This window comes from Misgurnus anguillicaudatus, chromosome 3 (genome assembly GCF_027580225.2).
Source record: "Misgurnus anguillicaudatus chromosome 3, ASM2758022v2, whole genome shotgun sequence".
Classification (NCBI taxonomy): domain Eukaryota; kingdom Metazoa; phylum Chordata; class Actinopteri; order Cypriniformes; family Cobitidae; genus Misgurnus; species Misgurnus anguillicaudatus.
Genome location: NC_073339.2, coordinates 4,696,058 through 4,768,146, shown reverse-complemented (window position 1 = coordinate 4,768,146; position 72,089 = coordinate 4,696,058). Strand labels below are relative to the sequence as shown.

Here is a 72,089-nt window from a genome sequence, read left to right as displayed (position 1 = left end):
AGTAGATGTGATGTTTACAATCGCATATCTTATAATGATACCACAAAGCGCGTCAAATATGAGGTATTTGTGTGTGCGTTTGGACATCGCGTCACTGACGAAGCACACGCACTCGCGTCTGTTTGGAGATAACTTTAGGCGCGAGTAAACAAGTAGATGTGATGTTTACAATCGCATATCTTATAATGATACCACAAAGCGCGTCAAATATGAGGTATTTGTGTGTGCGTTTGGACCTCGATCCCGTCACACTGACGAAGCACACACTCGCGTCTTTTTGGAGATAACTTTATGCGCGAGTAAACAAGTAGATGTGATGTCTGCAATGGCACCTTTTATAAGAATACCACAAAGCGCGTCAAATATGAGGCATCTTGTGTTTTTGTGTGCGTTTGGACCTCGATCCCGTCACACCGATGAAGCACACACTCGCGTCTTTTTGGAGATAACTTTAGGCGCGAGTAAACAAGTAGATGTGATGTTTACAATCGCATATCTTATAATGATACCACAAAGCGCGTCAAATATGAGGTATTTGTGTGTGCGTTTGGACATCGCGTCACTGACGAAGCACACGCACTCGCGTCTGTTTGGAGATAACTTTAGGCGCGAGTAAACAAGTAGATGTGATGTTTACAATCGCATATCTTATAATGATACCACAAAGCGCGTCAAATATGAGGTATTTGTGTGTGCGTTTGGACCTCGATCCCGTCACACTGACGAAGCACACACTCGCGTCTTTTTGGAGATAACTTTATGCGCGAGTAAACAAGTAGATGTGATGTCTGCAATGGCACCTTTTATAAGAATACCACAAAGCGCGTCAAATATGAGGCATCGTGTTTGAGTGTGCGTTTGGACATCGCGTCACTGACGAAGCACACGCACTCGCGTCTGTTTGGAGATAACTTTAGGCGCGAGTAAACAAGTATATGTGATGTTTACAATCGCATATCTTATAATGATACCACAAAGCGCGTCAAATATGAGGTATTTGTGTGTGTGTTTGGACGTCGATCGCGTCTGTTTGATGAAGCACACACACTCGCGTCTGGAGATAACTTAAGTTACAGTCTGAGTAAACAAGTAGATGTCATGTCACCAACACTTGGATTAAAACTCAACACAGCACTGCCACTGACTGAATGGCTACAGAGACGGAGTCTCCATTGACTGGGGTTGACTAATGAATATGGATGATCTCTGCTCTTCTCTTCAATGGAGCGGGGCGTGGCTCATTATAGATAATGCAGGAACACGAGAAAGACGGTACATATCCCTCTTCTAACACAGTTAACAACGAATTAAAATATTTGATTTCGATTTCACTTACATCTTCCAAAAGCAGACATTCCAAGCATTATGTAGATATGTATCTTTTGTTGATATTACAAGTATTCCTTAAGTTACAGTTAATTTTTCTGACGTGTTTCTGAAAGGACTTCACTGAGGGAGAGAGAACAAAACACGCATCATGTTTATTTTCTTAATTTTGCGAAAAGCACAACATTCTGTTTTTATTGGGAGTAGACAGAAAAAAACTAGACACTTTAACGTTTTAAATGATGTATGAATCATATCTGTATGACCAAAATCAGCAGAGTTATCTAACTCTCTTTGCGGAGTGATTGAAAAATAAAGGGTTTGCGGCGCCCGCGCCACCGTCGACCCCAGAGTGTTAAAACATTAGCTTTGAAGCATTTTTAGTTTTTGTGTAGCATCAGTTTTTTTTCTCCCTCATTTATTGTAAGTGGCTGTTTTTGCCCCATTGACTTCCATTATAACCACATTTTTTGATTGCAGAGCTATGACACCTTTTTATCATGCATTTTTGAATGTTGGTGTTTTTTCCTTTTGCTAAGAGGTCAAATTTGTCATTTTTACTCTTGATCACCATGTGGCACGTGGCACTATTAACCATTTAGTAGCCCTCTACAAAAACAAAGCTTAATTTCTGTCTTGTTGTGTTTTATTAGTAAATGCCATAATAAAAGCATATTTGTGTGTGTGTGTGTGTGTGTTTGTGCGTGCGTGCGTGCGTGCGTGTGTGTGCGCGAAAAAAATATTTTCTGAATCAGATTTCTGAACATCATCTATTATGAACACAAAAACAACCTCAAATAAACTAAATAATGAACTCAATAACACACATACGCGCACGCACACACCACACGCACAAACACACACACACATACACACAAACACAATAATATGCTTTTATTATGGAGTTATACACCATAAAACACAACGTACAAGCCAGAAATTATGGATTGTTTTTGCACAGGGCTACTAAAGGGTTAATAGTGCCACATGGTGATCAATAGTAAAAATTACAAATTTGACCTTTTAGCAAAAGGAAAAATCACCAACATTCAAAAATGCATGATAAAAAGGTGTCATAGCTCTGAAATCGAAAAATGTGGTTATAATGGAAGTCAATGGGGCAAAAACAGCCACTAACAATAAATGAGGGAGAAAAATAAAAATAAAAACTGATTTTACACAAAAAGTAAGCCTACGAAGGCCCTGTATGGGTATAGCCTAAAAACCTAGCGCAGGTTTGCTCACTGGCGAAATGTTGGCCCCTTAGGGCTGGCCCTGCATGGGCAGCCCTTACTTAGCCCCCAGGAAGTCCTCATACAGCAAAACCCCCAGAGTTAAATAAACACTGCTGGATGCAGGGGCGAAAATCTCACCTAAATGTTGGGGGGGACAATAAACATAAAATTTTTCAAGAACAATTTTTGAAGGGGACAACAATAATACAGGCAAAATTGTACTTGCAAGGAAATGTGTACAGATAGAAAACGTTTCTCTTTCTCTATGAACGGACGCAAATGTAATTTTAATACACATGAATTCAGAGGTGGAAAGAGTAATAAAATATTCTAGTAAAGTTATTTTAATAATATTTTACTTAAGTAAAAGTAAAGTTACTGGCCTAAAAATACTCATGTAAAAGTCATTTTAATTTTACTCAGAGTAAAAAGTTACTTTTTTACAGCGGGGAGAGGTTTCTAGTATATATCAAAAAAGACAAGGAAATATAAATCTCAAACTAGTTGTTTTTTATTGTATGAACATCTTTACAATTAAAGTGCAATAACAAAAAGTTAATAAAATAAAAAGCTTTTTTATAACTAAGAAACATTATGGAATTGTTTAATGATTTTTACATGTGAATTATGCACTTTTGAAGCAAAAATAATATGAGGTTAGCAGCTAGTAAAACAATCACTATAGTAAGGTTGTAATTGATGTATTGCTGGTAACATACATTATTTTATTAAACTATAGATAGTTTAAATGAGCATATAATGAAATGAGTGCCATAATACTTTTATCCTTTACACGTTTATTGTAGCTTCCCTGACCTGTGTACCCGATGTCTTTTAATCTCTCTCGCTCTCGCTCTCGCTCTCTCTCTCTCTCTCTCTGCAATGTCTAATGACATGCGCATTCCCGAGGACGTTCTTAAGTTGTTTGACTTGACGCGAAGCTGCTAGACCTCGAAGGATAATGCGCATGTATTAAAAACGCGTCGTGCAAATTAGCGCTAAAAACCCGGTCGGCAATTCAAGACCTTGAATGAAACAATCGCTTCGCGTCAATGGCCAGGGGTTTCTTTCATAAGAATTGAATTGAGGGTCTCTGCCTTAGCCCGCGCCTGTCTCGTCCCTCTCCATGGCTCTTTCTGCGCGTTCCCCCGCCCATCAATCAATCATCCGTGGCGCTTCTTGCTTTTTTGTTTTATTTTTACTCAGTAACGGATATGATTTAAAATGTAGCGAAGTAGCCTACAATACTTTAAACAAAACATACTTAAGTAAAAGTAAAAGTATACACAAAAAACCCCAATTACAGCCACGTGAGTAAATGTAATTTGTTACTTTCAGCTCTGCCTCACCTCTGCATGAATGCATAACAATGTTTTCTTGTTCGTTTATCTGCTTCTGTTCTCATAAAACGAAATATGTTCATGTTTATATGTCCAAATAGACCAGTTTTAAAACACATGTGGATAAACTGATAAGTGGTGGGAAACGTTGGTTTGTAGGTATATAGCTGATTAACGCGTCGGCTTCGTACACTTCTCAACCACCCGACTGTGTAGCGCTGGCAGTGGACCAAACCACTGTGAGGCAAGTGAGGGGGGAATCCAAATGTTTACAACGTTTTTCGTTGTTGCTCTGTTTGCATTTGTATTGTTTTACTTCTTACACAACTATTTTAAGTATGATAAATCATTACATTATTTTCAATACACATATTTTAATGATATTTTAGGGGGGGACAACCCTCAGATAGGGGGGGTCCTGTCCCCCCGACCCCCCCGGGATTTCCGCCTATGGCTGGATGTATATATTGTCCCAATCTAACAGAGTGTTAAAAAAGTAACACTGAAGCAGAATTAAAAGCTCTGTTATCCTCTCTCTCACCATCTCTGTCTGAAACCTAAAATTGCATTTTACATCTTATTTGTAGAGTCATTTTATTTCTTTAGGTTTAGTTTTTGTTTCATTTAAATTCACCATTATTGTGATCAGTGTTTGTTCGTTTTAGTTGAACTTGACTCTTGGCTTCAACCTTGGCCAAAACGACAAATTTTTGCTTAAACCTACAAAGTGGCAATGCTAACATTTTCATGCTATGACCCCTTTAAGTTTTGTGTGTCTGCATTTTCATGGCTTCGTGGCACAACTTTCTTTTTTGTGCGAGTTTCACGTATTGGTTACTCAATTGTTTTTCTTATTTTCAAACCATTGTCGCATGGGTTTGGGGTTAGAACAGATCTGATCTGATCAGCAGGGTACAGGGTACAAACCATAATATCAGAAAGAATGGCTTTGGTTCAGAAAAAGGCTTCTTTTATTTTTCTTAATTTCGCTTGCAATTTGTATGGCAAGCTTCTTGCAGGCTACCAATTTTAATAATGATCCAAGTCTCATATGAGAACTGCGGTCTTGCCCGCGTGACCTTGCGTTGTTTCCTTGTCACTTCTCGCGTGCGTTTGGTTGTGAGATGTAGTTTGCGGACCAGGGGCCCGTTTCAGAAAGGTGGTTAAGTGAAAACTCTGAGTTTGTTAACCCTAAAATGAGGGAAACTCATTTTTCTGTTTCAAAAAGGGAGGTAGGTTAAATCTGAGACAGCGGGGTAAGTCAAGCCTGTTTCAGAAGGAGAGGTAACTTATACTCAGAGTCTGTTTCCAGGGTAACTTACTCTGTGAACCTAACCTGGTCTGGAGCCGATTTTATCCTGTAAACTCTGAGTTTCTTGTGGTCTCCTCCCCATTTTAAAAGGAGTAGCGGTGTTTAATCTTGTTAGTTGCTTTAGTACATTCATTAATTGCGCACATTTTTATTACGTACACTGTAAAATATTTTTAGCTGTCTTTAAGTTATAATTAAATTGCCAGTGCAAACCATTTTATCTTACTACTTTATATTTTTATATATATTACACTAAACTTTCAACAAAAAAAAATTAAAACAGTAAATTGAAATGACTTGTAAAGCTAATATACTTAGGTGCATAGATCGTCTCAGTGACTAAAATGTCATGTACTTTTATAGAGAATCCTGTAGATGATGATGTTGCATTCATTTGTAGAAAGTTAGATTTATGTCGCGAGAGGATTTTGAGACCCCGAGTGTTTTTTTTTTGTCATATCCACTTACATTTATGTGAGCGAAATAATTCTTTTTTTGCAGTCATTTTAGATATATAAATATCCGTATATGACTAATATCAGTGTTTGTGGTGCTCTTACATCTATACAGTTGCCTTGACATTTCTTATGTATCCACTTGTCATTACCGCTGGTCTAGTGGGTAGTGCTGTGTGTAGTAGTTAGAGCAGACGTACTGTCGGTGATCGGAGTTCAAATCCCGGCTTGGCGAATTTTTGTTTTATTCATGACATACATAGCCTTATATGACAAAGTATTATGCTTAATTTAATTTTTAGCTGAGTTGCTGTCATCTTTTTGTCCATGGGATTGCATGTGCATGTAAATTAATATAATAACGTACAGTCCACAGTTTATTTACTTCTGATATTTTCACTGTGATGAAAAATTAAATCTACGCATTTACTAGAGTAGCAATTTACAAAAAAAAACTATTTTCTTTAAAATATATGCTCGTAGTTGCTGTACACTTGCAGTAACACTTGCAGTTTTAGTAGTAAAAAGGATTAAGACTTCTTTGTCACGTGCTGTTGCCATGGTAAATCGTAATATCTGAGCTCCTGTAATGGTTTTGTTCTGTGTTTACTTGTGTTCTGTGTATTTTTGTATTTTGGACTTTTATTTTGACATCCTGTTCTGGCTTTTATTTTGATATACATCATGCCATGTCACAGTTCACACTTCCTGTCTGTCTGTATATAAGTCACATCCTGTTCACCTGTTCCTGGCTGAATATTACAATAGTAAGCCAGCCTGTTACCTGTCTGTACCTGTTTACCTGCATCCTGTTTATCTGTAACCTGTTAATCTGTATCTGTTCCTGTTTTTGACCTGTGCCTGTACTTGGATTTTGATTGTTATTCTGCCTGCCCTGAACCCTAGCCTGTATTTGGATTTATGCTTTGGATTTACCCTTTGGATTTGTTTGCTGGCCCTTTATGGGATTTTACAATTAAACACCTTTTGCATATGGATTCTCATCTCACTCGCTTTCATTAAAGCAACCCCGTTACAGAATAATCAGCCATAAACCGGAATCCAGCAAAGGTCAGTAATCTCCCACCAGCACCATGAAACCTGTTTTTGCACTGCTTGCACTCCGTCAGAACCACCGGCCCATTGAGGATTATGTTCAAGACTTTCTGGAATTATCAAATCAGGTACATTATGATGAGGACACTTTAAAACCAATTTTCTATAATGCATTGGATGAATGGTTGCGTTTATGTATGCCACGTGATATGTCTGTCTGGTCTCTGGAGCAATATATTGACTTTGCGTTGCTGTTGTGTGGTTCCCCCTTCACTGTGGGTGTTGCGGATACACCTTCAGAGGCTATTCACAACACACAAAGCCAAGTCATGCCTGTTCTGTCCATGCCTGTTCACAAAATGGCCGCCACCATGCCTGCTCCCAAAATGGCCGCCACCATGCCAGTTCACAAAATGGCCGCCACCATGCCAGTTCACAAAATGGCCGCCATCCTGCCTGTCCCCAAAATGGCCGCCACCCTGCCTGTTCCCAAAATGGCCGCCATCCTGCCTGTCTCTGCACCTGCACCTGTTCTCGAGAGAGCCGTCACCATTCCTGCACCTGTGCTTCAGAGGGCCATCGTCACCACCACACCTGCACTCATGAGGGCTACTACTCACCCAGCACCTATCATCAAGATGGCCGCCCTGCCTGAACCAACCGCCACAGAGGTATGCCTCATTGACTGTGACATTCTTGAATTTGCTATGGCCCTGTGGTGCGTTTGGTCTGCCTTCTGTTTGTTTGTTCCCGAGGTTCCTCAAGACCCTGAATCTGACCTGCCCGTCTCATCTGACCTGCCCGTCTCATCTGACCTGCCCGTCTCATCTGACCTGCCCGTCTCATCTGACCTGCCCGTCTCATCTGACATGCCCGTCTCATCTGACCTGCCCGTCTCATCTGACAAGCCCGTCTCATCTGACCAGCCCGTCTCATCTGACCTGCCCGTCTCATCTGACCTGCCCGTCTCATCTGACCTGCCCGTCTCATCTGACCTGCCCGTCTCATCTGACCTGCCCGTCTCATCTGACCTGCCCGTCTCATCTGACCTGCCCGTCTCATCTGATCCGCCCGTCTCATCTGATTCACCTGACCTGCCTGATTCACCTGATCCGCCCGACTCCTCTGATTCTTCTGATTCATCTAATCCATCTGATTCATCTGATTCGTCTGTCCTGCCTGATTCACCTGTCCCATCTGATTCGTCTGTCTCACCTGATTCACATGATTCGTCTGGCTCACCTGGCTCACCTGTCTTATCTGACTCACCTGGCTCATCTGATTCACCTGGCTCACCTGATTCGTCTGGTGCACCATCTGAAATATCGCCACCCTGGGCTGTGGAAGCTTTCCCAAGTTTTTTTTTGGGGGGGGTAGTACCCGGACACAGGAAGGAGGCAGAGGACACAGAGGCGGAGACCGAAGTGGACTTTGATCCTTCCTCTCCTTGTGTTCCAGGTCTATTCCTACCCCATGATCTAGCACCATGTCTGCCCATTGATCCTACACCATGTCTGCCCATTGATCCTACACCATGTCTGCCCCTTGATCTTGCTCCATGTCTGCCCCTTGATCTTGCTCCTAGCCTGCCCCATGACCCAGCTCCTAGCCTGCCCCATGACCCAGGTCCTAGCCTGCCCCATGACCCAGGTCCTAGCCTGCCCCATGACCCAGGTCCTAGCCTGCCCCATGACCCAGGTCCTAGCCTGCCCCATGACCCAGGTCCTAGCCTGCCCCATGACCCAGGTCCTAGCCTGCCCCATGACCCAGGTCCTAGCCTGCCCCATGACCCAGGTCCTAGCCTGCCCCATGACCCAGGTCCTAGCCTGCCCCATGACCCAGGTCCTAGCCTGCCCCATGACCCAGGTCCTAGCCTGCCCCATGACCCAGGTCCTAGCCTGCCCCATGACCCAGGTCCTAGCCTGCCCCATGACCCAGGCCCGCATCTGCCCCATGACCCAGGCCCGCATCTGCCCCATGACCCAGGCCCTCATCTGCCCCATGACCCAGGCCCACATCTGCCTCATGACCCAGGCCCGCATCTGCCTCATGTTTCTGGACCATCCTGCCCATATGACCCAGGACCTCTCCTGAACTGCCCTGCCTTCGCCAAGAGGTCCTGGCCCGCCCGCCCACCCTCTATTGGACTGTATGTTTTGTTTGTTGGGCTCCGGGAGTCGCCCTTTAGAGGGGGGGTTCTGTAATGGTTTTGTTCTGTGTTTACTTGTGTTCTGTGTATTTTTGTATTTTGGACTTTTATTTTGACATCCTGTTCTGGCTTTTATTTTGATATACATCATGCCATGTCACAGTTCACACTTCCTGTCTGTCTGTATATAAGTCACATCCTGTTCACCTGTTCCTGGCTGAATATTACAATAGTAAGCCAGCCTGTTACATGTCTGTACCTGTTTACCTGCATCCTGTTTATCTGTAACCTGTTAATCTGTATCTGTTCCTGTTTTTGACCTGTGCCTGTACTTGGATTTTGATTGTTATTCTGCCTGCCCTGAACCCTAGCCTGTATTTGGATTTATGCTTTGGATTTACCCTTTGGATTTGTTTGCTGGCCCTTTATGGGATTTTACAATTAAACACCTTTTGCATATGGATTCTCATCTCACTCGCTTTCATTAAAGCAACCCCGTTACAGCTCCATTGATGATGGCTTTTCATTGTGGCTGTGCACGCGCTTAACTCAGAGTCAACCTACTCAGAGTCGATTGAACTAACTCAGATCAGCTGTTCTGTAACCGAAAACTCAGAGTTTACTATCTCAGAGTAAGTCAACTCAGAGTTCAAGTTTAGACTCAGAGTTGGTTGAACCTCCTTATTGAAATGGGCCCCAGAACAAAGTTGTCGGCGATTCTTACTATGGTAAAGTCATGCAGTGTGAAACCCCCTGTCGCCAATCCATCTTGCAGTGTGAACCCAGCAGGGACTGAATGCTACCCCAGATAGTCATGCAGTATGAAAAGATCTGTGACCCGACTACTTTGAAATCGTGCAGTCTGAACTCAGCATTATACTTCCTCATCAAGGAAATCTCTAATTTGGCAGTTTACCATCTGATCTCACTCAGTGACTGACTGACTGACTCTAGTCTTGATGATACGTAAGACAAACAGGAAAAACAGGAAAAACAGAAACAAGCCATAACTTTGTTTTATTGGTAACTCTTTGGTAGATACAATTATGTTTTATATTATATTACTGCTATTACTGTTACTAATAAAAATAATTTCTGGGGGCCCCAAAATTTTGCCACGCCTTACTATAGGAGCGGTGTTTTAATTTGAGTACTTATTGTTTCATGAAGGTTTCTTTAGATAGTTATGACTCTCAGTTATGGGAGAAACAAGGTTTCAAGTTTTTAGAAAACAGTGATTTAATAATAGATGATCTCTTTGCAGACCCCTGCAAAAACTACACTGTGCTGAATGATTCAAGAAGATCCACCAACTATTATTCTTCGTCCCCCATGTGTGACACCTCTGTCAACTGGGTCGGCTGGTATCGGCTTTACCTTAATGACCAGAGCACTCGAATGCCGGAAACATGTGTTGCAGTGAATAGATGTGGTACTAATATCCCACTGTGGTTATTTGGTGGACACCCAAAACCTGAGGATGGAGTGGTCACTAGAGATGTTTGTGGTCATTCGAACGGTTATTGCTGCAATTATCTGTCAAATCCCATTAGAGTCAAAGCCTGCACAGGTGGTTATTATGTCTATGAGCTTGTTACACCAACCTACACCTGCTCTGCATACTGCGCAGGTAATTCAACTTTATTAAAGTTTTTTCCAATTGCTAACACACTAAAATGACATGAACAGCACAACTATTTAAACTGACACACAGAGAGCAACACCTCTTCTCAAGTCTCCAGAAGTCTAAACACATTTTCTGCTTTACACACATTTTGCAATTCACAATGGCACTTTTTAAATGCACTGAACATGGTTCTCTGCACAAGACACAACAATCTGAAATAAAGTCACATGTATGCCTTTTCAAAACACTACCATTCAAAATGACACTACACGAGCTAAATGGCAAATATATGTGCCACCTGCCCAAACACCTTAATGGTTAATTGTTAACACTTCAATCAGGATGTAAGCACTAGAAAAGACCACAGGAACGTAATTGGCCACAGAACCATTATAGATGTTCCTGGCTAACATGGTGGGAAGTTGGGAACATCACAATGTATGCTGCCATCTTTACAGTTTTTTCCAATTGCTAACACACTAAAATGACATGAACAGCACAACTATTTAAACTGACACACAGAGAGCAACACCTCTTCTCAAGTCTCCAAAAGTCTAAACACATTTTCTGCTTTACACACATTTTGCAATTCACAATGGCACTTTTTAAATGCACTGAACACGGTTCTCTGCACAAGACACAACAATCTGACATAAAGTCACATGTTTGCCTTTTCAAAACACTACCATTCAAAATGACACTACACGAGCTAAATAGCCAATATATGTGCCACCTGCCCAAACACCTGAGTGGTTAATTGTTAACACTTCAATCAGGATGTAAGCACTAAAAAAAGCCAACGGGAACGTCATTGGCCACAGAGCCATTATAGATGTTCCTGGCTAACGTGGTGGGAACATCACAATGTGTGCTGCCATCTCCAATATGGATGGTGTCCTCCACCGTCATGCCAACCTTGGACCACAACACAGCCCATAATCTCACATTTCTAGACTCCACAACATTCTCATACCATCAGAGTGTATGAATGATGTAGACCAAAGAAACTGGTATGTTGTAGTATGGCACAACGTGAGCTTTCATCGTGTAGCTCCAGTCCAAAACTGGTTTGCTGATTACCAAACATTTATCGTGCAATACCTCCCACCATACTCGCCATTTTTGAACCCCATAGAAGAGTTATATGGAAGGTATATGACCAGCAGCCCTTTGTGCGCATGCCTCTTTTGCAGGCTATGGAAGAGGCATGTGATGAGATTGATGTGGGTGCAATTTAGGGATGGGTAAGGCGCTCAAGGAGCTTCTTCCCTTGATGTCTGGCAAAGGAATATATCGCCTGTGATGTGGAGGAGGCGTTGTGACTTGTTTGTTGAAAAATAAAAAAAAATCAACAGCATGTGTGCGTATCTGCAAATAGTTATGTGCATGTGAACAATCTAATACATATTTTAGTATTATGGCAAAGCCTACTAAAGAAAAGTGCACTTTTCATTATGCCCAACTGTGTGTAGTTGGTTAGACAAAATCTGGTAATATGAATGAAGTGTGTTCCAATTTGTGTCAAAGTTTGATTTTGATAATGTTATATGTAGTTTAGGTTGGAGTGCTTCATTTTGCAGGATATATGTGGTATTTTGCTATTTGGGTGTGTGGTTTTGTAAATTGTGTTAAGTTTTTTGATAAAACCAGACTAGTTTGCAAAATTGTGTGTTAGCAATTGGAAAAAAACTGTAAAGTAAACATAGAAAACGTACAGTTACACAAGTCATAACAACAACAAAGAAAACAAATAAAACGTACATTTAGCCAATCTATTAAAATATTGAAATTTATTAGGAGCTGTTTTATGCTGTATTTGATGCTGCTTATTTAGTACTCCTAGTTATGACTCTTAGTAAAGAGAAAGTAAATGCTATAAAGTTTTTTTTTTTTTAAACATTTGTTTTTATTGAACAGATGATCTCTCTGCTGATCCCTGCAACAATTACACTGTGCTGGATGATCCAAAAAGAGCCACCAACTACCATACTACCAAATCTCTGTGTGACAAAGATGTCAGCTGGGTTGGCTGGTATCGACTTTTCCTTAATGGTCAGAACATTCGAATGCCAGAAACATGTGAATTTTAGTTGTGGTGCGCTAGTCCCATTGTGGCTAAGAGGTGGACACCCAAAACCTGAGGATGGAGTGGTCACCAGAGATGTTTGTGGTTATTTCCCTTTATACATTTACTGCTGTTCTTTCCAGTCATATCCCATTCGAGTCAAAGCCTGCACAGGAGGTTATTATGTCTATGAGTTTGTTACAACAACTGTATGTGGTGCATACTGTACAGGTAATTTCTTTATGTCTGTGATTCTTGTGTTCGAGTTATAATTGTTGTATCTCTGTTCATTAATTCCATTTAATCAAACCATTTCAGATGTCGACAGCATAAACAAAACCTACACAACTGTCAAACCAGCGATCATCACCACTGGTAATGTAAAGTGCTCCATTGGTTTATAGTCTGGATTCACCACAACAGCCAATCAGTTTTCAGCATTTACTGTAACATTATCTTTACATATGATGTCCATTTGTACATCTAATTAGATCTGCATGCATTTGTTTATTAATTACAATTCCTCAAATCTTTTAGATGTTAAGAGCACTATTACCACCACTATAACAGTCACGCCAGCGATCACCACAACCGGTAATGTTAGTTGTCAATTGGTTAATATTTCATATTTCTACCATCCAATCTGTGCAATGCATGTTACACAATGTAATTTTATACAATTATCTCATGTACTTAATTTTTCAGGTATAAATATAACACAGCTTACCAATTGCACGGTAAGTTGACAGATTCTATCAATATAAAGAGCAGAAAAATAAAGTATTATGGTGCTCTGTTTATTTCAGCCGGGTAGGGGGGGGTGGGCGTGGGTGGGCCTTGGCCTGCCCACTGGTCAGCAAGGCCCACCCACCTACGAGCTAGGTATCCTAATTAAGTAAAGTAAATTATGTTGCAATTATCATACTTGATCTATAAAAATAAATTGTATTGGTTTTTTATCACTTGTTTGACATATTTTAATATAGAATAACTTAATTTTGTAAAAAATATTAGTGCAATATATAGCGCATTTCGAAAAGCGTATTGCCCATCCCCCACACGCACGCACCACGAGCACATTTAACAGAGGGACACGACATTTAGCTAACGTTCGGTATGTAAAACTAAAATGAAACAGAGTACTTTACTAAAGTTTGTCTCCAAAATACGTCGGCCGCAGGATGAAGAGAATGCAGATGTTCCAGAGACATCAATTTCGAGTAAGGAGCTGAACAGCTCTTCTTTTGCCACCGCATCCATTTCTCCATTATCGGCAGCGTGCCATTCTCCAACATCTACCTTCCCTACACGTACACGCCTGTGTTCATGTACATACAAATGTCAGGCTAATTATTTGAGTAATACATAAAATATTATTCATAAAAATTTACTATAGCAGCGTTATGATTTCGGGCGTTTATTGTTTCAGACTCGACTAAGCCTAAGGCGAGTACTGAGGACCTAACTGCCCCATCTGATTTATCCAGCATTGATGACCATGCTACCCAGCCCAAACTCGGTTCATTTCCAGTCACCACTATAGCAAGCAAAGGAAGATGTTTTAATGTCGGGTGGTATGAAAAGTTCGCGTGGCTAGAGTACAGTATTTCGAGAGACACTGTGTTTTGTAAACCATGTCGCAATTTCCCTGAAGCAGTCAGCGAGAGACGATTTATAAAATCTGGCTTTAGAGACTGGAAGCATCTTTCCCAGTGTTGTGTTAAACACAAGGCTAGCAGGGCACATACAACAGCGCTGGCCAGATCTGAAGGGTACAGACAAAGTCATAAACCAGGACGGGGAAATATAATTAACCAGCTGCACAAAGATGATATCAATAGTTCGTTTGTCCAAAGGAATAGAGAACACATTAAAGTTGTAATAGACCTTGTTTTATTCTGCGCAAAACAAGACATTCCCTTGCGTGGGCATCGTGTAAACCAAGAGGCACTAAATAAAGGCAACTTCTTACTTCAACTGATCTCCAGCTATGACCCAGAAATAAAAAGGCGACTGGACAAATTGCCTCGAAATGCAAAACTCACTAGCCCCGACATCCAAAATGAAATACTGGAAATCGCAGCATCATTAATTATATCCAAAATAAAAGGGGATTTACACAACGATGCAGATACATACTACGCAATTTTGGCAGACGAATGTAAAGACTTGTCAAAAAAAGAGCTCGTGGCAGTCTGTATCCGATACATACACAAAGGCGTGTTGAAGGCAAGAGCTGTGGGGTTTGTGGAAACGCAGGACATGAAGGCAGGTGCTATATCAGGAAAGATTTTGGAAGTATTGGAGCCTTTGCAACTGGATCCATCTTTGTGTTTTGGATTTGGGTTCGACGGAGCATCGGTTATGTCGGGCAGTAAAGGAGGGGTACATGTGATTTAAAAAAAAAACATTTTCCTCACGCAGTATATGTACATTGTAATCTCGTCCTGTGCACAGCATCAAAGGTGTCCCCCAGCATATCAACATTTTTCGATGTCATTAACAACTTGCACAGTTTTATGACGGGGTCACATAGAAATGCTAGATTTATGCAAATCCAGCAACAGCTGCGGACAGGGAAAACGACTTTAGAACTCGACAGGTCATGTGATGTCCGATGGAGCTCGTGGTCAAGTGCAGTAAGTAAAGTGCTTACACTTTTTGGTCCTATATTGGAGACTCTTGCTGAATTTTCAGAAAGCTCAGGTCAGACAAAATTTGAGGCTGACTCACTACTGCATCAAATGCAAACGAAAAAATGTATCTTTCTGCTTGTAACATTCAACAAGTTGTTTGAAACCAGTGATTATGCCACGAATGGCTTGCAGTCTGCCACTGTATCAGTAACAGACTGCATTGATCTAATCGAAGGGCTTAAAAAGAGCTACACTACATTCAGAAATGAAGAAAATGACATTGATAAAGTTATGGCACTGACGGATGATTTGATGAAAAGGCACGAGATTATGAATAGGGACGTCACTGGGGCCCGAAAGAGGAAGCTGCCAGCTAAGTTGAGTGATACGCTGGTCGAGTCTACCGTGGGCAAAGCATCACCTGTCAAGGACAACTCAGACCTGAACCAATTGTGGAATGATATACTAGACAAACAACTCATGGAACTGAACACCCGGTTTAAGGCTGACACGTATGGACTAATGAGAGCTGCCGCTGCTTGCTTGCCTCATTCAAACACCTTTGGTGAAAAGGCTTTATTACAGCCTGCTGCTGCACACTTTAAAATCACAGTTGAGGATTCTGAACGTGAGGTGTTTTTTCAACAGCTGCAAAGAAAAGTTTTAAATGACAGGGTATTTCCATCACTCGTGGAAGTGCTCGATGCATGTCCAAGTGATATATTTCCTAAAATGAACCGTCTGCTGCGCGCTTTCATCACAACACCCATAACAAGCTGTACTGTCGAACGATTGTTTTCGACTGTAAATCGAATCAAAACTGGCATCAGAGCAACAATGTTAACACATAGACTCAACTCTTTGTCCCTGCTTTCATTTGAAAGAGAGTTGACTGAATCGTTGGACTATAATGAGATTATTGCCGTGTTCAACTCTAAGCCCCGTCATCTCCTGTTATAAAAGTAAGACAATTTCCCATTATGTATTTAGTTGCATGCTATGTTTTCTAGCCACAGTTGTTTTTAATGTGGTTTATGTGGTCGCTGAGCCAGACTATGACCAAGTATTGTTTAACATACTGTTCACTACTGTACTATGCTGATTTGATGGTGTTGTTTGTGCGCATGCTCGCGCCTGTGTGTGGTGTGGCCGCAGTGCCAATGTGCTTATGATGGCATACAGGCTTTTGTTGTATTAATAAACGGTGATATAATCAAGCAGGTGTAGTTAAGTATTATATTTTGATAACAGATGCATTTTAGGCTGACCTGATGCCCACCTGATTTTTTCTGGGCCCACCCACATTGTAAATCCTGGCTACACTAGTGGTTTATTTACTTTCATTTAGTTTTCATTTAGTAATATTATAAAACATTAAAACAAAAATCCCAAACACTACTAGGACTAGACATTCTCACTGTCAGTGCAACAACCACCATAGAGTAGGAGGATGACAGTAAGGTTAGTGAGGATGATGTCTTTAGTAGTCAATAAAAATCTTTAATATGCAGTTATGTTCTTGTCCACAGGGAACTTCATGTGAACAATGTCTCCTTAACCAGATAGAAAATATTGCAGTTCCCTTTTGAGAGAACTTAACGTTGTGTCATTGAAATTACATTTTTAGTATATTAAATACATAAAGCACCAGCTAACAGAAAGTTCTAAGACCGTTCCCTGAAAGTTCAATTCAATTCAATTCAATTTTATTTATAAAGTGCTTTTCACAATAGTTAATTGTTTCAAAGCAGCTTTACATTAATAGAAGCAGTCAAAAGCACATAAAAACGACAGATAGCAAAACATAATACACTATAGCATAAGCAGTTAAATTTGCTGCGGCTATGACTCGACATTATGAGCGAGCGTATTACTAATGTAACGTCTAGAAGAGGAAGCTAAGTTAAGCCGAAGAAGGCTGCCTCCCCGGGTTAAAAAAACCCCTAGGAGAAAAAACCCCGGGCTTTTTAGCCGTGGAAATAAAAAAACCCTTGGGAGATATATATGTATATACACACATATAAACGGATAAGGAGATTATGCAGAGATTAAGCGGGTTCTGCCGGTGATCGTTGGTCAGGCATCAGCTGGGCATCACGTTGAAGGACGGTCAGTAGATCAGAGGTGTGCCGACTTTCACTTTTACCGGAACTGGGTCTGTTTGTCTCATTGTCCTCGGGGTTGAGGACGAGACAGGGATAGAAAAACAAAATCATATTAGTGTAGGGGCCGTTCACATGTAATGCAAGTGTCACACAGTGTTGTGGTTTAAATCAGCTTAGTTCCAGACAGGCTAACTATTGCGGCATAATTATGTTATCAACAGATGAGGATTTAGCAAATTGGGGGCCCAATGCGAAAGTATATATGGTAACTAAGGATCACCTTCCGATCTTTAAGAGAAAATTAAAACCTGTCGACCCGTTTGACTAAGGCTTGAAGCCCCACTGTCGTCGTTAATGCCGGTTCAGTCGCAAATGGGTCTGTATGGCATACTATTGCAAGACACACAAAAGCGTCAAAATCGCAACCCGACCATACGTGCCAACCCGTTTGACTAAGGCCGGAAGCCCCACTGTTGTCGTTAATGCAGGTTACGACAGTGGGTTCCCAACGTTCCCAAAAATGTTCTGTGCACATAAAAAGTGTCCAGTTTTCTTGACGTTCTAAGAACGTTTTTGTGTTGTCTGAATGTTAGAGGAATGTTACATTTTACCATTTTTTTGAAGTTATGTCATGTTTTATGTTCACACAATATTTAAAACAACAACTGTTTATTAAATTGACTTGTTTCATTATGATGTAAACGATAGAGAAACATTGCATTTTATTATTTTTAATAACTGTTATAAAAAATATTTCTCAATGTTCAGTCATTGTGTCATTGTGTGAACTTTAAACCAGGATGTTATCATAATGTTTGAAAATGGTAGAATGTAAAAATCCTCTAACGTTTAAAGGGGTCAAAGCGTGAAAATTAGACTTTTTTCATGTTTAAGTGCTATAATTGGGTCCTCAGTGCTTCTATCAACCTAGAAAATGTAATAAAGATCAACCCAGTAACTTAATTTTAATAAGCCATTTTCTGCAAGCATGTGAAAAATTAGGTCGTTCAGGTTTTGCCTGTTTTGTGAGGTAGGTAGCAAGGCGAATTACAATAATACCGCCCCCTTTATCTGCACTATTCAACCACAGCACTACCATTTAGTGCAGAGATAAAGAGGGAGAAAAGAAGGACTTGACAGCTAGGGATGGCTGACGCGAAACAGTCGTTCCGAAGCTTTGCGAGATCCCGAAGCGCAGATGTGTCGAAACACTGATCCGAAGCTTGATTCAAAACACCCATGTCACGTGACTGTGACCAAACGAAGCCTCAAAGTGTTTCACTAAGTGTTTCATCAGGTGTGGTCTGCCGAATCAGCGTTTGATTGGCATGGTCGGGAACAGACAACACAATAGCACATCTGTATAAAAGTGAAATAAACGCATATTGACCTTGTGGGAGGAGTTTTTCAAAGGCTGGAAGTTTTTTATCTGTAAAAAAAGAAGTAGGCTAAGTCCTTCACACAGCAGATATTTATATGTGACATGGTGGCTTGATACATTTTATTAATTTGTTATTGTTTGTGGTATTTATCTCTATTTAATTTATTTATTAATTAGACCAGCTTATAGTTATTGACAATGATGAGCCTAAAAGCTCATGTAGTTGTCAAACAGATGTTAAAACAACAACAAAAAATATATAACTTCATTGTGACGACGGTAAAAATAATGCGGTCCCCGGGGTTCGATCCAAAGGGTTATTGTACGAGAGTCAACGACACTATCCATTCTCCCACCTGATCACTTGTGTAAATTAATCAACATGTGGGATACAATTTGTCAGCGATCGTCTAAAACCTTGTCAAGGCTGCGCTATAGCTATACGTACAAATGACCACTAGGTGTCACTGTGGAGGCGGTTTCGAACTATGTTTCGAAGCCTCGACACAATTGATTCAACTGTTTCAGTGTTTCACGAAGCCTCGCTCTGCCCATCACTATTGACAGCACAATTGAGTTTCAATTACAATAAACCACCATCATTGTAATCAGTGTTTGCATTTCATCGGCTAATTTGCATTTTAAAGGACACACCCAAAAACACACACAACGTGCATAATTGGAACGCACAAACATCAAGAATCAGAGTATGAATTTCAACCATGGTGACAATTAAATGACAAACTTCATGCTGCAATGCATGCTGGGTATTCAGGACTGCCAGCATGCATGAGATGGTTCTCACTGCAGAACACAACATCCAGGGGGCGGGGTTGGATCTAGATCCAACTCCTCCCACTTTATATACTTTGTTCCACCAAATGAAGTATATTTGTGTTGTTGCAGCCCGCAATTAGGTGCATCCTGTGGTCGCCAACGTTTTCACTTATCAATTTAAGTGTACGTTTGATTAATAATATAGTCGAGAAAGATTCATAATTTAGAAAGTATCACAGTTACAGTGGGGCAAAAAAGTATTTAGTCAGCTACCAATTGTTCAAGTTCTCACACTTAAAAAGATGAGAGGGGCCTGTAATTTTTGTCAAAGGTACACGTCAACTATGAGAGACAAAATGAGAAAAAAATCCAGAAAATCACATTGTCTGATTTTTTAAAGAATTTATTTGCAAATTATGGTGAAAAACAAGTATTTGGTCAATAACAAAAGTTTATGTCAATACTTTGTTATATACCCTTTGTTGGCAATGACAGAGATCAAACGTTTTCTGTAAGTCTCCACAAGGTTTTTACACACTGTTGCTGGTAGTTTGGTCCATTCCTCCATGCAGATCTCCTCTAGAGCAGTGATGTTTTGGGGCTGTCGCTGGGCAACTCAGATTTTCAACTCCCTCCAAAGATTTTCTATGGGGTTGAGATCTGGAGACTGGCTAGGCCACTCCAGGACCTTGAAATTATTCTTACGAAACCACTCCTTCTTTGCCCGGGCGGTATGTTTGGGATCACTGCCATACTGAAAGACCCAGCCACGTTTCATCTTCAATGCCCTTGCTGACGAAAGGAGGTTTTCAGTCAAAATCTCACGATACATGGACCCATTCATTCTTTCCTTAACTCGGTTCAGTCGTCCTGGTCCCTTTGCAAAAAAACAGCCCCAAAGCATGAGGTTTCCACCCCCATGCTTCACAGTAGGTATGGAGTTCTTTGGATGCAACTCAGCATCTTTCTCCTCCAAACACAAGAAGTTGAGTTTCTACCAAAAAGTTATGTTTTGGTTTCATCTGACCATATGACATTCTCCCACTCTTCTTCTGGATCATCCAAATGCTCTCTAGCAAACTTCAGACGGGTCCGGACATGTACTGGCTTAAGCAGGTGGACACATCTGGCACTGCAGGAATTGAGTCCCTGGCTGCATAGTGTGTTACTGATGGTAGCCTTTGTTACTTTGGTCCCAGCTCTCTGCAGGTTATTCACTAGGTCCCCCCATGTGGTTCTGGGATTTTTGCTCACCATTCTGGTGATAATTTTTACCCTACGGGATGAGATCTTGCGTGGAGCCCCAGATCGAGGGAGATTATCAGTGTTCTTGTATGTCTTACATTTTCTAATAATTGCTCTCACAATTGATTTCTTCACACCAAGCTGCTTACCTATTGCAGATTCAGTCTTCCCAGCCTGGTGCAGATCTACACTCTAAAAAAAAAATCCGTAAAAAAACGGACAAAGTACTGTGTAAATATGAAGGAATGTTCCGTATTTATGTTTTTTCAGGCATTTATCCGTTTTTTAAAAAAAACATGTTGCATTATGGGTGCAATAACTCCTGCTGCAATCTTTTACTTTTGCCTCTCTATCACCATCTCTGTTTGAAACCTAAAATTACAACTTGCTTGCAGAGTTATTGTCTAACATGGATGATGTTTAACTTCTAAACAAATGCTGTCAGAACAAGATACAAGTGTTAAACTATTCCAGCATCGACACATGTGATTTAGTAGACAAATCTTCTTTCTGATGTGACGTGTAAGTCAAATGGATATTTACCACAACATTTATCACATTAAATCTCCAGTTTGTGTTTGTTTTAGACTCATTTGAAGTCACCACTATGGTGATTAGTGTTCCCTTTAGTTAGGCTTTGGTCCCTTGACCTTCACAGAACTGACTCTGCTCTATTAGCATTGCAACAGTGTTTTTGATTGTAGCAATTACAATTTGTTTGTTGCTTGAGGAAGGAGAATAGCCTATAATGTCATGTAAGCTGAGTTGTTTTTATGTTATGCTGCCTAACATTTAAATATGAAATGATAAATTAAGAATAAAGAACTGAAATTTATAAGAATAACACTCTATGCTGATCTAAAAACACAATGTATTGAATAAGATGGCTGAAAATGTGTCAGCTGTAGTTTTTTGCTTCAAAGATATCAACACTTTGGATACAAATCTCAACAATGGTGAGAGTCAATGTTAAGAGAGTTTTCTACAATCCTGGTACCCAGCATGCATTGCGGCATGAAGCTTTGTTGTTAATTATCACCATTGTTGCGTTTCATAGGCATATTGAAGTGTCCCTAAAGGCTACGGAAAATGTTCTGTAAATCTACGGACATTTTTCTGTAAATTTACAGAATGTTCAGTTTTTGAATAAACAGAAATTCTGTAAACATAACGGAAAAAGTACCGGTAATTTTCTGCCAGGACATTATCTGTTTTTTTACGGATTATTTTTTTAGAGTGTACAATTTTGTTTCTGGTGTCCTTTGACAGCTCTTTGGTCTTGGCCATAGTTGAGTTTGCATTCTGACTGTTTTAGGTTGTGGACAGGTGTCTTTTATACTGCTAACAAGTTCAAACAGGTGCCATTAATACAGGTAACAAGTGGAGGACAGAGGATCCTCTTAAAGAAAAAGTTACAGGTCTGTGAGAGAAAGAAATCTTGCTTTTTTGTTATTGACCAAATACTCACCTTCCACCATAAATTGCAAATTAATTCTTAAAAAATCAGACAATGTGATTTTCTGGATTTTTTCCTCATTTTGTCTCTCATAGTTCAAGTGTACCTATGATAAAAATTACAGGCCTCTCTCGTCTTTTTGGGTGGGAGAACTTGCACGGTTGGTGGTTGACTAGGTACTTTTTTGCCCCACTGTATGTGTAAGGGGAGGTAACAACACGTTCCCGACAGTGTGATTTCACTGAACGGATTTATTTGTACATTATCCCACTTACACAGCTACATACGAGTAAATATAAAAAATTATTTGATATCTTTTATAAGCAATTTTTTTTTAAAGTAAACCATCTACGAGGGAAACCTGTTTCCTAATGGCTGTAAACAAAGACGCGTTAAAACAAGTTCAAAGTCCATACAAAATAAACATTCAATTTATTAATTTCTAAATAACATGCCAAAGTTTCTAAAACTCCTTAACGACAAACTGCTGTGAAAGTGCTGGATCTCATTAACATTATTGACAGAAAATAAACTGATGATATTTCAATAATTATGCATATTTATACTGTATCCATTCATAGGTCTTAAACTGCATGTGGTAAGATTACTCGTAGTAGGCTTACCAGAAATGTTTTACTCCAAAACATTATAGTAAAAAAAAAATTACATTTCACCCTAAAGGTACTACTTTTATGGTAGTCATAAGTAAAGTTGGTTTTTATGTCAAAAGAATAACTTAATTTAGTTATGACTTAATGCGGAAATGGTAACGCAGTAACACGTGTACGACATGTCTTGTGGTAAAACTGCTGACCAATGGGATCTCCAGCTCCGCCCCCTGGATGTCGTGTTCTGCAGTGAGGCACTACTGGCATGCACTGCAGTATGGATAAATAATGATTTAAAAAAAAAAATATTTGTCACCATGGTTGAGATTCATACTCTGATTCTTGATGTTTGTGCATTCCAACTATACAACGGATGTTTTTTGTCCAAAGTTACTAAAACTCCTTAAAGTGCCCATCTTATGACTGCTTTTCCACAAGTTAAATAGGTGTATGAGTTCCATAAAGCATGTTTCAAAAGTTGTTTGCTCGAAATAGCTTGTAGGAAAAGATTGTTACCCATCTCTAGGAGCCTCTGTTTCAGGACATTTCAGATTGTGCCGTTTTGAGCTAGTCATTACATATTTATGAGCTGCTCCTTTGATCACGCACCACTACTAACGTCATGTGCGCGTGCATAGTGATATCGTGAGCAGTACAGACCATGTGTTATTATTTTATATATTATTATTATTAACGGTTTATGTTGCCAACAGACAAATCATGCAGAAAAGTATCACTAATAAGTACACTACAGGAGAAGAAACTCATGACACACAATGATTCCAGAGTCAATTGTGATGTAGCAGTTTCAACAATTTTCCCTGGACAATGCTAACATATTCCCATTATAAAACATTTCCACAGCATTATTTTCACAAATGACAGAAATTTAGACCCGGCGGGGATGTATACTGCTTGTGGACCGCGTGCTAATTGCGAGAAGCTAGCGGGAGGTCCGGACCGTAAAGTTATAAGAAGCTTGGGGGTTAGCCTCGCCAGAAAAGCCGGGGCGGTAAGGCCCCGTCTCGGTGTGTCAAACTCATCATGACACACAAAGATTCCAGCGTAAATTGTGATGTAGCAGTCTCAACAATACACTCGTTTTCCCTGGACAATACTAACATATTCCCACTATAAAACATTTTCAAACGCATTATTTTCGCAAATTACAGAAATAAAGACCCGGCGGGGGATGTATACTGCTTGTGGACCGTGTGCTAATTGCTAGAAGCTAGCGGGAGGTCCGGAGCGTAAAGTTATGAGACGCTCGGGGGTTAGCCTCGTCAGAAAAGCCGGGGCGGTAAGGCCCGGTCTCAGTTAGTTTGGCAAAACACTTTTAGTTTGGCAAAGCACTATTACTTAGTTCTTGTAGAATTGTAAAATAAAGCTGTTAAATTTTTTTTTTTACTTTCGAAACCACGCTGTAAACTATCTAGCCTGCAAAAATATCTATATAACCTACTGTTTACAACCAATTTTAACATCACTATACATTTAAAAGGTATAATTTACGGGATTAGCATCAATGTATGATCTCTGTTTTGAGATACAGATGCTCTAGCATCATAAATGTAGTATTTTGTGACAGAAGATGACAACATGCAAAATATAACGTGACTTCTTACCTTTTGTGTTGATACAACGATCGCGAATCGAATCCAGTCTGTTTCAGATGTGTGAATGATCCATGAAAGTCCAATAAAATACATCCAATGACCATTTTTGTCCACAAATGTGTATAATCCGTGAAATATAGATTCATAGTCTGTTGTTTACATCAAATTTCGCATGAAGGTCTTATCGCCTACAATCTGATGATTATTTGCATCGTAACACACTGTATATAAGATTACTCCGGGTTCCAATAACCACGCGTTACAACTTTGTTTTTAAAAGTAGGCGGGAGTATAATCCATAATATCCAAATAGCACTGTTATTTCAGTGAGACATGATAACAGCAGGGTATCCGCGAAGTGACTGACTGCTCTGTGCTCTCTCTAGCTCCCTGGTGGGTGGAGACCTGCGAGTGGGGTGGTGGGCGGGAAAATTCAAACTGAAAAGGCTAGTTACGTAACAACGGAGCTGAGTTTGAACTTGCGCAATCTGAGACTCAAGGCAGAGGACATTCAGAAACCTGTATCTCACTCAAAACAGCATGGATGGATTTTTTCCAAGTTTGTATGCGTGTGGGAGCATCAGAGACACAAAATAACACCCCAAAACCCAGAAAAAGTGAGTTTTTCATAATATGGGCATTTTAATGACAAACTGCTGTGAAAGTGCTGGATCTCATATACATTATTGACAGAAAATTAACTTTTGATTAGTATTAATTAGGTGATGATCTTTACCATTATGTACCAACCACCACATAATTACACTATTAACTTTACATGTTTATAACAAATGTTGTGTATTAACAAAAGGTTAGCACAACCAGGGAAAAACTAGCAAGAAAAAAGTCAAGGGTTAAGAGTCCAACTAAAGCAAACACTAATCAAAATAATGGTGACTTAAAATGAAACAAAATATCAACATCTAAACCTAATAAGTGAATTGTGTTTTTTCTACAGCAATATATTTACTGAACATTCAGAAATAATGTTTTATAAAATAATAAAATGCAATGTTTCTCTATCATTTACATAACAGTCAAACAAGTCAATATAATAAACAGTTGTTGTTTTAAACATTGTGTGAACATTAAAACATGACATTGTCATAACGTTTGATAATGGTAAAATGTAACATTCCTTCTTAGAACTTTTTTTTCTGTCAGCTGGGTTATTCCCTATCTCAGGGAACTATGGTTACATTTGTAACCGAGACATTCTTAATTTAATAGTAAATCTATCAGATAACAATGTTAACATTAAATAATTGGTGATGGCATCTTTTTGGAACTTTGTCTATTTTGTTGTTTACTCAATTAGGATGTGAACAAACTTTTGGACATGGTATATACTTCAGTTGACCCAAAGAAACTAGCGTCAGATGTGTTAAACGCCAGTGAGAAGCTCGTGTCAGTGTTGGTAAAGCCAACAAACACCTATGACAATGTCAGTTTCACTTGTAAAGCTGTGGGTAAGAGAGACATCACTAAAATGTAATTTAATGTAACTATATAACTATATATATAATGTGACTGAAGTTATGTCCATGATGTTCTGGATAACATAAAATTTGTGTTTGTTTATTTATTTATTTACTCATTTTTAAATCAGAGGCACAAATCTTTATGGTTGGACCACATGCCAACCTTGTTAAAATCCCTCAGCTCAACACATCAAATGCTTCTTTAGACATTGATCTTATTGGGATCGCCAAGAACAATTTTAATTCAGGTATGCAAAAATATTATTGTGATTCAAAGCCCACTAACCTAGGTGTTTTCACTTTCAGCTCAAAATAAACCACAGATATTTCATCATATGCTGTTGAACATGGTCATTTGTGGCTTTAGTGAAAAACGTGCTGTTTTGTGTGTCTCATTAAAAGCTTGTTCCCCTCCCTGTACACAAAGAGGGGGTGAAGTGAATTTTCTGCTAGAAACACATTTAAAATTGCACTTTTTAGGTAAGGGGGCTTTAAAGAATTTCAAGGCAGACAATAATTATTTTAAGCAGATATATACAAGGTTTGGTGCTAAAACACAACCTGTTGTGGAGCTCAGAAAAACCTTCCACGACTTCCCTAAAGATATTCTCACATTCTTATTGCCATCGTCTTATCAAATTTATTATTTATTATGTCACACAAAAACAGCAGTATAGATCAAAAACATCTCTATGAGAAGTGAAAGAAAAACCAACTAGGTGCCAATTTTGTTTTCTGCCGTTGGGTGCTCTGCTATTCATTGGGTGCTGGAGCACCCACGTGATCAGCGTCTATGTCATGCACAGCAAAATTCCTGGTGTTAAATTAACACCGGCTCTGGTATGGGTACCAACAGCAGGGTGGTAAAAGTAACACCGAAGCAGTGTTAGAGTTAATTAGATAATAAAGCAATCATTTGAGTGATTATTTGATTATTGAAGACTCCTGGTGATAATGAGCCGAACTACATCTACAACTTCCAGTCACTGCCTTAGATAAAATCAACTGAAAAGACATCACTCTTGTTGCAGACCAGACTGACTTTTGTCTACTTTTAGGTTGTTTGGTCGCCATTGTGGTGATCTGTGGTTCCTTTGGTTGGGCGGTTTGACTCTTATTTTCCTTTTGATGTCTTTGCAACAGTGTTTATTGAACACATTATTTGTTGTAAAGGTTGTTATAGCAAAGTTTATAAAGTTTTATAACAGAAATTTTGTAGATTTAAGTAAATTGTTTACACAGTCAAAAAAATCAGTATTCATGGAAAATTAAATGTTGATCAAATATATATTAGTGATGCAAAGTCCGATTCATTTCCGCGAACCGGCTCATTTCGGACAGTTCGGCTCATTGAACCGGTTCAAAAAGCCGATTCACTGGTTCCTGACGTCATCAATAAATGATATCACTTCGCATTTATTGTATCAATGAAACATTCAAATAAAGTCGTTTGTGTCAACACATTAAAACATTAAAAAACTGCTGTTTTTGTGAAGGCATATAGCTGATTTATTGCCTTTCATTCACAAGAAGTTAGTAATGTTTGTGGTCACAGTTTAAATCGCGGATGATAAATAATAAATGCCAGATACAATTGACCAGTTTTGACAAGCTTACAACTTAAATAAGATTCCTAAAAGTGATGTACAATTGCGGATTGTAAGTATAAATAATATATACACTTGTGTGTTAAACTCATTGGTCTTCCTTAAACAACTACAATATGATTTGCATGCACAATAAATCGTACCAAAACTAAAGCTTTTTAATAAACAAGCATATCAAGAAGCTAATAAAAAACTTCAGGCTCATTCAAATCCTTGATGATTCACACGCAGTGTCAGCAATCATCCGTCAGAATCGTCGGCAATCCTCGCCTCGGCAATCATCGACAAAAACCGTCCGGTTCTTGAGTCCGACGTGCTATTTCGGCTGTGCGTCCTGCGTCATCAACCCGGAACCTATGCCCAAAACTAACGTTTGATTCAGTTTGATTTGTGAACCGGTTCGACTGGTTACTTCCTGAGAACCGGCTCAAAAGAACGATTCGTTCAAGAACCTAACATCACTAATATATATATTGGTTTTAACTTAGAGCATTTCGAATTTTATTGTTAAAAATACTTGAAAGTTCATATTGTGCCTCACGTGCAGATATCATGAATCACCCCATTAATCGCAACAAGGGTGACATAATTTATGTTGCAATGCATGATGGGAGTCATGAGTTTTATACTATGGTGGATCCCAGCATGCTTTGCAACATTATGTTTGTCACCATGATTCCGATTAGTGGGGTGATTCATGATATCTGCACGTGAGACAAAAAAAATACTTCCAGCAAGTATTTAACAATAAAATAAACACTGTTGCAAAGACCTCAAAGGCAGAAATAAGAGTCAACCCACCCAACTAAAGGAACCACTGATCACCATAATGGTGACCAAACAATTTCAAAGTAGACAAAAGTCAGTCTGGTTTGTAATAAGAGTGATGTCTTTTCAGTTGATTTTATCTAAGGCAGTGACTGGAAGTTGTAGTTGTAGTTTGGCTCATTATCATCAGGTGTCTTCAATAATCAAATAATCACTCAAATGATTGCTTAATTATCTAATTAACTCTAACACTGCTTCAGTGTTACTTTTAACACCCTGCTGGTGGTACCCATAGAAACACCGAGCCGGTGTAAATTTAACACCGGGGATTATATAAATATAAAGTTTAAAAAATTGTCCTTATGTGTATCTGTTGAACAATCAGCTGCTGTGGCTTTCATGAGCTACAACACAATGGAAAATCTACTGAAGCCAGACTTCTTCAACACATCAGATGACACAGTTAAAACCATGATGTCCACTGTCATCTCAGCTACTCTTCCTAATACCACAAACACAACCCTCACCAAACCAGTCAACTTCACCCTCAAACACATCAGAGTGAGTTACTCTCATTGACTTATTTGCATAAAATGTAATGTAATATTGAACAATTTCAAACATCTCAAGCTACTGTGGGCTTGGGATATAACTTTACACAATTTTTTTAGTGTAATTATGTCTGTGATGATCAAATGGGGTTCAGTTCATGTGAATTAGTATCTTTGCATGTTGGCTATTACATTTTTTAAAGCATAACATTACTTGAGTTAAAGCAAACTCTTCAGAAAACTCCAGATAGAGTTTTGGTGTAAAACCATCATAGCTACTAATTGTGCAAATGTATCACAATTCAAACATCATTGTATATTTCAGTTCCATGTGATGTTTTCAAATTTGTTGGGTAAAATGTTTGCATTAAATTGCTGCTGCGCTGTGAGGGGGAACGAGACGCTGTATCCTCCTGAAACTTCATCTGCTGTTGTTTGTGCACAGATTTTGTGATATCGTTTTTTGTTTACATTGGAGTCATATCTGTCACACATGTTCTTTCTTCACTGTAAAGGAGTTAAATGAAATGGGTAATCTTTCCTGTGTGTACTGGAACATCAGTGAGTGGATTGTAGATGGTTGTTCTGTTGTAAAGACCAACAGCAGTCACACTGTGTGTTCATGTCTTCATCTGTCAACATTCACTATCATCATGCAAACCAGACATTCAAAGGTAAGACAACTTGACACAGATGTGATTTAAAGTAAAATAAGTAAAATAAAGTAAGAAAACCTTTAAGGTAGAGTAAAACCCTATCAAGAGTTACAAGCACTCCATGCATAAGACAGCAAGAGTATTGTATTGTGATTTATTTTCTCAGGATGATCCTCTAATGAAGTGGGTGAAGGTGATGTTTGTGATCCTGGGTCTGGTGTTTCTTAGTTTGACTCTGTTGACCATTGCTGTCTGTCGATGGAGACCAGTGACCCGTTCTTCGTTTGTCGTTTATTACTTCCGAGATCGAATGACACAACCGAAATGATAAGATCTTGCTAATTATGAACTCACTAATTTGGTTATGTAACGTCCTTTGAACACCCCTTCTGTTGACGAGTAGTTGAATTATCTGAGATCATTGAACATCTGTGCATCACATGAAAAGGCAATACATATCAAATGTAGAAACACTGATAAGCAATGCTGTGATTGGATGGTTGTTACAATGGCCAAAAAACACAGCCATAGTGTCCAAGTTATTGTTTAAAGTTTTTATGAAGTTTTTATGATGCTGAATTTGTATTTTTGTGATTTACTGTGTACTACAATATTGTTTATTACATAATGTAAAATATCCTGTGAAAACATTATCTTAATATCTTTACTATTCATGTCAAAGACTTGATTGTAATCAAATATTAATGCTCCTAAAGTACTTTAAATCTCTTTTAAAACAGTTAAATGCTGTTTTGTCTGTTTATGACGGCAACCAAAATAGCAGAATAAAAAACCTGTGGTGATCCTGCATCTTCACACTGCAAAAAATGACTTCCTTACTTAGTATTTTTATCTTGTTTTCAGTACTAATATCAAAAAATTCTTAAATCAAGATGTATTTTCTTGATGAGCAAATTACCTAAATAGTAAGTACAAGTTCCTCATTCCTGACCTATACTGATAGCTCTCTGTAGCTAGCTGCTATTTCTTAAACCCATAGCCATACAACATTTTTACACCTAGAGAATGAGACGTGGTCTGTAGAGATGTATCCGGTACGGATAAAGCAATGCTGCCGAGTATGAGTATTATATGAGTAATATGTGTCAATATCTGTGCTCGGATTGAATGAAAATCATCATTGGTTAGCTGATTGTGTCAGCGTTCTGTGATAGGCTAGTAGTAACAGCGCCCCTCCCCTACACACATACAGATGTTTTGTGTTGCTGTGTCCCGCTCTGCTCATTGACACACAGAACAGCTCTCTGTCTCTCCCTCAGTCACTCGGGTTTGCGGGTCTTTTCCCTTAACATTTAGAGGTGGGCGACTCGAGTCACGTGACTTGACTCGAGTCTGTCTCGAGTCACAATTTTCAGGAATTGGAACTTGGTTGATTAAAGTATGAAAATGACTTGACTTTGACTTGAGAACAAGTTACTTGAGACTTGACTTGACTTGAAGGGGAAGACTCGACAATGACTTGAACTTATAAATAATACACAAACAGCAATAAAATTCATTAAAATATTATTGTGACGTCAGCACCACTAATCAGCATCTGTGCCTTTAACGCTGCACAATTCAAACCGAGCTCCACAAATAGTCTTGTTTGGCTATAAAGACTTTAATAAAAAATAAAATAAAATAGTTTTTTTTCTTTTAAATATTATGTTTGTTTGAACACATGGTTTTTCAAGCATTAGAAAGGAATGCATTCTGGCATGTACTGTTCAGGTTCTGTAATTGTTTTAATAAGTTTATATCTATATTTTATTTCAACAGTTCCAAGAAATAGCTAATATACTGAATAATCTGTATAAGCTTGTGGTTCATAATATACTTTCATGAATATAAATATCCCCCCCCCCCCCGGGTTTTCCACAAATGGCACCTTGGGTATCTGGATATGTTTCTGTAAGCAAATTAGATTACTTCCATGTTACGACTTTGAATGCAAATTTGAATTTGCTGGAAGAGGAAAAAGAGAAAAACAGAAGGGTTATAAATATACCATGAGCATGATTATACACTGAAAAAAAAAATGATTCATTGAATGTAATCAATGTAAACAAAAGTTTTATATTTTATTTTACTTTATTAATCTTTTTTGTTTAAATGTAGCTTAAATAAATTGATTGCAACCACTTACCTTAAAAAAATTATTAAATTCAATGAATCATTTTTTTTCAGTGTATAACTAAGTTCATAATAACACACCGGAAGATGTATTTTCTAAGTGATAAAATACTGTAGTTGGATTAGTCATGAACCTAGCAAAAATACAGGACAAAAATGCAGGTCCCTTTTACAGGACACAGTATCTTACAGAAAATTCTGTAAAATCCAATAAACTTTACAGATCTTTATTGAAAGGGTTTAAACAACATTTGCTATGCTTGTTCAACGAACTAAAATCAAATTAATATACATGTGAATGATGTGAAATGGTTCATAAGACATTTACATTTTCATTTTGGCATTTAGCAGTATATTATTTTTTTAAATGTTGTGAGATGGGTGACCAGACAGTGTTAGGAAGATCATTTCATCAGTGAGGTTTGAATCAGTGAAGGTGAATAAACAGAATGATTTTCTGCCCTTTAATGTTACAGATACAGTAAAATAACAAAAGACATTACAAAACCTTTCTACTGAATCTGGAAAAATGTTATTAAAAAAATTAATAAAAGATGCCCAGGATTCCTGCTCATCTGCAGGAGGCATGCATGAGTCTGAACATTTTAGATGAAATTGAATATGTGTGTAAATGAGTATGTAACTCATTTGAATTAAGCAGAGAGGAAAAGAGATGAACAAATATTTGCTTGTATTCATTTGTGTCGGGTAAAGGTCAGTGTATGTAACTCACTTCAGGTAAGATCAACTTAACATTAATACTTAAGATCAAATAAAGACCAGCTGCATTTGTTTTGAAGTTTTGCTTGTGTTGACCATGAGTAGATGATCTTCATGATGCTTGTCTCATTCAGGATTTAAACACAGTGTTGTGCTAAAAATCCTTTCTTATCATGTATCTGCAGAAAATTTGACTGATGCAACATTTATTCATGCATATTTCATGTGTACTGAATCATGTAGACATAAACACTGCATTTTATACTGTATCAACATACCTGTATGTTTTAAAGTTACTTTAACTTAATAATTTAGGTTAAATTTCAAATTGTTTTTAAAAGTTTTGTCAACTTAATGCATTTTGTTAGAGTGTAGATTCATAACCAACAGATGAAATCTATAGTTGATAACTGCAATGTAAATAGTGACAAGTTGGATCAACTTAAAAAAAACTTTTAAAGTGTTCTTCAGTTTAACATGTAAGTTGAAACAACTTTTATTATTATTAATTTAATTCATTTTTAAGTTGATCCAACGTTTGCTTTTTACAGGGCATATTTCATAAAACCACGATACAAACAGGTTTATAGTCATCAGCATAATATTTTGCAGCACAATTTTCACATGTTGTTTTAACTTACAAAGTTACTTCAATTCGCAACAACTACAAATGTAAGTTTATTTAACTTTAGGTGAAATAAAACAACAAAGACTAGGTTTAGATTTTTTTAGGTGTTACCGCTTAAAATTATTTTTAAGTTGATCCAACTTTTTACTTTTTACATTGTACTTGTTTTGTCTTTAAATCTGTTTTAAGACTCTAATCTTGTTTTGTTATTAAAATAATCTAGTGTCGTGGACCGATCATGCTTTCCATTGTTAACAAAGGTAAGATTTTATTTTCTGTTGTGTAAGTCCCCCTGTGGTGGAAATTCAGTTTTTATTGTTGATTCAAGTACTTGTGCCCATCCCTAATTTGATGAGTAATGATGTCTGAATGTATAAGTATTTTTTTGGTTTATCTTGTCACAGTGGATTTACAAACCAGAACAATTATAATGGTCAAAAATGTAAAAAACACAGAAATACAGCATTGTGTATATATGATTTATGGTTTACCCGGTTATTTAGTTAAGAGTAAGTAACATTATAATGAACTATATTTTATTTTTTATTAATTTTATTTTTAAAAAGCAAAAAGGAAAATGACCTTGTTAAATGAACATTTAAGAGACATTTTTAATTAATATCATACCTTATTTCAAAGTTTTACAAAATTGTGCATTTATTAATATTTTTTTTTTAATTAATTTCTATCTTCTAACAGATGGTTTGAGAGGACTGTTGACAATCATCTGTGTTTTGCTGTGTAAGTGTAAAGTAGTGTAAATGCATGAATCTACTGTACTGAGAAACAGTATAGTTCAGCATACTTCACTCTCTATGAATTACATTTACATTTAGTTGCTTTTATGAATGTATTCAAAAGTTAAATAAGCTTGATGTTATGTCTTGTAATAATTTAGCTGTATTTAGTTCCCCTTCTGTCACCCACTCAACATTGTGTCGATGAAGTGACACTAGGGGTCTGACCTTGGGAGACCAATCGCTCTGGTTTTCTCTGAAGGGGGCCAAGGAAGATTGACGTATGGAATGGGAGTGGAATTTGCGTGCCGGGACTCTGCCCGGGAATCCGGTTATAGGGAAAGGACGGTTTGCCATTCATTCAGATTTTGTTCTTTGGAGCCGATGTGTGTGAGTCATGTGGGAGCTGAGTTGGATTTGGTGGCCATGATGGCACGTTTGGATGGGAAATCTGTAAGGAACCATAACCTGGTTGTCAGAATCCTCAAAGGCCCTAGGAGACTTAACTTAGATCTTCTGATCAGCTCTTTGGAGGTCAGCGAAAAGGGAAGGTGGTCTCCAAACAGAGGCTCACCCATTGGATTGTGGATCCCATTTCTTTGGCATACCTGTCCCAGAATTTCCGCTGTCCACTGGGGGTACAGGCTCGTTCTACCAGGACATAGCTTCTTCCTGGGCACTGGTTAATGGAGCCTCACTATCAGACATTTGTAGAGCTGCGTGTTGGCCTACCCCTCACACATTTGCAAGATTTTATGATCTATAATAAAAAAAAGGGTGCAGACAGTATCGTCCTGGTTGGTGTCTGCTCCAAACACCTAACCCGGCCAATATCTGTGGGCCGAGTTTGTGGACTGGTTCAACTGCACAATTCTCATCACCATGAATTCACCCTTGTAGCGGTGAATCTGGGTCTATCTCCTCACAGGTCGGTTTGTGGAGTAGCAGACCTTATTCTTGGTGACCTCTTTGACCTCTACAAATGTTTCTGATTCAGGCTCTTACGATCCTGATATTTTCCCCAACCTGGTTTTCTCTTGTAGACCCTGGGTCTTCCATGGGCGGGTCTATACCCCCGCCCCCGAGTCGTGGTAGCTCCAGTATGTAGATTCCATTTTTCTTAAGTTTCCATTTTTTAAGTACACTTGAACCTGCCGGTGGTAGAGCCCGTGTGAGGCTGGCACCTTATGGCATTCTTCTGTGGAAGACTTTTTTGTCCATTTGGTACTGTTCACCGTAAGGGCCCATGGCATAGAGAGGTTAGCATTGCTACTTTGTAGGTGTAAGCAAAAAATAGGTAATTGAAATTCGGCCCTCTTTATGATGTCATAAGGAGCTCTTATTATAATAATACCACCCCCTTAATGTGCACTATCCAACCACAGCACAGCCGTTTAGTCCAGAGAGAAAGAGAGAGAAAGAAAATAATTGACAGCACAACTGAGTTTCAATTATAACAAACCACCATCATTGTGATCAGTGTTTGCACTTCATCCGCTCATTTGCATTTTAAAGGACACACCCAAAACGACACATTTTTGCTCACACCTACAGAGTGGCAATGCTTACATCTTCATGCCATGGGCCCTTTAACCTATCCACTGGATGGTTATTAACCTATGCAAAGTTCCCTGGCGTGCAATGCTTTCTAGCTTCTCTTTGTCATAGCTGACAACATGCTCAGTGTTGCTGCTTTTTTCATAGGGACCCTAGTAGCACTTCATCTACACAATGTCGAGTGAGTGACAGAAGGGGAACATTTTGGTTACATCTTTAACCTCTGTTCCCTGGTGAAGGGAATGAGACGTTGTGTCCCTTCTGCCACAACGCTGACCTTCCGGTGACTGGCTGATCTTAGATCAGCTCCTAAGCACTTAATCTAAATGAATGGCATACCAGCCTCCCTTTATACCCGAATTACGGGGCGGGGTCCCAGTATGCAAATTCCATTCCTATTTCATTCTTCAATATCCACTGGCCCTTTTCAGAAAGAATCAGAATGATTGGTTCCCCAGGTTTCACTTCATCGACACAACGTCTCATTCCCTCCATCAGGGAACAGAAGTTACAGATGTAACCAAGACATTTTGTGTCTTTCCATATTTGTATTTGTTTTCTTTTTTTCTTTCTCAATTTCAGGTTTTATAACCACCAATAAACAAAACGCATCAGCTAGTCCAGTCTATGAATGTGGGCTTTATGAAGACACCTACATCTGTACTGGTGCTCAGTACCAACTGTACTGTAACACAAGTGTACATAACTTCTGGTACTCAGGATATCTCAACCAGATCACACACAGATGCAGTGGTTATGGCTGTGACTGTACTGGTAATACGAACACATGTACATGTACCAGTAGCACTTCCGCCTGTTTCTGCAGTAATGGTGACAACAGCATCACTCTCAGTTCATCAGTTAGTCCTCGTTATGACTGTGAGCTCTATGAAAACAGCACTTACATCTGCACTGGTGTTCACTACAGCATGTACTGTGATATAAATGACTATGAACTTCATTACACATTAAAGCACCATCACTGCGTGAGGAATAACTGTGACTGTCAGGGTGATATGTACGACTGTGACTGCTATCAAAGTACAAACTCCACCTGCCTCTGCACTAAATCTGTCAATACAACAACAACAGCAACATCTCTCATCAGTACAACTACAAACACAACATATCTTGTCAATACAACTACTACAACACCAACATCTCTCATCAGTACAACTACAAACATAACATCTCTTGTCAATACATCTACAACACCAACATCTAATGTCAATACAACTACAACACCAACATCTCCCATCAGTACCACTACAAACACAAAATTTCTTGTCAATACATCTACAAATACAACATGTCATGTCAATACAACTACAACACCAACATCTCTCATCAGTACAACTACAAACACAACATATCTTGTCAATACAACTACTACAACACCAACATCTCTCATCAGTACAACTACAAACATAACATCTCTTGTCAATACATCTACAACACCAACATCTCATGTCAATACAACTACAACACCAACATCTCCCATCAGTACCACTACAAACACAACATATCTTGACAATACAACTACAAATACAACATGTCATGTCAATACAACTACAACACCAACATCTCCTGTCACTACAACCATAACATCTAGTCCCACAACTGCATGTGAGTATGTTATTAATCTTGAACGTTGCTTTGAACCAAGACCTTTATAAATTGCTGTATAAACGATGAATTCACTCACACTCTTTCAGCTCTGAATCTCACACTGCTGAAGAATTGCACGGTAAGTTGGGATGAGCTTTGGAAACTGAGATTTTGAGAGCAGCTAACAATACCACTTTAAACAATGGTGCATGCACTGCATTTTTATTGTACACTTTATGTTGTATTTATTTTGTGTGTGTCTACCTGGTAATTGTCACAGTCGAGTCCCCACAAAGATAGGAATACCAGTATTTTCGTGACCTTGTGGGAACATTTTGAGGTCCCGATGAGGAAACAAGCTTATAAATCAAACATAATAATGTTTCGTAAAAATCTAAGGTACAGTAGCAGAAAGTTTTCTGTGATGGTTGGGGTTAGGGTTTGGGGAAGGAATAGAATATACAGTTTGTACAGTATAAAATGCATTACATATATGGAATGCTCCCACAAAACATGGAAACCAGAATGTTATATGTATGTGTGTGTGTGTGTGTGTGTGTGTGTGTGTGTGTGTGTGTTATATGTTGTGGTGTGTGTGTGTGTGTGTGTGTGTGTGTGTGTGTGTGTGTGTGTTATATGTTGTTCTGTTTCTCAGTCAAATGTTAACTGTTATTGAACAGCTTTTAGTCATTGAACTCTATTTCAAAGGGCACAGAATGTATAACCAACCTTCTTGATCTGATAGAGAACACCACAGAGCTCCCTTTGAAAGTAAGTTTATAACACAAAAATTATGAAATAATCAAACATTTGTCAATTATTTACTTTATGCATCTTATTATTCAATAGACCGTCACAGATCTTTTGGATGTGGTTTTTAATGCTTCTGTGAATATGAACACATCATTGGATGACCCAAAGAAATTAGTGCAAGCAGGGAACCAGGTCTTAAAAGCCAGCGAGAAGCTTGTCTCAATGTTGGTGAAGGAAACAAACACCAGTGAGAGAGTCAGTTTAATTCGTGAAACTGTAGGTAAGAATAACTGAGCTCTGGAATCATGTGCTCTGGAAAATGTGAAAAATAACCGTTGATGTTTTAGATGCGCTAATAGCTGTAAAATGCAATGAAATGTTTTTAAAATAAATAAATGAACTAACTGACATCACTGTCATTTTGAATAAATCAGCGGCACAAGTCTTCATGGTTGGACCACAGGTCACCTTAAATAAAACCTCCAACCTCACCTTAGATCAAATCCCTCAGCTCAACACAACAAGTGCTTCAATAGACATTGACCTCATTGGAAATGCCTTGAACAACAATGGTATGTAAAGATTTTAAAAGAACTTAAACAGCTTGTAATTATTGATGTTGTCAGAAAGCAGATGTATACATGGTTTCATTTCATAGGTGAAAATAGAAGAGAGGGAAATCATACTGATGCAAATTATTCAAAACAAGTGTATTAAATACACTGTAACCTATTATACTGAAAGCCTGTACCTGTACCTGTTTCCCAGCTAACAGAAAAAAGTTCTAAGAACATTTCCTGAAAGTTCCCAACGTTCCCAAAAACGTTCTGCCAACATAAAAAGTGTGCAGTTTTCCCTGACGTTCTAAGAATGTTTTTGTGTTGTCTCAACGTTAGAGGAATGTTACATTTTACCATTTTTAAACGTTATGACAATGTCAAGTTTTAATGTTCAGACAATGTTTGAAGCAACAGCTGTTTATTGTATTGACTTGTTTGATTGTTGTGTGGATGATGGAGAAACATTGCATTTTGTTATTTTAGAGAACATTGTTTCTGAATGTTCAGTAAATATATTGCTGTAGAAAACACAATTCACTTATAGGTTTAGATGTTGAAGTCGCCATTATTGTGATTAGTGCATGTTTTAGTTGGACTCTTGACCCTTGACTTTTTGTTTGCAATTTTTTTCCCCTGGTTGTGTTAACTTTGTGTTAAAGGGGTCATATTATGATATATTTTTTAGATTTAAAATAAATCTTTGATGTCCCCAGTGTGTGTATGTGAATTTTAGCTCACAGATACTCCACAGATAATTTATTATAGCATGTTACAGTTTTTCTGAAATGCTAAAACACATTTTTAGAAACCATCACTCATTTTCTCAAAACCTTAAACACAAATCCCAATTTCAAACACAATTTACAGAACCCCTGACTCTTCCAGCAAAATCAAACAATTCCTTCAAAACCATTCCACTTATACTCAAAATCAAACTAAGCTTTCAAATCATACACACACAAGTCTATAATATAAAACACTACAGAGCATCCATTAGACACTACCTTAAAAAATGGAAAACACAAAATTCAGACATCTGCTTACAGAAAAATACATGTTTATTGTACATAACAACACATTTGACAAATACTGTTAAAAATCTATATTACTGTAATCACAAGTTTAGTTCAGTGAATATAGTGAATACTTTACTGTAAGTACTGCAAGTAATAGTAAGTTTTAAATATTACTGCAAGCAGAACTTGTATTTTGTAAAAAGTCAGCAATCCAACTGCAATTTTTGCCAATTGCATCGTCTCTGGTGTCATTTTCTTCCTCATACTATTCATCTGCCTCTCAGACTGTTTCCAATCCACACCATTGGTAAAAAATACCATTAGATAAAAGTGTGTAGAATTTTGAGTTGTTGTGTTTACTCGATGATAACGGTGTTGTAGTTGTGTTCAACATTTGCCTGCCTGTGTTTAGCATTTATAAAACAAGTGCATTTCAGTGTGAAATGTGTGTTTTAGTGAGAAGTTTGTGTTTAGAGTTTTGCAAAAAGAGTGCATGATTTGACAAAAGGGTTTAGGCCACTATGAATTTGGTTCAGAGATTGGGGTTTAGTGTGTTAGCAATTCAGAAAAACTGTAAATTCGCAAATTTGTAGGCCTGAGCAAAGTGTGCCTTTTTTGGGTTTGTCCTTTAAAATGCGAATGAGTGGATGAAATGCAAACACTGATCACAATGATGGTGGTTTATTGTAATTGAAACTCAATTGTGCTGTCAAGTCCTTCTTTTCTCCCTCTTTCTCTCTGCACTAAATGGCAGTGCTGTGGTTGGTTAGTGCAGATAAAGGGGGGTATTATTGTAATTCGCCTTGCTACCTACCTCACAAAACAGGCGAAATCTTAACAACCTAATTTTTCACATGCTTGCAGAAAATGGCTTACTCAAATTAAAGGGGACATATTATGAAAATCTGACTTTTTCCATGTTTAAGTGCTATAATTGTGTCCCCAGTGCTTCTATCAACCTAGAAAATGTTAAAAAGATCAACCCAATAACTTAGTTTTGGTAAACCATTTTCTGCAAGCATGTGAAAAAATAGGTCATTGTAATTTGGCCCTTATTGTGATGTCAGAATAAGGTAATACCGCCCCCTTTATCATCACTATCCAACCACAGCACAACCATTTAGTATGGAGAGAAAGAGAGAGATAAAATATTTCACAGCACAATTGAGTTTCAATTACAACAAACCACCATCATTGTGATCAGTGGTTGCACTTCATCCGCTCATTTGCATTTTAAATGACACACCCAAAATGGCACACTTTTGCTCAGACCTATTTTAGACTTAGTTTACATCTTAAAAAAAAATCTCATAATATGTCCCCTTTAAGTTACTGGGTTGATCTTCATCACATTTTCTAGGTTTCTGGGTAGCACTTTTGCCTCACAGCAAGAAGGTTCCAGGTTCAAGCCCCGGCTAGGGCAGGTGGCCTTTCTGTGTGGAGTTTCTGCATGTTCTTTCTGTGTCAGCATGGGTTTACTCCAGGTACTCCGGTTTCCTCCCACAGGCCAAAAACATGCAAGTTAGGCAAATTGTAGATACCAAATTGTCCCTCCCCCAACCTGTGTATAGAGCAACTTATCTGAATAAAACTTGAGTATGGATTAACTGGTTCTCGCCATGAATATAGCCGTAGATGCTGGAATGGCGTTTAGAAATAAAGGAAGAAGACGATGACAGAGAATATACTTTGATTGTTTTGAGTCTCTTTGCATTAAAACCTCTGTACCACAGGATCAGCTGCTGTGGCTTTCATGAGCTACAGCACAATGGGGGACCTACTGAAACCAGACTTCTTCAACAAATCAAATAACACAGTTAATACCATGATGTCCACTGTCATCTCAGCTACTCTTCCTAAAACCACCAACACAACCCTCACCAAACCAGTTAACTTCACCCTCAAACACATCAGAGTGAGTTACTCTCATTGACTTCTACTTGCTTAAAATGTAAGAGAAATTTCAAACATCCCAAGTTACTTTGGGCTGAATGTGACATTTTTTGCCTTTAAAATGTTTGTCTTAAATAAACCAGTGCAGCAAACATCTTTACTGCTGATGTTAACATTTACAAAGATGCAAATGAGACATTGTCTTCTCTTAAAACTTCATGTGCCGGTTTTTGCGCTCAGATTTAGTGATATCTTTGTTTACTTCTGTGTAGTCAGTTTTTATCATTAACATTTTTCACAAAGCCCTCTTGTGTCATTGGTGTCATGTCTGAGATGCATGTACTTTTACTGTAAAGGAGTTAAACGACACTGGTAATCTTTTCTGTGTGTACTGGAACATCAGTGAGTGGATTGTAGATGGTTGTTCTCTGGTAAACACCAACAGCAGCGACACTGTGTGTTCATGTCTTCATCTGTCAACATTTGCTCTCATCATGCAAACCAGCAGCAGCCCACCAGAGGATAAGATAACTTGACACAGATGACTTAAATAAAGTATGAGAACCTTTAAAGGACAAGTTCGGTATTTTACACTTAAAGCCCTGTTTTCAGATTGTTTATGGTGAAATAGAACGGTTTTGACTGAAATTTCGACATATGCGGCTGCCCCGAGAATTTCGGGTGTTTGTGTTTCACCTCCCACCTCTACAATGGGTTTAATGGTGCACTGGAACAATCCTTCCTAAAATGCATTAAACTTTTGTTTACAAAGACGTGAAACTCACCGAGTGGTCAGGGGTGTTCACTGATATGCTCACACAAAAATTGCTGCAAAAGATGCTTTCCAACAGGTGTTTTAGCATTCGTTGTTAACTTGTGGACCTTTTTTTCCAAAAACCTCACACCCGTACATTCTTCCACTGAGAGCTTGAATAATAGACACTCCAGCCAAGGTGGTGGCGCTAATCCGCCATTGCCAATTGCAATAAAAGAAACAAAGTTCCTGGAGCGGAGTAATACCGTACCTCACAGCACATCTAATACAAGTCAATGGATTTGGACAAAACTCAGATAAAACCTGTTCGAATGTGCATTTTGCAGCGATTATTCTGTGAGCATATCAGTGAACACCCCTGACCACTCGGTGAGTGTCACGTCTTTGTAAATGAAAGTTTAATTCATTTTAGGAAGGATTGTTCCAGTGCACCTATAAACCCATTGTAAAGGTGGGAGGTGAAACACAAACACCCAAAAATTCTCGGGGCAGCCTCAAATGTCGAAATTTCAGTCAAAACCGTTCTATTTCATCAGAAACAATCTGAAAACAGGGCTTTAAATGTAAAATACCCAACTTGTCCTTTAAGGGAGAGTAAAAGCACTCCATGCATTGCTAACTCAAATGCAGATAAGACAGCAGTAGAGCTTGTATTGTGATTTATTTTCACAGGATAATCCTCTGATGGAGATATTGAATTTGGTGTTTGTGATCGTGGGCCTGGTGTTTACTAGTTTGGCTCTGTTGACTTTTGCTTTCTGTCGATGGAAACCTGGAGTGAACAATGTAGCTCGAATCAACCTCTGCATCAGTCTGCTGTCTGCTCATCTTCTGTTCTTACTCACACAACAATTCATCAATCTCATAAAACCTCACAAGGTGAGATTTTTAAACCGTTTTAATTACAGTATACTAACTAACTACACGGTACCCTAACAAACTAACTCTGTCTTTAGGAGTTGTGTGCTGTGATATCAGGAGCTCTTCACTTCTTCTTTCTCTCCTGCTTTGTGTGGATGTTCATTGAAGCTGTGCTGCTCTTCATCTGTGTGAAGAACCTATCACAGATCAGCTCCAAACAGAGGGCGGTGCTTAACAGTGGATTCTTGATTGTCATTGGATATGCGATCGCCTTTGTTATAGTGGGCGTGTCTGTTGGACTGGTTCCTGAAGGTTATGGCAGTGAAAAGTATGTATGAAGAGGATTAGTTATTATCAGTTGTTTGGATTAAAAATAAAAACTTAATGGGGTGGTTTCCCGGACAGGAATTAGCTTAAACCAGGACTAGGCCCTAGTTTAATTAGGAAAAATAACTTGTTTTAACAAACATGCCTTATTAAAAACATTACTTGTGTGCATTTTGAGGCAAAACAAAGGGCACTGATGTATTTTAAAGGGGACATATTATGAAAATCTGACTTTTTCCATGTTTAAGTGCTATAATTGTGTCCCCAGTGCTTCTATCAACCTAGAAAATGTTAAAAAGATCAACCCAATAACTTAGTTTTGGTAAACCATTTTCTGCAAGCATGTGAAAAATAGGTCATTGTAATTTGGCCCTTATTGTGATGTCAGAATAAGGTAATACCGCCCCCTTTATCTGCACTATCCAACCACAGCACAACCATTTAGTAGGGAGAGAAAGAGAGAGAGAAAATATTTCACAGCACAATTGAGTTTCAATTGCAACAAACCACCATCATTGTGATCAGTGGTTGCACTTCATCCGCTCATTTGCATTTTAAATGACACACCCAAAACGGCACACTTTTGCTCAGACCTATTTTAGACAGAGGTGTCAAATCCATGTGCCAGGAGTAAAAGTCCTCTCCAGTATTTTGTTCCAATCACCTGGATTTAATTAGCAGTTTTTCAGCAGGAGCTGACCTCCTGACTCGTTGGTGTTTTAAGCCCTCAACGAAGCCTTCAAGGCAGCGCTGCCTGGAAGGCACTCCCTGTGCCCCGAGCGTTTCAGCCAATCACAGCACTGGTGCTAGATATTGAGCCTTCCGCCAGCTTCTGGCAGTATGAGCTCACCGTTGGTCAGGTGAGTAGCGCAGATGTGCTAAGATAGGAATGTGACTGTGTTTAAATCCAGCTCGAAATGTTTCGAGCGTTTAAGTGACGTGTTTCTGCGTTGTCACATGTCTATGGCACAAGTTTTTTTGTGGTAGTTTCACGTATTGGTTGCTGAATTCTTTTTCCTATTTGCCTGCCATTGTTGCTTGTGATTGGGGTTAGAACAACTTTCTGTTACATAAAATGACATCCTCACCTTAACACCAACTCCTGGGTTATTCTGTTAAATAAACATATAAACCAATGCTTGAAATGACATCCGCATTTATGCCAAACGCAACTTTATCCTCGCATGAAAACATTCTAAAAATTAGACGAAAGCCACAAATCTAAGCCCCAAGCAACAATGGTAAAAAAATAGGAAAAACAATTGCGCAACCAATACATGAAACTGGCACGAAAAAAATTGTGCTATGGACATGTGAAAGCGCAGTAACACATCCCCTAAACGCTCAAAACATTTCGAGCTGAACTCAAATACAGTCACATTCCTATCTTACCATATCTGCGCTACTCACCTGACCAACGGTGAGCTCATACTGCCAGAAGCTGGCGGAAGGCTCAATAACTAGCACCAGTGCTGTGATTGGCTGAAACGCTCGGGGCACAGGGAGTGCCTTCCAGGCAGCACTGCCTTGAAGGCTTTGTTGAGGGCTTAAAACACCAACGAGTCAGGAGGTCAGCTCCTGCTGAAAAACTGCTAATTAAATCCAGGTGATTGGAACAAAATACTGGAGAGGACTTTTACTCCTGGCACATGGATTTGACACCTCTGATTTTAGACTTAGTTTACATCTTAAAAAAAATCTCATAATATGTCCCCTTTAAGATATTTCAATGGAAGTTGTTTTCAGTCTGGACAACTCTTACATTTATTTTAGTCTAGGACTAGTCTATATCCCTGTCCAGGAAAAAATATGACTTCAGCATTGTCTTCTCTTCCGGGTCTGTTGTGAATCCACGTTCACTACACTGCTGACGTGTTATCTGGTGCACCCAAGCTTCATTCACAGTCTGAGGGATTAGGATAGATGCACACTTTGCACCATTTTAAAAATATAGTAATATCATAATACAAACAATGCAGCATAGATTGAGTACAGCGTGCATCTCCCTGTGGTTGGTTTGGAACGACATAAAGGGGAGTCATTAATAACATAATTTTCATTTTTGGATGAACTAGCCCTTTAACTTAATGAATCGTGCAAATATTTAATGTGGGTATGCATAAATGAACCAAATTCAAATGTAAAATTGTACCTTTTAATTAATGTTTTTCTGTAAACAGATGCTGGATTAAACCGGAGCAAGGCTTCATCTGGAGTTTTCTGGGACCTGTTTGCTTCATTCTTGCTGTATGTTTTAGTTACAGATAAGTTGTAATTTAAACCACTGGAAAAGAAAGTGATCGTTTATTTAATTGTGTTATTTTTTCTGCAGATAAACACGATTCTCTTCATCAGTATCATCAGCATTCTGAACTCAACTCTCAAAAACCTCAACGCTGAAGTATCACTGACAAAACAAACTAAGTAACAAACTCCCTGATTTTATTATGATCATGTCTTAAGGAATCAATTAGGATGATTATCAGACGTGATTGATGTGCTTTGACATAATATAGTGTTGCTTTCAAAACTCAAAGCATGCACCTCAGTCCTATGAGTCTATTTATTAAAGGGGTCATAGCATGAAAATGTCAGCATAGCCACTTTGTAGGTTTGAACAAAAATGTGCCATTTTGGGTGTGTCATTTAAAATGCAAATGAGCGGATGAAGTGCAAACACTGATCAGAGTGATGGTGGTTTGTTGCAATTGAAACTTAATTGTGCTGTCAAGTTCTTCATTTCTCCCTCTTTCTCTCTGCACTAAATTCCAGTGCCGTGGCTGGTTAGTGCAGATAAAGGGGGCGGTATTATTGTAATTTGCCTTTTACCTCACAAAACAGGCGAAATCTCAACAACCTAATTTTTCACATGCTTGCAGAAAATGGCTTACTCAAATTAAGTTACTGGGTTGATCTTCATCACATTTTTTAGGTTGATAGAAGCACTGGGGACCCATTTATAGCACTTAAACATAAAAAGTCTAATTTTCAGGCATTCGGAGAACACATTAAATGGAACAGGCTAGCAAGTGCATGTTAGCCTGACGTTGTCATACTCAATTCTAGTCAGAATTTGAGTCTGATACCACTCCATTGAGTTAAAATTATGAGGCGTGTCTCAACCGAAAAATGCCTCTGCACTCAATTGGATAGACATACGACCAATCAGAGCAACAGAGTGTGTGATGTTGAAATGGCGTCTTTAGCAGCCTGACCGAACTGCTAGTAATTTCGCTACAATGATACTAACATCATTGTAATTATACTAAGTCTGAGTTAGCGAATGTACATCAACACCTACTATGTTTACAACATTTCATTTATATCACAACATGAAGTATTTACTAAGTCATACAGTAAGACTATCTCTTACCATTTGTACGTTAGGTGAACTTCATCCACGACGATAGCTACCCATTACGTTGGCTTGAAAAATATCGGAGCCTAGCATGTCCCTCCACTTATTCAGCAGTCACGATTCCAGGCTTCCGAAAAGAAGCTGGCAACGACCTCTAATTATATCCATCTCGTCGTGCATGCCGAGTTGCATCGCCATGATACCCATTTCAGTTGCTTCTTTAACTTTGTCCTCCATAGAAAGAGCGGCGAAAACATAAACAAATGCCTTGATCGCGTTTCTCTGTTCCTCTTTTTAAATCAATGCTCTGTCAATATCTTTTAGAACAGACTCAATGTCAGAATCCACACATCTGAATTCACCAGGGCAGCCATTTCATTGTAAACAGATTGAACACACGCGCTCTTTGGTGACGTGGTTGATACGTTACTGTTGATCATCTGTCCATCATCGTATAAAGCCCGCCCTCACAATTTGATTCGTCGGCCGGTTTTGGTATTCGCATAGTAGCAGAGGTGTCAAATCCATGTGCCAGGAGTAAAAGTCCTCTCCAGTATTTTGTTCCAATCACCTGGATTTAATTAGCAGTTTTTCAGCAGGAGGTGACCTCCTGACTCGTTGGTGTTTTAAGCCCTCACCGATCCCTTCAAGGCAGCACTGCCTGGAAGGCACTCCCCGTCCCCTGAGCGTTTCAGCCAGTCACAGCACTGGTGCTGGATGTTGGGCCTTCCACCAGCTTCTGGCGGTTCGGGCTCGCCGTTGGTCGGGTGAGTGGCGCAGATATGGTGGGATGGGAGTGGACTGTGTTTGAGTTCAGCTCGAAATGTTTTGGGCGTTTGGGGGATGTGTTGCTGCGTTTTCACATGTCCATGGCACAATTTTTTTCGTGCCGGTTTCATGTGTTGGTTGCGCAATTGTTTTTCCTATTTTTTAGCATTGTTGCTTGGGGCTTAGATTTGTGGCTTTCGTCTAATTTTTAGAATGTTTTCATGCGAGGATAAAGTTGCGTTTGGCATAAATGCGGATGTCATTTTAAGCATTGGTTTATATGTTTATTTAACAGAATAACCCAGGAGTTGGGGTTAAGGTGAGGATGTCATTTTATGTAACAGAAAGTTGTTCTAACCCCAATCACAAACAACAATGGCAAGCAAATAGGAGGAAGAATTTAGCGGCCAATGCGTGGAACTGCCATAAAAAACTTGTGCCATAGACATGTGACAACGCAGAAACACGTCACTTAAACGCTCGAAACATTTCGAGCTGGATTCAAACACAGTCACATTCCTATCTTAGCATATCTGCGCTACTCACCTGACCAACGGTGAGCTCAAACTGCCAGAAGCTGGCGGAAGGCTCAATGTCTGGCACCGGTGCTGTGATTGGCTGAAACGCTCGGGGCACAGGGAGTGCCTTCCAGACAGCGCTGCCTTGAAGGCTTCGTTGAGGGCTTAAAACACCAACGAGTCAGGAGGTCAGCTCCTGCTGAAATACTGCTAATTAAATCCAGGTGATTGGAACAAAATACTGGAGAGGACTTTTACTCCTGGCACATGGATTTGACACCTCTGCATAGTAGCTCCTCAACGGTGAATCCCCAGACCGATCTTCCCCGTTTTTCAAATTGTGGTGGGCGGGGCTAAGATCGGCTGGAACCCAGGCTAAGTGCACGTCATTGCGTCAATGAAAGGTGTGTTTCCGGTGCTGCACGCATAGGATTGTGGGTGATTTCAGCGTGCGAAGGATACACATATGCATTCTTTCCTGTATATTTCTCGAATGAAGGACTCAATCCTTGGCTGAAATTCCGAGCATCCTGGACATTGGAACAGTCCTTCGACGGACGTCGATGATGTAGCGTCCTCAAAATTCTGGCTTCCGAGGATCCTTCCTTGACATTGAGAAACAGCCAGAGAAAGCGAGAGAGAAAATAATTCACAGCACAACTGAGTTTCAATTGCAACAAACCACCATCATTGTGATCAGTGTTTGCACTTTAAAGGGGCCATGGCATGAAAATGATACTTTTTCCATGTTTAAGTGCTATAATTGGGTCCCCAGTGCTTCTATCAACCTAGAAAATGTAAAAAAAAGATCAACCCAGTAACTTAGTTTTGGTAAACCATTCTCTACAAGCACATACAAAAATAGGTTGTTGAAATTTTGCCCTCTTTATGATGTCATAAAGAGCTCTTATTAGAATAATACCGCCCACTTAATCTGCACTATCCAATCACAGCACTGCCATTTAGTGCAGAAAAAAAGAGAGAGAAAAAAATAATTCACAGCACAATTGACTTTCAATTGCAACAAACCACCATCATTGTGATCAGTGTTTGCACTTCATCCGCTCATTTGCATTTTAAAGGACACACTCAAAACGGCACATTTTTGCACACACCAACAAAGTGTCAATTTTAACATGCTATAATAAATTATTTATATGGTATTTTGAGCTAAAACTTTACATATGAGCTCTGGGGATGCCAAAGATTTATTTGACATCTTAAAAAAGTCTTGTGTCATGGCCCCTTAAAATGGCACACCCAAACGCGGCCCACTTTTGCTCAGGCCTACAGTGGCAATTTTAACATGCTGTTATTAATTATCTGTATGGTATTTTAAGCTAGAACTTCAATTACACTTAACTACTTCAAATTCTTTCTCTCTCTCTCTGTGCAGGATTATTGTTTTTAAAACTCTGGCCCAAAGTGTGATTCTTGGTTGTCCCTGGATTTTGGGTTTCTTCGTTAATTACAGTGAAATGATTGAGATTATCTTCCTGATCCTGAACTCACAGCAAGGAACCTTCATCTTCCTGATCTACTGTTTTCTTAATGATGAGGTGAAATCTCATTCTTACCTGTCTCACTGTCATTTGTCCAATTTTACATCTCTTCATCTCACATTTGTCACGTTTGCTGCTGGATTATTTTGGGGGAGAGTTGGGGTGGCGAAAGAACCATTAAAAAAAACATAATTTTAAAAGATAATGTTTCAGACATAGATATATATTTTGCTGAGGTCAATAACTCACAAATGTGGTCTATCAATACCAGGTGGAATTTTGAACAAAATGTAAAACAACTTTGGCATAATTTCATTTTTAACATAGGGTGTTACCAAGGCCGCCTTAATGCACGGGCTTACCTGGGCTGAAGCCAAGGAGCCTCACAAGTTCAAGGGCCTCCCAAGTTTGCGTTCATGATGAGCTGAAAAGGTCATATTGTTTTGTAACTTGTCAGGTTTTCTGTCAATCACTCTAATTGCACGTTACATGGCTGCTGATTGGTCCGTTGTAACTTAGTCCGTTGTGATTTTCTTTTATGCCAGTTTCACGTATTGGTTAAAGGGATACTTCATCGATTTAGCATTCAGCTTTGTATCTGTAGAAACCCGGCAGTATTACTGAATGACCATGTTTCCCTCCCTCATTTCCCCCTGAGAGGAGAGATATCTGCATTTTGGTTCTGCAAAAAAGTCCTCCGATGATGCAAAAATCGTCATATTACATCATCGGAGGACTTTTTTGCAGAACCAAAATGCAGATATCTCTCCTCTCAGGGGGAAATGAGGGAGGGAAACATGGTCATTCAGTAATACTGCCGGGTTTCTACAGATACAAAGCTGAATGCTAAATCGGTGAAGTATCCCTTTAAGCAATCGTTTTTCTTTTTTTTCAAAACATTGTCACTAAGGATTGGAGTTATATTTGTGGTTTTCCTCTTATTTTTTTTCGTCTGTTTTCGCGTTGGATTTTTAACATAAATGTGGATGTCATTTTATGCATTGGTTTATATTTTTATTTGTCAGAATTTTAAACCGGTTGTGGTTGGGTTTAGAGTTGGGTTAGGGTGAGTATATAATATTCTGTAACAGAAAGTTGTTCTAACCCCAATTCCAAGCAAAAAAAAAAAAAGAAAAATCAGTTGAGTATCCAATACATGAAACTGGCACAAAAAAGAAAGTCGTGCCACAGACACGTGGTGGAAACATGTCACTTAAACACTCGAAACATTTCGAGCTAAATTCAAAATCAGTCACATTTCTATCTTATCATATATGTGCTACTCACCTGACCAACGGTGAGCTCAAACTGCCAGAAGCTGGCAGAAGGCTCGATATCTTGCACCAGTGCTGTGATTGGCTGAAATGCTCGGGGCACGTGGAGTGCCTTCCATGCACCGTTGCCTTAAAGCAGGGGTGGGGAGCCCTGGTCCTGGAGGGCCATTGTCCTGCAGAGTTTTGTTCCGGCCCTAGTTGAGCACACCTGAAAAATCTAATTCAAGTCTTCACGATCACTTGGAAATGAAATTCAGGTGTGTTTGATTGGGGTTGGGGCTGAACTCTGCGGGACGGTGGCCCTCCGGGACCCAGGGTTCCCCACTCCTGACTTAAAGGCTTCGTTGAGGGCTTAAACCAACAACGAGCCAGGAGCTCACCTCCTGCTGAAAAACTGTGCTAATTAGCAAATCTAGGTGATTGGAACAAAATACTGGAGAGGACTTTTACTCATGGCACATGGATTGTCCGCCTCTGGTTGTTATAAAGTTTAAGTTTACTTGCGTTTATATCAGTGACGCGTGTGCAGCTGGAGCGATGTAGTTTGACGCGACGTTAGATCACAGTACACACATCTGTTGGTTTAGAAAAACGAGAAAGAGATGCAACGGTAAAGGTGCAAGTCTAAGAAAGTAAAGAGCAACTAGACCATCTCAAATGATCATCCCCTGATAGCACCATTATAATCTCACTATCTAAAGATCTTATATACAGGTATGTTCCCTGTCTGTCTTGTGCATATTCATACTTGGTCGTTTTACATGCTTATGTATGCATAAATACTAAATACAATGCACACTATATCTTCAGTAGCCTACAAAATAAATAACTGATTAAAAAACAAGATTCTGTCTATAAAGACTTAGCTTTTGTTATCATTAATGCATTCACTTTAAAACTAACTTTAACTTATTATATTTTTAAGACTGTGGTGAGCATTTAGTTAGTGAGTGGCAATTTTGGCAAATTTGTATATTCCAAAAACTATATAAACATATAAACTTTCACACATTTTGGTTTTATTATCGCCACAAGTTGCTGTGTGTGGTTGTTAAATAAAGCAGTGGTCACCAATCCTGGGCCTGGAGGGCCGGTGTCTCTGCAGAGTTTAGCTCTAACCCTATTCAAACACACCTGAAACACCTTAAGCCGAAAGTATACTAGGGACGTCCGCGTATGCGCGCCGTCCGCATGACGTCATTTTCGTCATCAGGAGGGTCTGCGGCCGGCCGCGCGGACCGTCCGCGTGCAGCCCAAAATTTGAGACCGCGCGGACAGTGCGCGTACAGTCCGCGTACGACAGCGCATGCGCGTGAAAATATTTAGACAGGACACTCCACTATAAACAATTATACAAAGGAAATAGACAGCATTTGCACACACACTATCGTTTTTCTTCTTTAACTTTTACTTCTTCCAAGAACAGAAAGCTGTGGAGCATTTTTGTTTGATTCCTGTTCTTTGTTGTCTTGTTGTTTGTTCTAAACTCTGTTTGCAATGGTGGATCTGTTACTTTTCTTCACCTATCCTAATGTTTTAATGTACTGTAAATGTAGCCAAATCAGTGCTGCCCTGACAGCCTGTTAGACTAATAATTTGAATAAGAAATCATTTGTATTGCGTATAGTGTCGAACGCGGCCATCCGCGTGTAGCCGCGGGGACTATACTCGGAAAGCTGCGCACGCGTCCGCGGAAAAAAAGTATACCCGGGCCTTTAATTAGCTGCTTCAGGTGTGTTTTATTAGGGTTGGAGCTAAACTCTGCAGAAACACCGGCCCTCCAGGACCAGGATTGGTGACCACTGAAATAAAGTGTCTCAAGTGGGCTCAGTGATATGTTAATAACAATATTATGGTGTTTTCTGGCTCAAAGAGGGAAAACTCACTGTTGTATGTCTCGAAAGAAACTAATGCATGTTGTGATGTAGATAACCTAGATATTACACTTAAAAAAAATGAGAGGGGAAGGGGGGCCTACAAAACCTTTTAGCCCTGAGGCCTCACATTAGGTTAAGGTGGCCCTGGGTGTTACTTTTGACCCTGTCAGCTGGGACGACAGTAACACACAGGTGGGTCAAACACAACAGCCGTCAACATTTTCCGTCATCAAACATCTCATCTGTCACAGCAGCAGTTTCTGTGAATCAGAGATTAAACAAACAAACAAACAAACTCATTCTGCTTCTCTCATCTCATCTCTTGTTCAGGTCAGACAGCAGTATATGGAGTGGATAAGAGCTGTCTTTCCCTGACTGAAACCAGAAACCATCAAAGTTGCCTCTCTAAAAACTGAGAGCCAGATTATTAATGTTTAGTAAATTGAAAGCCCATAAAAGAGCTGTTATTATAAAAATGGTTGTATCTATTACAGTAAAATAAAACTACAGCAAAATCAACTTTAGATGTTAAAGTTGATATTTTCTGTAAATGTTACTGATAAACATGTCACATTTAATTTTTTCTTTAAGCCTGTTTATACTCTACAGCTTTAATGTAAATAATATTTTCTTCTGTAATTCTGAAAATTAATGCCAGGATTTGTTTAGGTTACAGACGTATCGGAAACATCCAGTTGAAGAGATTTTTAATGTTTGTAATAAAATAGGACAAAGCTAAGTGTGAATAAATTTGCAATTGTTTTAAGGATGTATTTTTTACTTGACCACATTTGTCACACCACAGAAAAATGTGTTAATTACCCCAATTAGACTAACTTTAAATACATTCTTAAAAAATGACATTTTTAATTTAACATATATCCATGCATAAACTATTGTCTGATTATTAGGCCAAATTTCATTGCACAGTATGGTAATCAATTGAGACTTCAGAGGTCATGACTTAAAGGGGACATATTATGAGATTTTTTTTAAGATGTAAACTAAGTCTTAATCTAGGTCTGAGCAAAAGTGTGCCGTTTTGGGTGTGTCATTTAAAATGCAAATGAGAGAATGAAGTGCAAACACTGATCACAATGATGGTGATTTGTTGCAATTGAAACTCAATTGTGCTGTGAATTATTTTCTCTCTCTCTTTCTCTTTGCACTAAATGGTTGTGCTGTGGTTGGATAGTGCAGATAAAGGGGGCGGTATTACCTTATTCTGACATCACAATAGGAGCCAAATTACAATGACCTATTTTTTCACATGGTTGCGGAGAATGGTTTACCAAAACTAAGTTACTGGGTTGATCTTTTTCTTATTTTCTAGGTTGATAGAAGCACTGGGGACACAATTATAGCACTTAAACATGGAAAAAGTCAGATTTTCATAATATGTCCCCTTTAATATAATTCACAATTTTGACAGCCTGTTCAGATCTGATGAAATCTTCATGGTGCAGCATGTGGGTGACCGACATATTGGGCGGAGCCGGATTTATGCATAGGAATTCTAGGAATGTGCCTATGCTTATCAATGTGATAAGATAATATTTATCATCATTCTTTATAAATGCTATTAAATTCTAAGTTTATAAGTGTGAGCAGCTGCTTTGTTTATAAGGGTATAAGGAGGACTCCACTCACCCTTCAAATTCACTTTTCTGCCTGTTGCCAACTGGCAGATGCTACAGCAGTCTATTGGCCAAAACAGAGATGCTTAAGAAGAGCTTTCTCCCTCACGCCACCGACTCCTTAATACGGAAACAAGCCGCACCTTAAGTACTCTGGTGGTGTAATGTTATTCATTGGTTTACTGCACCCACACACTTTACTGTTTGTACAATGCCATATACATTACACATGGTTTTCAAGTTCAATCTACAGTCCTACCTCAATCTGTGTTCTCCTTATTTAGATTTGTTTTTCTTAACTTAATAGTCCATTATATATTATTTGCTTTCACTTTTGTATTAGCACAACATATCTTTGAAAATGTGATTTGGGTGTAGTCAATAGTGTATGTCATTTTTTTAAAATGTATAAACAAAAAATCAATACAAAAATAAAAATAATAATAATGTTAAAAGATTTCAGCATGATACTGTAAATGAGTAAAGGAAAAAGAACAATTACAATAGGAAACCTCAAACGGACATATTCACAAACAATGACTGACCAAAGACAACTGCAACACTAAGGCTTAATGTACACATGGGCTAAAAAGCTAACAAAATAGGAAGCGGAGAGTTGCCAGGTTGGACTTCGCACAGGGGACTCCAGTTCAGTTATCTTGGCTGTGAATAGCAGCTCAGGAGACTAAGGTTCAGCCATCTTGGCCATGACAGGGAGCTGTGGATTGGATTCAGGGGTTGGAGTGACCACTGGGGAAACTGCAGATCAGTGTGTGGCCCAAACACACCACAGGCCCATAGCCACCACAAGAAGCACTGCAGACAGTTGACAGACATCTGATACCTCTGGGACCACCAGACTCGGGGCCACCAGACTTGGGACCACCAGACTTGGGACCACCAGACTTGGGACCACCGGACTTGGAACCACTGGACTTGGGACCAACAGAACACCAGCTGCATGAACGGAAATCAGTGGAGGGTCCGCCAGACTGGAAAACAGACTTCTGGCATAGTTAACAATGACCATAAAGAGGTGGCCATGTTGTCAGCTGGCTCTGCTGTGGAAACCCCCACGAACACCAACACCAGGGGAGATAATCAACAGATCAATCAATAAAAAAACTACATTGCACTACAAACTAGGGAAAGAAAACCAGAAACCAAAATACAAACTAAAAGTCAATTAAACACAGAACATGAACAAGTGACATTTCTATTTTAGGTGAGAACTATCTGTCACTGATGAGGCTGTTGGAATGTAGAAGGAAACTTCTTTCTACATAAGGTATAGTTTTATAGACAGATCACTCTATATCAAGAAACTGCGTAGGTAAGCAAATTTGTTACTTAGACTTTGAATGCAAATTAGAATTTGCAAGAAGATGAGAGAGAAAGAGAAAGAAAGACAAAGGGTTTATGAATATACCATTTTCATTATTCTATTGATTATTCTAAGTTTAAATAGTTTTAGCAGTAACAACATAAACAAGCGGCTTTCGTGGTCTACACATAACTTCCAGTAAACTCCGGTACGAATAAATAACAACAAAGTACTTTAAACATAGTTTATTTATGTAACAAGCAAAGTAAACTAAACATAGATTACCTAGGAAAACAAAACATTTGTTATTCTTGACGAGCTATTTGTTTAGTTTCAGAGTTCAGTTTAGCAAGTCAGGCCATCAAACAAACAGAAACTAGAAGTAAAGTTCGGACCAGATGTGTATCGCGTCATCGCACATGCGCTCGCTGAAACGGTCTATAACACATTATAGTAAAATGATTTGCAGAGTTTTCTGATGTGAAGTTAAGCAAATATGTCCCTTTATTAGAACACAGTATTTTACACAAAATTTTGTAAAAAAAAAAAAAAACTTTAACAATCTTTACTGGAAGGGTTTAAAAATATTTATCAGACATTAAATTAGACATTTAGCAGACTCTTCAAATTCAAATTCAAATTCAAAGTGACTTTTAGGACATGAATGACAGTGAGGACATGAATAGAATGATTACAATTTCTTAGAGATACATGTTTAGAAAGACAGAAACGTTGATCATTTTTTAATAGGCATTTAACACTTTCTGTCAAGTATTCACAGTGAAGATTTTTTTTAGCTTTATTTTTGACTGGCTGGATCTGGGTGATCAGACAGTGTTTGGAAGATCATTTCACCATAAAGAACTGTGCCAGTTAGATTTTTTTACCATAACATTACTCAATACGAATAATAAAATGGCCCATATTTTAACGATCTAAGTAGCATTAAAAAAAAAAAAACATTTAAAATAAATGCAATATTTGCATTTGTTGAATGCAAAACATTTAATTACTTACCAGGCTACAGGTAAAACATCTCCTTACGCCTTCTAACGTCTCATAATCAGTTCTCATTTATGTGCTTAATATCTAAGGAGAGATACACAATAAATTCTGGAAATTTAATAAATTTAACACCGGTCAGTGTAAAAGTAACTCTGAAGCAGTGTTAAATAAGATGATTAAAGCAACACCAAAGAGTTTTTGTTCTTTGCTCCCCCTACAGGTTAGAAGCACAATTGTCCATTACCCACTGTCATAAATACTGAGGCATAGCTGGCTCTGATTGTATTGTAGGTCTGCCGTAAAGCAAGTTTTTGTAGTATTCACTCGGACTACAGGACCGCTACCCGACGGTTGGAAACTTCTTTAGTGCGGTTTTGGCCGATAGAGGGCTGCAAAGCGAATGTGAAAGTGCTGTTCACCCTGTTTAGAGTGGATGAACGACTGAAACTTTTTTGGAAGCGTTATTTTAAGGTAAAAAAACCTCTTTGGTGTTGCTTTAAGTGATAATTTGAGTGATGATTATTTGATTGTTTAAGACACCTTTTTTTCATTAAGTTATTTTTGGTGCTCCCTCAGCACTTGGTGCGCGTGGTTTGAGCGGCAGCGCTGAGGTAAATGATTTTGTGCTCTTTAGTTGTTTATAGATGGTGTGCAACTAAAGTTACTATGACACCCACATAGCAATTTTGTTCCGGCCCAGCTCTGGCCCACACAACCAGTTTTCCTCGGCCCACATACAGTGAAGAATGACGGCCCTACAATGGCCCAGTTCTGGATTACAGAGAATAGCCCATAACAGGCCCAGACCTGGGCCAGAACAGGCCCTACAAACAAGCCTACAATGGCCCTTGCATGGGCAGCCCTCACTTAGCCCCCAGGAAGCCCTCATGCAGCAAAATCCCCAGAGTTAAATAAACACTGCTGCATGTATATACTGTCCCAATCTTACAGAGTGTTAAAAAGTAACACTGAAGCAGAATTAAAAGCTTTGTTATCCTCTCTCTCACCATCTCTGTCTGAAACCTAAAATTGCATTTTACATCTTACTTGTAGAGTCATTTTCTTACTTTAGGTTTAGATGTTGGTTCATTTAAAGTCACCATTATTGTGATCAGTGTTTGTTTTAGTTGAACTTGACTCTACATGAACATACTGTAGGGATTTATGAGTCTGAACATTTTGATGTGAAACTGGATACATGTGTAAATGCGTTTGGGTTTAGTTACTAATTTGAATGGGAAATCAAACAGAGAAGAAAAGAAAGAAACAAATATTTGATTGTATTCATTTGTATCAGTTGAAGATCAGTATACCGTAACTCACTTCAGGTAAAATCAACTTAACATTTATACTTTACATCAAATTTCCAGTGTTAGTCATAAGTGATAGATGATGTTTAGATGTTTGTCTCGTTTATTATTTAAACATATTTATGATTTTGTACTGAATCCTGTTATATATGGAGACATACATGTATATGTTTTATGTTACTTTAACTTAATAATTTATTTTTAAATTGTTTTTATAAGTTATGTCAATTCATCACTAGTCAAATCTTCAATTAGTAGGTTGAATTCAATTATAACCAAGTTGATTTAAACTGAAGGGAGCATTTTGAGTTACAATGTGGATTCAAACCAACATATGAAATCTAGTTGATAACCACATTTTACACACTGTAAAAATCATGTAATCATAAGTTTTTGTTTTAATTTAACCAAATGCATTAAGTTTAATAATTTAAAATTTCTATAAGTTATTTAAACTATATATTAGTTGAAACTTAGGTTTAATTGACTTGCATAACCAATTTGATTAAACTTGCATGCAACATTTTTTACAATGCAAAAGCATGACATAAACACAGTTTCATGAATCTGCTGCATCTATTTGTTTTGTCTTTAAATCTGTTTTGAACACTCTAATCTGGTTTTGTTATGAAAATAATCTAGTGTCGGGTAACAGACAGATCATAATGGTTTTCATTGTTAAGAAAGGTAAGATTTTATTTTCTTTATCATCTGTTAAAGTTTTTATTGTTGTTTATATGTCTATGTCGTGTTTTTAATATGCTTTAAGACAAATCATGTGCAATTTCATAATTTAACAAAATTGTATTTTCTCCATAAAATGTTTTAAGTTTTTAGACTGTTTTACAAAGACAAGTTCAGACAATAGAAAAAACAGAATCTTGGAAATGTAAATTTTTTTTAATGAAAATTGTTTTGGATGTTTTTATGCTTTTGATGTTTGAAATCGCCTTGGTTTGCTATAACATCATCAGAATTGAACAAGTGAATCAGTAGTTTGAACTATAGATATTATGTATGGATGTTGCACAGCTGCTTGCAACATGATCTCACAATGTTCCGTGGTATAGTAACGAAATATTTTGCTCATTTATCCGTGTCATTGTCACGGATCTTCGCAATTTCCAATGTCAGTTTCACGTATTGGTTACTCAATTGGTTTTCCTATTTTTAAACCATTTTCAAGTGGGTTTGGGGTTAGATTTGGGGTTTGGGTTAGGATGTCACTTTAACTATTGGTTTATACTATTTTTTCCCAGATTTTTAAACAATTGTCGCATGACGTTAGGGTTGGGTTGGGATGTAATTTTGGTCTAAGTCGTTCTAACCCAACTCCACGCGAAAATGGTGAGAAAATTGGAAAAACGATTGAGTAACCAATACGTGAAACTAACACGGGAAAGAAAGTCCATGATATGGACACTGGAAAATGCAGAGATCTGTGACAATGACAGGGATAAATGAGCAAAATATTCCGTGACTATAACATGGAAATTCATAATATCAGGTTGCTGCTTCAGTTCTGTGCTGCAATCGCGCAGTATGAATTGTCTGAAACTGTTGAATGTTGCATCTATTTACATATATATATATGGTCCGAGGTGATGCTAAAGAGTGGATTTGTCAACTAACTTGCATATTTAAATATATGATCCAACCTGTGCAACTGAGTATAGGCAAGGAGTCATTTGCATATTGCTATTTGCATATCTTTATTTGTATTTATTGTGTTTTTTAGAGCAGAATGAAAATAATCTTGTTAAATCCTGTGTTAGTTAATAAAATCTAAGAGACATTTGTTTCAAAGTTAATAAAAGTAATTAATTTATTAATTAAAATGTTTTGTTTCTGTCTTCTGACAGATGTTTTGAGAGGAGAGCTAACTGTCATCTGTGTTATGCTGTGTAAGTGTTCAGCAGTGTAAACACATTAATCTATTTAACTGACAACAGTGCACTTCAACATTAAACTGTATCTCTATATGAACATATTCAAGAGATAAATATGCTTTACATATGTGACGTGTTGCAGTAATTTAGCTGTATTTAGTTTTTTGTCTATCCATAGTTGTATTTGTTTTTTTCTTTTAGTTACCGGTTCTCTTGGGATCGACTATAGTACAACATCTCCAAGTCCCACAACTACAGGCGTTCCTTCTGTTGAAGTTACCGGTTCTCCAGGGATTGACTACAATACAACATCTCCAAGTCCCACAACTACAGGCATTCCTTCTGTTGAAGTTACCGGATCTCCAGGGATCGACTACAATACAACATCTCCAAGTCCCACAACTACAGGCATTCCTTCTGTTGCAGTTACCGGATCTCCAGGGATCAACTACAATACAACATCTCCAAGCCCCACAACTACAGACGTTCCTCCTGTTGAAGTAACCGGATCTCCAGGGATCGATTACAATACAACATCTCCAAGTCCCACAACTACAGGCATTCCTTCTGTTGCAGTTACCGGTTCTCCAGGGATCGATTACAATACAACATCTCCAAGTCCCACAACTACAGGCGTTCCTTCTGTTGAAGTTACCGGTTCTCCAGGGATCGACTACAATACAACATCTCCAAGTCCCACAACTACAGGCGTTCCTTCTGTTGAAGTTACCGGTTCTCCAGGGATCGACTACAATACAACATCTCCAAGTCTCACAACTACAGGCATTCCTCCTGTTGAAGTTACCGGATCTCCAGGGATCGACTACAATACAACATCTCCAAGTCCCACAACTACAGGCGTTCCTTCTGTTGCAGTTGTCAGTTCTCCAGGGATCGACTACAATACAACATCTCCAAGTCCCACAACTACAGGCGTTCCTCCTGTTGAAGTTACCGGATCTCCAGGGATCGACTACAATACATCATCATCAAGTCCCACAACTACAGGCGTTCCTTCTGTTGCAGTTACCGGTTCTCCAGGGATTGACTACAATACAACATCTCCAAGTCCCACAATTACAGGTGTTCCTTCTGTTGCAGTTACTGGTTCTCCAGGGATCAACTATAATACAACAACTCCAAGTCAAAAAACGACAAGCATCCATTCTGTTAAAGTTACCAGTTCTCCAGGGATCAACTATAATACAACAACTCCAAGTCAAAAAACGACAACCATCCATTTTGTTAAAGTTACCGGTTCTCGAGGGATCAACTACAATACAACAACTCCAAGTAATAAAACGACAAGCATTCCTTCTGTTAAAGTTACCGGTTCTCGAGGGATCGACTATAATACAACATCTCCAAGTCCCACAACTACAAGCGTTGATTCTTTTATAGTTGCAGATTCTTGTGAGGACTATGACACAACACACATAAGTCTCACAAATACAGGTAACCATGTTATTGATCTAGACTCTGGCTTTGATTTAATACTTAATAAATGTTTGTATAAATTATAAAGTCTCTCAATTTCAGCTCTTAATATAAAGTCAGATGGATGCAGGGTAAGTTTGACTGGGTTTTTAAAACTGCAATTATAAATTAATTATTATTACTACTCATAACACTACAAATAATGGCACATTAAGTTTATTTTAATGTTTTAATGTTTTAATCTTTATGTTGTTATAAGACCACAGGATGTTTAACAAACCTTCTTGACCAGATTGAGAACATTACAGCACAAGACCTCCCTTTCAATGTAAGTCTAAAATAATAATAATAATAATAATAATAATAATAATAATAATAATAATAATAATAATAATAATAATAATAATAATAATAATAATAAAAATACGTCTATATGTCTTGTTTTTAGGACCACACATTTACTTTTAAGCAGTGGCGGAACTAGAATTGTTTTAATGGGGTGGCCAGGGGGTGGCCAAAGCTACTTTAGGGGGTCCATAGTCCATAAAAGAAAATGACATGTAACCATGTATCAAGAAAGCATAAATTAATCTTTTGATCGCACTAGATGTAAACATAATAAGGGTGAATTTTAAATCTTTCTACTGTATTTCTTACATTTAATGACTGTCTGTTAAAGGGATTCGCCCAAAAATGAAAATTCTGTCATTATTTACTCACCCATATGTTGTTCTAAACCTGTATTTTATTTTAATAAACATAAAAGAAGATATTTTGATAAATAATGGTAAGCACACAATTAATGGTATATCCATTGAATTTCATTATGTTGTTTTTATTCCTACTATGGAAGTCAATGGTTAACAGCTGTGTGCATACCATCATTTATCAAAATATCTTCTTTTGTGTTCATAAGAAAAAAGAAATTCGTACAGGTTTAGAACAACATAAGGATGTAAAATTGATGACAGAATTTTCATTTTGTGAACTATCCCTTTAATGAAGCAAAAGATCAGGAAATCTAAACTCCATGATAACCCTTAAACTTACTTCAAATAGCAGAGCTCAACACAAAGGATGTTTCGATTAATATTTCTTTACGAAGATACAGAAGATGCAAAAGTTTTCTTTTTTCTTTTGATATTTAATTAACTTTAATGACAGAGAGACTTCAACAGGTTAGGCTAAGTCCAAATGCAATAAAATGTTTATTCATTTACGACGTACAGTAACCAAATGTTTAGTATGAAAATCACCAAGACAGCTATTTTGACATATGAGCATTTGTCCGTTTAAGCCAAAAAGACGCGAATATGAAGTCGTTTAAGCTCTGGCTGCACTATCGGATATGCGCGTCGCTCTTTCAAGTTCAATGTGGCAATCCAGTCGAATTAACAATCATACAGTATAAAGATCACGTCAAGAATGAAAACATGGTGCTGGGTTTTGTTGTAAAAAGAATTGGCATAGATTCAGTCCACAAAACAATTACCACACTTCCAGCATATAAAATAAATCATGTAGTATTAGCAAAATGTACGACTTCACTTACATCATTTTAAAGATTCCAAGCATTATGTAGACATGACATTTATCTTCTGATGGTATGAAAAGTATTCGTTAAGTTACAGTAATTTTTCTGACACGTTTTTGAAAAGACGTCACTGATGGAGAGATAACAGAACGCGCATTATGTATATTTGTGAAAAGCACAACATTCAGTTTTATAGACACACAAATAAATGACACTTGAACGTTTTAAATGATGTATAAATCATATCTGTATGTCCAAAATCAGCAGAGTAATCCAAGTTTCTTTGCGCAGTGATTGAAAAATAAAGAGTTTCGCCGCGACCGCAGGGAGGGTTAATATTCATAATGTTTGTTTTTAACAATGTGCTGCACTGCCACACGTCGAAAATAAACATAGCGATTAAGTAAAAGTAGCGCATTAAATTTGGGGTTGGCACACGGGGTGGCCAGTGACATGTCAAGGGTGTCCAGGGCCACTCTGGACACCCCTCTGGCTCCGCCACTGCTTTTAAGAAAAACTGTATCTCTCTCATTTTGTCCACTCAGCTTATACAACTATAAAATCAATCAAACATTATTTTATAATCATGTTGTTCTGGTAGCTCCAGTTGAAATGGACTGCAGGTTCAGAGTCATTGAGTGTTTGGTGGAGTGAATGAATAAAGTTGTTACAGAGTCTCTTTCTCCAGTGTCTGAAAAAGCTTTTGAAAGTGAATGATACTTGACAAATATAAATTTTTATTAATTAAAATAATAATGGAAATCCTTGACGATTACCTCTCTAAATGTGTATTTCTGGTTTATTCATTAGAACATTACTTATCTTTTGGAGCTGATCTTTAAAACTTCAGAGAAGACTTTACCCTCACTATCATTGGACCCGAATAATCTAGTGTCGGCTGGAAACCATTTGATAAGGGTCAGTGAGGAGCTGGTCTCCATGTTGGTAAAGCCAACAAGCAACTGTAGCAATGTCAGTTTCACTCGTGATACTCTTGGTAAGAGACAAATACAACTCAAACAATTTATAATGTAACTGAAATCATGTGAGAAATAGCCTTTGATGTTTTGAATGAGCTAACAGTTGTAAAAATAAAACAATCTTTATTTTTCTTAATAAATAAAAAATGTTATTAAATCAAATACTCTATTTTTTATATAAATCAGAGGCACAAGTCTTTATGGTTGGACCAAATGTCACCTTACATAAAAACCCTCAGCTCAGCACGAAAAATGCTGTTATGGACATTGATCTCATTGAGATTGCCAAGAAAAACTATGGTGTGTACAAATATTGTTGTGATTTAAAAAACTTTAACACATCCATTAATTATTGATTTTACATAAATACATGGCTTCATTATATAAACAAGTAAAAAATCTCAACGAAAATTCATTGTTTTTCTTTGTCTCTGTAACACAGGATCAGCTGCTGTGACTTTAATGAGCTACAACACAATGGAGGACCTACTGAAACCAGACTTCTTCAGCACATCAGATGACACAGTTAAAATCATGATGTCCACTGTCATCTCAGCTACTCTTCCTAAAACCACCAACAAACAGCTCACGAAACCAGTCAACTTCACCCTTAAACACATTAAAGTGAGTTGCTCATCTTTAATTTTCTTAGATTTTCAGGTGTGTTTAAGTAGGGTCTGCTCTACGGACTTGTAGACCACTGGTTATCAAACTGTGGTCCGGGGCCCCCACGGGGGGCGCCAGATGGTGCCAGGGGGGCCCCAGTTTTATGACATTTTATAAAATACATTAATTTATCATGAATTCTGTGAAATTAACTGAAATTTGTATATGTTTTGTTTACTTAAAATGTGAAGTTTTAGAACTGTTTTTTGTCATACATTTTCTTTGGGGGGGGGGGTGCAAAGAAATGCACCGTACACAAAGGGGGCCGCACAATGAAAAAGTTTGAGAACCACTGTTGTAGACTAAGAGAGCACGCACAATTTAAGGCCACAAGACTGAAAGTCCACATGTATTGTGCCATTTGGAACAGGGCCATAAACAATCGTTTTGGGGTGCGCCAGACACACAAACATAAAACACACAATGAACACAATTTTGATTTTTTAATGATTATATTTCGTATTAATTTGCAATATATATTTAACTTTTTGGTAACATGTTAAATTAGCTTTCCTCTCTGGCCAACTTTAAGGGGGTGACACCCCAGCGCCTCCTATTGACCAGCCGACACTGTACATTTTTCTAAATTGCTCAAATATTTTCTGAATGTTTTTCTTTATGTTAAGGAATTTTTATCTGGAGGAAATCTTTACTGTGTGTACTGGAACATCACTGAGTGGATTGTAGATGGTTGCTCTGTTATAAAGACAAACAGCAGCTACACCATGTGTTCATGTCTTCATCTGTCAACATTCGCTCTCATCCTCGAAACCAACAGCCCACCAGAGGTAAGATGACTTAAGACAGATGAGATTTATATCATGGGATGATATAAAACTTTTTGCCACAAACGTTGACAAAGCAGATTTATACATTTTTACTCAAATTTCCTCCACTGCTAGACATAATATATATTAAGCTACTGTAAAATAACTGAGTTTCAGAAACACCAGAGCCACCTTTAACCTAGAAACCTGAATATGTGCTTGCAAGGTTTACATATAGAACCTGGAAGATGAGTTTCATTACAAAATGTACATTGTTTTTGTTTTTAAATGTAAAATATTTCTCAAGACAAAAGCATTACAGAAGGAATAGTTCACTGGAAAATAAAATTATTTCAAAATGATGCCATCTTAAATTTATTTTTTTCTAAATTTTAGCCCAGATGGCATTTTAATGTTTTCTAAATGAAAATATAGTAAGTTTTCATAAGTGTTCTGTCCTCTGAAGCTTTGTGACTGCTTCACCGAAAATCCTCAACATTCTTCTCATTCTTTGGCTTGTTTGGAAAAAAAAGTCTCACATTTTGATTTGACAATTTCTCAGGATGATCCTCTGATGGAGTTGTTGAATTTGGTGTTTGTGATCGTGGGTCTGGTGTTTACTAGTTTGGCTCTGTTGACTTTTGCTTTCTGTCGACTGAAACCTGGAGTGAAGAATGTAGCTCGAATCAACCTCTGCATCAGTCTGCTGTCTGCTCATCTTCTGTTCTTACTCACACAACAATTCATCAATCTCATAAAACCTCACAAGGTGAGAACTTTTGATTAAAGAATACCAACATCTTTAATTTGACTAGTTAGCAAGAAATTAGTGTAAAACAGAAAATCCCTTTTATTGGTTAAACTCTTTCTTCAGGAGTTGTGTGCTGTGATATCAGGAGCTCTTCACTTTTTCTTTCTCTCCTGCTTTGTGTGGATGTTCATTGAAGCTGTGCTGCTCTTCATCTGTGTGAAGAACCTATCACAGATCAGCTCCAAACAGAGGGCGGTGCTTAAAAGCAGATTCTTGATTGTGATTGGATATGCGATTGCTGCGGTTATAGTGGGCGTGTCTGCTGGAGTGGTTCCTGAAGGCTATGGCAGTAAACAGTAAGTGTGAAGTGACACAGGTAATATGTATCTGTTTATATTTCTTTAATGAACATCTGAAATAGTATTTTTTATTGAGTGTTTTTCTGTAAACAGATGCTGGATTAAACAGGAGAAAGGCTTCATCTGGAGTTTTCTGGGACCTGTTTACTTCATTGTTGCTGTATGTTTTAGTTTTTGATGAATCGTTAGACTCTTTCAACCACCAGAAAGAAAGTAATTGCTTCATTTACTGTGTTTTTTTCTGCAGATAAACACGATTCTCTTCATCAGTATCATCATCAGTTTGAACTCAGCTCTCAAAAACCTCAACGCTGAAGTTTCATGCATGAAACAAACAAAGTAAATATTATTTTAAAGAGAGAAACGTGTGAACGTCTTGGTTAGGGATGTAACCCTTGTTCCCTTAAGGAGGGGAACGAAGATGTCACCTTGTGATTGACGATTTGGGAACCGCTTTGTGGAGACCAATTTACTTTGAAAATCTAACAAACTGGCAATGAACTCAGCATGCAGGTATTTGCATCTGCTGGTGCCGGCCTGTGGGTATATAATGTGGGGCAGGTGCATTTCCAAATCAGGGCTGAAAAGCCCTGGAACCCCATAAGCACCACCCAGATAGCATGCAACCATTGAAACAATGTTAAAAATCGTTGATTTGTCAATGTTAATACCATTGAATCAATATAACGTTTGCAACCTCCATTAATATTGAAAAAATATTGAAATTTCAACAAATCACCATTATAGTGATCAGTGTTTGCTTTAGTTGGGCCCTTTACTCTTGTGTTTTAATGGTAAGTTTTTTTTGGCTGCTGAAGCAGTGTTTTAAAATACATCTGTTTTTGCAAAGAAAACTAAGTTCTAATGTTATCAAGTAGTTTAATTCTTGTAGATATACCTAAATGATATTAATGAAATATTGTTGAAGTTACGCAAAAAATTGATGTTACAGTAGTAGTTGGAAACAGTGTCAGGTCTGTTATTTTGAGGATTACAAAAAAACATTTAAAAAGTTAAACTGCTTAGTCTATCTCTGACATCATGAATCGGTCTATGAATCTCATCAATGGTGAGGATCAACAAAAGAAAGCTTCATGCTGCAATGCATGCTGGGTATCATTGTAGTACTAAACTAATTTATAACTCCCTGCATGCATTGCAATTGATCATTTTATATGAATTTGTTTGATGATTGTCACCATTGTTGAGATTTGTAGGATGAGTAATGATGTCTGAATGTGTCAGCAATTTTTCTGTTTGTTCAGTCACAGTCTATTTACAAACCAAAACAATTATAATTGTCAAAAATGGTTCAATACAATCATGTAAAGATTTAAAAAATCTGCTTAATTTTACATCATCTTGACATCTTCACAAAAAGCAATCAGTTTCAACTTAACTTTGAAAGACATCTTTCTTTTCCAATGCACATGTGTTTCTACATAAACACATACAAACTCAAAAGAAAAGAAAGATTTAACTTAGTGATTAACAAGAGTCAAAGACCCAACTAAAGCAAACACTGATCACAACAATGGTGGTTCGCCGAAATCTCAATACTCCTTCAATACAAATGAAGGGTGCAAACCTGATACTGATTCAATGCAGTTAACATTGACAAATCAACAGTTTTTAACATTGTTTCAATGGTTTGCATGCTATCTGGGCAGTCATCAAGGCGGGACGGTTTGGGGAGATTCAGTCCACTTCAAGTTAACTGCCGCCCAAGCGAGCATGGCTGCCATCTCGAAGTCAAAAACGGGCTTCACAACCCTACCCGAAGGAGGGAGCGGATCCGGATCGGGCAGAGCCCGAGGATGCCGTAGAACACAGGCTACTCGTCTCCATCGGAACCTCTGCTGGCAATGGACCAGGGCGCTGACGGTCACTGGACGAACCAGTGGACCGGTTCAGCACCGTTATACGGACATTGTCCTTCACAAGTTTGGTTGCTGCACCCTTGGCAGCACCTGGCTTGGAAGGAGGGTGGCGTTTCCGGAGATCCACCATAGTCATGCCCTTGCAGATGGAGCATTAACTATCACGAAACGCAGCCTCAGCGTGTTGGAGACCCATACATTGTCAAACACGAAAGATAGCGATCGTGGTCATCCCGGGGAGCAATGAACACTCGGCATACAGAAATGGAGCACGGATGGAATGCCATCTTTAAAAAGATAAAGCTGGTTTGGTTATGCACCTGCTCCGCATTTTATATTCGTGGGTCGGCGCCAGCAGATGCAAATACCAGCATGTCAAGTTCATTGGCGTTTTGTTAGTTTCTTTAAGTAGATTGGTCTCTGCGAAGCGGTTCCCAATTTGCTGGTCACAATGTGACGTCGTAGTGACCGACTGAAAGGGAACATAAAAGGAAATACATGGATAATTTTGCTTTCTCTTTCTCTGCAGGATTATGGTTTTTAAAACTCTGGCCCAGTTTGTGATTTTTGGTTGTCCCTGGATTCTGGGTTTTTTCATTATTAACAATCAGATGATGATGATTCTCTTCCTGATCCTGAACTCACAGCAAGGAACCTTCATCTTTCTGGTCTACTGTGTCCTCAGTGACGAGGTGAATCATTTGTGAAACCAATTTGTATAAACAACATTTGGAAACTCCAATAATTTGGTGTGCAAGATTCTTACTCCCCTGCTTCTGATTTGCTGATAATTTGAGGAAGCCTAATCTAAAACCCCACCCTCATGTAACCCTAAACACAGCAGGGAGAAGCAGGGGAGTCAGAGTAGTCAGGTGTATAACACCAGACAGAAGAAAAAAATATAGTAACCAATTAATGTATTATTTTTGTTTGTTTTTAATAATTTGTGCAGATGTCTAACATTGTTCTGGTCCTTTCATTTCTGTTCAGGTCAGACGGCAGTATATTAAGTGGTTGAGAGCTCTCTTGTCTGGATGCAAATTCTCGGAACCATCAAATATGCCTCCGAAGAACACCAGATTGAATAAACTAGACTGAATTAATGATTTGGCCCCCTAACCTAGATGTTTTCAGCTATATAAAAATAGTTTCTGGTATCCCCAAAATGTGTCTGTAAAGTTTCAGATTAAAATACACCACATATCTTTCATTATATGATGTTGAACATGGACATTTGGGATGCACGTGCTGTTTATGTGTGCGTCTTTTTAGTCTGATAATCTGCCTGCCGACGTGGACGCACAAAATTGTTATTTATTTACATATATTTAATGTTACTGTTAGTTTAAATGTACTTACATTAAACAACTATACATCATTCAAAAGGGTTAAGACTTAATTTTTTTACCTTTATTTTATTCTGAAAATCCTATAGTGACAGTAAGATCTTAATTTTTTTCAGGAGTTATGAAAATAAAAAACAGAGTACATACATTTAATTTGAAATATGACCCTCAGTCGCAAAACATAAAAATACTCATTCACTTTATTAAAGATTTTTTAATACTAAAGGTTTTAAGCCCCCTAGTGAGCCAAAACAGTTAGTGCTGTTTTAAAATTTACAAGGCATTCAGACAGTTATTAACTCAATGGTAAAGTGAGAAAATATCTTACCCCATTAGCGTTCAATGTGAAACATAATCTCCATGCTTGATCTCTATCTCATGAACAACACATATTTCAAACAATACATCAATAAACAATGCCTATTTAACATCATAACAGTTAAGAACCAGTTTTGGCTAAAGTTCAACAAACAAATAAATAAAAATGTAAACATATATCAACACATCATAAACACATCATAATTTTAACCCAGCTACATAAGCAATAGTTTTATACCTGGATCACACTATATCAGGCATAGGTATGTATCTTTAAGCAAATTTGTTTACTTACATTTGACTTTGAATGCAAATTTGAATTTGCAGGAAGAGGAGAAAAATAGACATAAAGACAAAGGGTTTATAAATATACCATGTCATTATTCTATTGAAACTAAGTTCAGTTTAACACGTTATAGAAAAAGGACTTGCAGAGTTTTCTGCTGTGAAGTTATCCAAATCCAATAAACCTTAACGATCTTTACTGGAAGGGTTAAAACAATATTTATCAGACATTAATTTAGGCATTGTGACTTTCAAAAGTAAGGACATGAATGATTAAAATGTCTTACAGATACTGTTTAGAAAGACAGAAAAGATTATCATTTTTATAGGCATTAAACACTTTCTGTCAGGTATTCACAGTAAAGAGTTTAATTAAATTTTTTTGAGAGACCAGACAATGTTCGGAAGATCATTTTACTATAAGGAACAGTGAAGGTGAATAAATGGTCATTGTGTGCTCTTTAGTGTTTTACAGACGGTGTGCAACTAAAGTTACAGATACAGTACAATAATTTCTGGAAAAACTTTAATAGTAAGATGCACAAGATTCCTGCTCATCTGCATGGACATGCTGTAGGGATTTATGAGTCTGAGGCCTAGTCCACATGGACCCGGATATTTTTATAACCAGAGTTTTTCCTCCAAAAAAATCCCGTCCACACATGCTCGGTTTAAAAGATATCTCCATCCTCATGAAAAAGCAAAAACGCTATCAAGCGCTAAAAGCATGCCAGACCAGCAGGCGGCGATATAACTCTAATCGTAAAGCCACTTTGGCCAATCAGAAGCCTAACAAATGTGACGTCGCAAGGCAAAAAGCCTGGTTTTACTGTCTACACGAATGATTCCCAATCCTGGTCCTCAGGCCCCCCTGACAGAAAGTTGTAGATGTCTCTTTATTTAAAACAACTGATTCAACTTATCGGCCTACTTCAAAAATGGTAAACATGTCTCCCTAAAAAGCTGATGAGTTGAATCAGGGGTAGGAGACATCTAAAACTTTCTGGGAGGGGGGCCTCTAGAACCAGGATTGGGAAGCACTAGTCTACACAACAACACTGCAACCGGCGTTTCTTAACATCCTTACCCTGGCAGGGGTTTCGAAAATGTTCGGTTTAAGTGCCCTGACACTGCGTTTTCATGTGGACAGACGGCCGAACCATGTAAAAAAGTCACGGTTATAAAAATACCTGTGTCCGTGTGGACAAGGCCTGAATATTTGATGTGAAACTGGATACGTGTGTAAATGAGTTTGAGTTTAGTTACTCATTTGAATGGGAAATCAAACAGAGAAGAAAAGAAACAAACAAATATTTGCTTGTATTCAGTTGTGTCAGATGAAGATCAATATACCGTAACTCGCCTCAGGTAAGATTAACTTTACATTTATACTTTACATCACATTTCCAGCTGTTTTTGTTTATTAATGTTTTTGCTTGTGTTAGTCATAAGTAGATGATGTTTCATGATGTTTGTCTTGTTTATGATTTAAACACGTTTATGATTTTGTTCTGAATTATGTTAATAGTCTACTTTTAACTTGTTTTTATGAGTTATGTCAACTCATCACTAGTCAAATCTTAGTAGGTTAATTTGACTTGTATAACCAAATTGATTTAAACTTAAGGGAGCATTTTGTAACAGTGTAGATAACAAACAGATGAAATCTAGTTGATAACCACATTTTAAACACTGTAAAAAAGAATGGAAACATACGTTTTTGTTTTACTATTTAAATTAAGTTAAATAATTTCAAATGTTTTTTTTAGTTATGTCAACTATACATTAGTCAAAACGAAAAACTTGCGTGCAGCATTTCTTTACATTGCAAAAGCATGACACAAACACAGTTTCATGAATCTGCAGCATCTATTTGTTTTGTCTTTAAATCTGTTTTGAACAATCTAATCTGGTTTTGTTATGAAAATAATCTAGTGTTGGGTATCAGACAGATCATAATGGTTTCCATTCTTAACAAAGGTAAGATTTTATTTTCTTTATCATCTGTTAAAGTTTTTATTGTTGTTTATATGTCTATGCGGTGCTTTTAATATGATTCATTGAAAACCATGGGCAAATTCATCATTCAACAACATTGCTGAGTATTTTCTCCATAACATTTTTTTTTTACTTTTTTCCAAAGACATTCTTATCATCATCACAGTTGAACAAGTGGATCAGTAGTTTGAGCTTTAGATATTATGTGTGGATGTTGCTGAAGCTGCTTCAGATTAGTGCTGCAATCACACAGTATGCATTGTATAAAACGTTTGAACTAACT

The 72,089-nt window shown here is 38.2% G+C and overlaps 2 protein-coding genes across 2 annotated transcripts; both read left to right on the top strand.

Moving 5' to 3' along the window:
• Positions 1-35,756: 35,756 nt before the first annotated feature.
• On the top strand, positions 35,757-53,086 carry LOC129445253 (adhesion G protein-coupled receptor E4-like). The gene is made up of 13 exons (XM_073860166.1): positions 35,757-36,856; positions 36,946-36,977; positions 37,547-37,609; positions 37,688-37,871; positions 38,026-38,163; positions 40,901-41,082; positions 41,417-41,582; positions 42,506-42,714; positions 42,792-43,024; positions 45,204-45,270; positions 45,356-45,447; positions 49,064-49,226; positions 52,651-53,086. Exons 1-13 carry the CDS (start codon positions 36,160-36,162, stop codon positions 52,693-52,695), a joined length of 2,271 nt encoding a protein of 756 aa, XP_073716267.1. The 5' UTR covers positions 35,757-36,159; the 3' UTR covers positions 52,696-53,086.
• A 4,422-nt stretch (positions 53,087-57,508) lies between these two features.
• Positions 57,509-69,156, top strand: LOC129443898 (uncharacterized). The gene is made up of 16 exons (XM_055204151.2): positions 57,509-57,614; positions 58,239-58,283; positions 59,459-59,500; positions 59,687-60,940; positions 61,025-61,053; positions 61,182-61,250; positions 63,267-63,453; positions 63,623-63,736; positions 63,879-64,060; positions 64,729-64,890; positions 65,432-65,638; positions 65,744-65,976; positions 66,073-66,139; positions 66,227-66,318; positions 68,389-68,551; positions 68,850-69,156. Exons 2-16 carry the CDS (start codon positions 58,262-58,264, stop codon positions 68,955-68,957), a joined length of 2,931 nt encoding a protein of 976 aa, XP_055060126.2. The 5' UTR covers positions 57,509-57,614; positions 58,239-58,261; the 3' UTR covers positions 68,958-69,156.
• The last annotated feature ends 2,933 nt before the right edge of the window (positions 69,157-72,089 follow it).

What these genes read in the sequence shown, in the direction of transcription:
- LOC129445253 (XM_073860166.1), top strand. Translation starts at nt 36,160, where the DNA reads ATGTACTGTGATATAAATGACTATGAACTTCATTACACATTAAAGCAC. An exon ending in ATCTAGTCCCACAACTGCAT is followed by an intron (nt 36,857 to 36,945) that starts GTGAGTATGTTA and finishes ACACTCTTTCAG; the next exon opens with CTCTGAATCTCACACTGCTG. An exon ending in CAGCAGCAGCCCACCAGAGG is followed by an intron (nt 41,583 to 42,505) that starts ATAAGATAACTT and finishes ATTTATTTTCAC; the next exon opens with AGGATAATCCTCTGATGGAG.
- LOC129443898 (XM_055204151.2), top strand. Translation starts at nt 58,262, where the DNA reads ATGGTTTTCATTGTTAAGAAAG. An exon ending in TCACCCTTAAACACATTAAA is followed by an intron (nt 64,061 to 64,728) that starts GTGAGTTGCTCA and finishes CTTTATGTTAAG; the next exon opens with GAATTTTTATCTGGAGGAAA. An exon ending in CTGTTTACTTCATTGTTGCT is followed by an intron (nt 66,140 to 66,226) that starts GTATGTTTTAGT and finishes TTTTTTCTGCAG; the next exon opens with ATAAACACGATTCTCTTCAT.